Source organism: Pinus tabuliformis, chromosome 6 (assembly GCF_031772625.1).
Source record: "Pinus tabuliformis cultivar Carrire ecotype Pingquan chromosome 6, CPIR1, whole genome shotgun sequence".
In the NCBI taxonomy this organism is placed as follows: domain Eukaryota; kingdom Viridiplantae; phylum Streptophyta; class Pinopsida; order Pinales; family Pinaceae; genus Pinus; species Pinus tabuliformis.
The window spans coordinates 697,044,152-697,116,240 of record NC_142292.1 but is presented as its reverse complement, the minus strand read 5'-3'; the positions used below and the strand labels follow the sequence as shown (position 1 = coordinate 697,116,240).

The 72,089-nt window shown below is 37.8% G+C and overlaps 1 protein-coding gene and 1 pseudogene across 1 annotated transcript; one reads left to right on the top strand and one right to left on the bottom strand.

Moving 5' to 3' along the window:
- Positions 1–9,537: 9,537 nt before the first annotated feature.
- LOC149260570 (serine/threonine-protein kinase 52-like) lies at positions 9,538–16,293 on the top strand. The gene is made up of 6 exons (XM_089420863.1): positions 9,538–10,317; positions 13,365–13,486; positions 13,757–13,959; positions 14,203–14,377; positions 15,496–15,630; positions 15,732–16,293. The coding sequence occupies exons 1-6, from the start codon at positions 10,011–10,013 to the stop codon at positions 15,936–15,938; spliced, it is 1,149 nt and encodes a 382-aa protein (XP_089276989.1). The 5' UTR covers positions 9,538–10,010; the 3' UTR covers positions 15,939–16,293.
- A 20,590-nt stretch (positions 16,294–36,883) lies between these two features.
- Positions 36,884–62,157, bottom strand: LOC149260569 (zinc finger CCCH domain-containing protein 13-like; annotated as a pseudogene).
- Between the last annotated feature and the right edge of the window lie 9,932 nt (positions 62,158–72,089).

Below are 72,089 nucleotides of genomic sequence, written 5' to 3'. Positions count from 1 at the left end.
TAATCATATAATGACCAATTCTCTGCTTTGAGGTAGCTCCACTTGCATGCAAATAGGAAATTAATGACTTCATTGCCATATTCCATGCCTCTAGATAATTCAATCTCATGAATCCAACCCTAGTAAGGCCAACATCTTCCAAGATTGTTCTTCCTTGAAGTACAACCTCCAATTGCTCTACATGATTTCCAAATGTCTCCCCACACTCTTACATAATGCCCTTTGAGGCACGAGGAATCGGGGCCACAGGCCTCCCAAATGCACATGGGTGAGAGCACCTCATATTTCCTGCCCCTCGCCACATTAAATAAATAAAAGAGATTAAGGGAGTGGGTCAAATCCTCTCTCACCAATCCAATTTAGTCCCCCCTTACTCAAATTTACCCCTTGATTAGCCAACTGGTTAGCCTTGTTGTTGTTACCTCTTGGAACATGAAATCACTGACTCCTCAAAATAATTTGGTACTAATAGTGAATTTGTATGAAGATTTTCATAAGTTTTACATCTGAAGGGGATGTTCTTGAGTATAAATGGTGAATTATGTTTGTTGGGTTTCCAATAATAATTACTCATGGGGCTCCAAGGTCAGTAATTTGCTTTAACTCTTGGAAAATGGTATATGCTTTTGCCACATTGTTAGAAGCAAGTTCCAAACCCCAAGCATACTTCAGTTCTTCTTTATTCTCAGGGTGAAAAATCATCCCCCCCCCGTCCCCCACTCTTGCCACCCAAGGATTTATTTTTGCATCTCCATCAAAACAAAGAACAAACTATTTTTTCTCCTTGATCCATGTCTTTAATTTCTCAACTAGGAGTTTGATTTTCCATTTTTCTTTGGGGCATTTATCCTCCTTAGTTGGATATCTCACATTGAATGATTTTACCCACTCTAACTCCTTTTCATGTAGACCCTAGTCCTCATCTTTAATTTCCTTGGCTTTGAAGGATTACCCTAGGGATCCTATCACCCTGCTAGCCATACTGACATTATCCAATTTTTCCTCTTGGAACACTACCTTATTCCTTGCTAGCCAGAACTTCCAACATTTGAACTTGGGTAGCACTTCCCAAAATCTCCTCATTAACTTTTTCCCAAAAGATCCTTTGTATTATCTGCCCCATTTCCCCAAAAGCTCATAGATAGTTTTGGGCCAACCTACTCTTATTGATAAATGAGAAATGTAAGTGTTCCAGACTGCTAAAGTGAATGGGCCTTCCAAAAATAAAAGCTTGATAGATTATTGACTTTGTTTGCAAAGAACACACCATGAGGTGTCAACTATTCCCCTTCTCATAAGATTTTTTGTAAAAAGGATTTTATTATGTGCTAAGGTCCAACAAAATATATTTATTTTGGGAGGATAGATAGAGTCACAAATAGTAGACCAAAGCCTTGAAGGGGGAGGGCTGTGATCCGAGATGAGAAAGGCCACATACCCTATTTTCGTAGGATACGAGTGTTTGCCTCAACCATGAGAGTATTGATCAACTGCAAGAGAAGGGCCGAACCTATAAGGGATTCTTCAAGTGCCTCAAATATGACAATAAGTTTATTTGGAATGTCACCTTAGTTCCAACCAGTCTAGATGCCATCACTCGTCTAAGAGGAAACATCCCACAATGAGAATTTACATTGGGAGACCAACCACTCACACAACGGGAGTTAAAAGGGATTTATTCCCAAGGGTAGTTCCCCCAATATTTCATCATTCCAGATATTTATGTACCCTCCATTACCAAGGATCCAAGTCAACTTGGATTTAATCAAATGAATAAAAGATGACAACAATCAAAAACTTTGAGAGCGACCTCTATTGGGGAGGATATGGAAAATGCAATAATCCCTATCCCCATCTAAATATTTATTGTAAATTACCAGTTTCCAGTAATAGTTTTCTCCTATAGTCAAACATGAAGCTATTTTATCCCTAAATTATGTTTATTAGAACCAAATCCTCGATTCCAAGTCTTCTGAGGGTTTTTGGTAAACAAACTATCTTTTAGCTGACCAAGTGAAATTTGTGTGTGTTCATTTTACCACCTTGTCAAAGAAATTTCCTTACCTCCCACGTCATTTGCTACCTTATTGAGACTAGGGCTAACAAAGCCAAGAACTGGAATAGAGGAAGAGTTGAGAGCATCGATTAGATCAAAATTAGCCTTCTAGCTAGATTTAACCAGTGTACCCCCTATTGTTCAAACTTAGTTTTAAATTTGTCATTTACATAAGCCTAGGTTGGATTCTCTTCCCATTCCATGACAAGCTTCAGTGGACGACGGTCCAACATCTGCCTGGCCAAATGGGAGGAAGATGGGTTTATGCACTACTCTAGCAATTCACTCTCCACGAGTAATCTATCCAACCTATTAGAAATGTGACCTGGACCTATTCTTTTATTTCCCTAAGAGAATATGGAAGCTCTTGGTTTTATGTCAATAAGTTCTCTACTATAGAAATCAGGTCCTCCATGTTTTCTTGAAACTAATCTCTTATAATACTACCACCCTTCTTCTCCCACTAATGGATTGTCACATTGAATTCTCCTCCTAGGATACTATTTTTATTGAGGAGATTGTCCCTCTACCTTATTAAAGAGTCACAAAATTCCACCTTTTCATAATATGAGTTTTACAAGTAAACATTAACAATATTGCAGATTTTCCCTAACGGAAGATAAACCAATCTCGTGAGGACCCAATGCGGAGACTTCTCTTTAGATATAAGTTGAAAAATGGATGAAGCCCATAGGGTACAAATTCCACCTTACACACCTCTTGAACTAACAGTTATTTCAATACATCCTTTCCAAATTGTTCTACTTTTTTTTTTTTTTTTTTTTTTTTTTTTTTTTTTTTTTTTTTTTCAGAGCTTCACACTCCCCCAACTTTGTCTCATGGAGAAGGAGGATGTGAGGATTTTCAAACCTGATTAAACTTTTGATTTTTGATCCCCTTTTTTCACTACACATCCCTCTACAGTTCGAGGAGATCATATTCATCTATTTAATATTGGTTTTGAAACCCTAGTGGCATGGGGGCCTACAACACTTTGCTTCCTTTGATTCTTGGGGAATTTGAAGCTCGAGACATTGATCACTATCTACGTGCCTTTCTCTTTATCCCTCTCTGCATGCACTAAACTTAACTCTTGATTGTATTTTCATCTTGCTTTTCTGACCGATCTAGTGGTTTCAAAGCCTCTTGTTGTCTTAGTTTTGGATCTATCATCAACAAAAGGATAAAAGTTTGTTTGAGATTTCCCTCCCTTAAAGGAGTCAAATTCTTCCTCTTCCCTTCCATTTTCTTCACTTAGGACTAGTTGCACTGAGGTTTCTTCAAGTTTTGGCATTTTCATTTCACCCCTATCCTTATTGTCTCTTTCTCCTCCCAAAGCTTGATCATTTTTTTCAATGTCTTGAATTTCCCCTTCCTCTAATACATTTTCTAAAGGTACATACTAATTCATACTCTAATCCTCCTTTTCTCTAACTTCTAGGACCAAATCCTTCCCTATGAGTTGCTTTAGAGGAGGCATTGGAGGATTTTGTTGGGCAAGGCCTTGCCTCTTTTCCCAAACTGTTGTTTTTTCCCATTCCTCCTTTTTGGGATTGCAATTTCCCTCCATCATATTGATTAGTCTAAATTTCTTCCTTCTTAGGGTGATCTTTGACAAAATGCTCATACATGACACTACTTGCACCTGAAAGATATCTGGTCATATTCCACTGGCTAAATGAAAAAACAATTATCCAGGGAAAGTTGAATTGCTTCAGAAAGTCCCTTTTCAAGATCTACTTCCACACAGATCCTTGCACATGCATACATGGAAGCCCTGGGTTTTTCTTTATCAATATATTTACCCATTGTGTTTCCAATGTTTTGTAATGTATTCTCGTTCTAGCAATGTAAGGGGAGGTGGAGAAGTTTTACCCACACTAGAATAATAGAGGGAACATCATTTTCCATATTGAAATCAACGATCTAAGTAAAGCCCTTGAACTCCCATGAAATAGGGGCCATTCTTGAAAATGAGATCTGATCCTCCTTTTTTTTTTTTCAAACAAGAAGGTGAGTAATCCTTTCCCACAGAAGGCATAATCTATATGGCCTTTTACCAAAGGATCCTAGTTCCTATCCACCCATTGTCTCAAGGTCTTTGGGGAAGGCCATAACCCCATAAATTGATCCACCATACCTCTTTCGGCAAGACTAATAACCATGGCTCTAGATTTTCCCATGTTAACTTGAACCTTGGCGATATTGTCCAATTTCTTGACAAACTTCTTAGCTCTTAGCTTCAACACCTTCAACCTTGACCTCACCAGGGCATTAAATGATGTTGCATCTAGGGACAACTTAGTAGACAAAAGAGGTTGTGAAATGGATAATTTTTACATTATCATATGTTGGATTAAAAATAAAAGCTCTTTTACTCAAAATATATATTTCTAGGAAATTCTAGAATTTGTCAACAATTTTATGATATTCAATTATCAACTTTTGAAGAGAGCCATGTTACAAATTATCTATGGTTTGATTTTCCATATTTTTTTTGTCATGGATAAATTTTCCATGTTTTTTAATAATATATTCACCAATTTCTATTTTATTGGCCAAAATTTTATAGCATAAAAATATTTTACTTTAAAAATAGCTAAATTTTTCTAAAATCTTAAAATCTTTTAATATTTTAAAAAATATCATTAAACATTTTATGGTTGACATTTTAGCAATTATTAAATTTGGCCAAAATTTTCATTTGATAAGTGTGAATCCTTAAAATTTTCCCTCTATGAAATTTGAAGTTGGATAGGGAAGATAACAAATTTCCTTCTAATCACTCAAAACTAAATGTATTTGACTTTCAAATTAAAAATAGGGGGAAAAATTAGAATAATACATATTAATCAATATAATAGAAATAACCCCGGATGCGGGTGTTGGATTGATGAGGACAGGCGAGCCACATGCCACGCATGGGCTGCCCCGTGTTAACCCCACGGCTCCCCGGAGAAGGCCGTCATATGGTAAATGAGCCCCTTACACTGTTAATGCAATTAATGGCGGAGAGGCGAGGTAGATGGAGGAGCAGGGCGAAGTTAATGAGCGCCTGCAACGAGGGAATGAAGCAGCATATTACAAGCTTGATGGGTCGGGCAGGGAATTCTGGTCTGAGGAGAGTTGGTGGGTGCGGAAGCACAGAGAGCTTCGGCCGAGGAAGTTTTCATCACCCTGCGGCTTGGAAACCCGTCTCTATTGCCATTCTTGTCGATGGTCTGGAAGGAGAGGGCAATTGGCAAATTTGCAGCGACAGCTCTGGAAATGGAATAGTCTGCTACCAAGGGGAGGAATTCAAGGTGAGGGCTGGGCACCAGAGAGCGAATTGGAAAGGAATTGGTTCTGCTACCGATTTCAAGCTCACCCTCAAGCATACAGAGGAGGCATCGATTCACCATGGTTAAAATTCGAGAACGACAACCCAGCAGAAGGGGTCCATCGAGAGGGTCCTCCTCACGAACCCCTGCAGCAGATGAGCATCACCACTGTTGCTGCTGTTATTGTCATAGGTGAGCCCGGGCGACCCCGCTCCCCATTAGACAATTCGTGGAGGTCGGGAGTTCCAGCGAAGGGAAACCGGAGCTTCCTTCCTTCGGCTCTGTGGTATTCACCCTGCAAAGCTCTGAGGACAACGCAGGCGTTAATGCCCACATTTCAGTCCTGTTTACCAAAATTCCGGAAGGCAGTGGGGATGAAATCCCTCAGGGCTCGCTGGAGAAGCAATTGGAAGGCCCGGGCAACGAATTTGATACTGGAGAACAAGCGGCTGCGGAAAAGGACACTGCTATGGTGCCTCCAGCGTCTGAAGCTGGAAGCATGGGGGAAAAAAGCTCGCAAGACCTCTTTCCTCCAGTGGGGCCAGCCCCTCCAGGCGTCGACGAGGAGATATGGAGGAAAATGTGGGAAGGATGTGCAGAAGGTGACGGTTGGGCGTACGTGGTCGAAGACAAGAGCCTCTGTGAAGAGGCGGATGCACATCTCGCGGCCCTCCTTCCATCTTCAGCTCGTCTCCAGGACTAATGCAGCTGCGGGTATTTTGATTTTGTTATTTGGTAATGTTTGCTGGCAATTGATACTTGTATCTCTGCCTTGTTTAATTCTGTCGAGTCTCTGGTCAAGTCTCAATTCTGGGTGGTCTAAGCTGATAGCTGACACTAGTAACTCTGTCATGCTTACATCTGTCTGGTATACGGGTCAGTCTATCTTAGCAGTAAGCCCCTGCGTGGGCAGTCATGTGTCTGGTCTATACAATGTTGCTCCTCAGGGAGTCTAATAACTTCTGCTACTGTTTTGAGAATTCGGTCCGGTGCTGCCCCTGTGTGGGAGCTTATGTTGTCATGGAAAGTTCTGGATGGTTTTGGCGAAGCTGCCCCTGCGAGGGAGCTTTTAGGTCTATGGTCAGGATTCCCAGGGTGCTACTGCAGGCCCTGGAAGGCATGTCTTGTTGTGTGTAAATTTTTCTTGTACATATAATATAATGCTTAGCTAGTTTTTTACGGAGAAAAAAAAAATATAATAGAAATAAAAATAAAATATCCGAATATAAAATTTTGATATAAATGTGGTAAAATTAATCCTATGTAAATAAAGATATTCTCAAAATATTATTACAATGTAAATATAATTTTTATTAATAATCAAAACGGTATGGTTCTGAAAATATATTATTTACCTCTGGTATTTTGATGGAGATGGATGGGCTCTCCGGCATTTGATCTACAATGTACTACCCCGGAGGTTCAGTGACAACTGTGGGTTCTTTCCCTTTGCCCTTCACTGGTTCCTTAAAAGACCCTTTGCTTTGCGAGTTAGTTCCAACGCTTTCGGCACCTCCTCGTAATCTCATATTGAGAATGATTGTAGAGCCTGACTTGATGTTGTATTCTTGCATGGTTCTGCATTCCTGCAGCGATCTGCCCTCCTTTAATAGGTGTTGTTTCTCAGCCGGGTAGCCAATTTGATCAGCAATGTTGTTCTTCAAATCTGAAACCATGTCGCTGTCATAAGTCCAGATCACGATTGTGTTTCCTTTTGGCGTCTTTACAAAGATTTGAAAACCGGACCTGGCAATCTGGGGTGGCTCGATTCTTGTCAAATCTGAGCCATTCAAATCCGCATCCGATCTGTTTAAAACCTTAATTTCAAGAGCATAGCTTTGGATCTCACTTGCCTTGCGGAGATCCTCTGCGCCTGAAAAGGGATCCGTGGTAATCTGCCCGGAGGTGGACAGGGGAGCCTCAAATCGCAAGGAACCCAGTCCCAAGCTCCCGCCCGCAATTATTTGTAGATTCAATGGCTTTTGGCCTAGAACTAATGCATTGTATCAATGGATCCACTCGGTATGGACAAAAAATTGCCAAATCTACCTATACCCTAAGGGGTTCTTTATAGTATGTTTTCACACAGAAGAAGAAAAGGAAACAGTTCTCAACCAAGGGCCATGGTTCTGGGGCAGTGCTGGACTTTTTATTACCCCTTGGTTTCCTGATTTTGATGCCAACACCATGGTGGTATCAAGGATGCCAGTATGGGTTAGGTTGCATAACCTTCCTTTACATTTTTGGCATTCAAAAGCTCTAATAGCTATTGGAAATACATTGGGGAGAATGTTAAAGATAGACGCGGAGAGACATCTAAAAGGAATATTTACTTTTGCCAGAATATGTGTCGAGGTAGATCTCAACCGAGGACTACCTGAAAACATAATCCTGAACTTCAATAATACACAGTGGAAACAACCTTTGGACTATGAGAATACAACTTTCAGATGCCGGGGATGTCAACAAACAAGACATATGTACAATGCATGTCCAAGCCTCAACAAAAGCAAGCAACAACAAAGGAAGTCGAAGGATGGCAGAACATAGATGCTGCATTTAAGAAGGCAGCTACAACAAAGAAAGAAGAACATAATACAACAAAGGATAAAGATCAGGACAATAAGGATAAAGAGATTAATGAGGAAAAGGAACAAGAACTCCAGCTGGAAATAAGTGGTAATAAACGAAGTCACAGTCCTGAAGGATCGGATTCAGATAAGGAACAACCAATGAACACAGTGGAAAACCAGCTTGCCATTATTGACTCCACTCCCAACATGGATGGTTGGCGAAAAGTGGAGAAGAAGAAGGGCAGGAAGACTTAGGCCAGCTGGTTTTTTGTGGGCTGCACTCCGGATAATAGGAGCGACACTTTCTTTTTCTGCTTTTAGGCAGGACTGTATCCTGCGGGCTGTATGATCTACTTTCATACAGCCAAATTGAATGTTTAATGCATATACTATGTAACTTTTTATTTTAATAAAAAGTTCGATTTTTTTCTTTGGAAAAAAAAATGGTATGGCTACATGTTGTAGTTTAAATCTTTTAAGTTTGGCTTTTTTTAAGGCATAGTTTTCCATCAATTTTGCATAAATTTTGAGAGAGATTTGTTAGTATCACAAATTTGGGTTATTTAGAGATTTGGGTTATTTAGAGATTTATTGAAATTACAAATTTGAGTTATAAAATGTCATAATATGGATACAATAAGGATTTTTAAGATGTTAAATCTATTTATACATTCAAAACCATATTTTAAACAACATAAAACCATGATTTCATATATATATAAAATAAAAATAATAATAAATAAAAATACCAAATTTCAACAAAAAAACATTAAAAGTTAATTATACCATTTTACATATTCATATTTATATAATTTGTAAGCTATAAATTTTAAAAAACTCAATAAAATTGCAATTAACTTAAATTCATTTTAAATGATTAAAATATATAATTTACAAAATTTGATTTCTTACCCCTCAATTTTAAATAATAAAATACTTTTATCAATTTTCTATTTAAAATTATTATTGTTATTTTGTTTATAAGATAAATAATTAGATTTATGAAAAATTATATATATTATACAAAAGTGTACATGGAAAATTGAAAATTTATCATAATTTAGGTGTCAAATGACGAGTTAGAACATATATAAGTGGATGTTATCTAAGAATGTGACTCATCATCTTTATTCAAAGAAAACCAAACCATCTAAAATTACTAATAAGTACTCGACACATGCATGGAATCAAACTAAACAACTAAAATTACAATCCCCATTATAAAATTATATTTATATAATTGGTATAAAATTATATTTATATATTTTTTTTTCAATTTCAATCAATTACCAAGTAAACATGACAAAACGATATTTATATAATTTGCATATATAATTGAACCATATAAATAAAAAAAATACTTTTTAATTTACAAGAACGCTAACTTCTCAAAAACCACTTTGGTTAGTTATTCTACATCTTTTGTTAGACTTTGACTTAATCTTAGGGTGTTTGATCCAATTAATATTTTAATATGAAAATCTATAGCTCAAATAAAATATACTTCTATTTTTATATAAAAAAAATTATGGCTAAAATAATGCAAGTAACATGCACTATAAAAATTATTATGGATATTTTCATGTTAAATGCATCAGGGACGAATCTACGAACCCTCTTTTTCGTTATAAGCTCAAAATTCATCGTGTCTAGTGGTTCGCTGGCGTCCTATGAATCTCTGGGCCAATAAATTGTTATCTGTTACAGTTATTTTGGTCTTTGGGATATTCACGTCCCATAATTTTCATCCGTTGGTACTAAATCTGGGCTTCTTGGCAGTTGCAGTTGCATTGGGCATGGGTTCCATGAGCTAAGAAAGACCTTGTCTTCCGACTCTTTGACTGAACTCGGACGTCTTTCAACAGACACCTATGAGTATTGTTCTTCACTATTTATTCTCCACCTGGGCAGTTGAATCGATCATGGAAACTGCGGATTTGAGGAATCAGGGATCGGATGTGTAGGAGACTCGATCCCCTGTCTCATGTGCAGTAAATGTTTGAATTCTAGCCAATTGATCTGTGAGTATTCTGTTGGGTTTGTGGGTTTTCGTTGCAAACGATGGAGAAGGGCTCTCGACTTCTAAATGGGGATGCGGAAAAGACAGAGAACGGCATGGAAGGGGATTTTAAGGGCGGTCAAAGCTCCAAAAAGGAGGGGTTTTTCAGGGCAGACAAGATTGATCTGAAGAATTTAGATGCCCAGTTAGAGAGACATCTGTCGAAGGTATGGACTCTGGAGAAGGAGGCCAACAGACCGAAGGAGGACTGGGAAATCGACCTTAAGAAATTGGTTCTCAAGGGTAAGATAGCCCAGGGTGCTTTTGGCAGCGTATATAGAGGAGTCCTGGATGGTCAGGACGTTGCAGGTATATGTGTTCATGATTTTTTTCTATTGTTTTGGGCATATTATAGTGCTTTTCTCTTTCTGCATACCTTTTATTTTGGTATTTTATCGTGTTCCTTTCCTTCTGCATACCCGTATAAGTAGGGACTATTCTCAGAGCTGGGCTAATGTGCTTTTTTCATGCCCTTTTCGAATGACTTTGTTGAATCATTTTGAGTAGTGTAGTTTGGAGAATACTAGGTCTCATCATCTTGAGCAAATAGTATGTGACTATTTCATGACGCCTGAAAAATTGTAAATGGCCAGAGATTGCTAGGTTTTATCACCTTGAGCAAATAATAAGTGTCTATTTCATGAGGATTCAAAATTTGTAAATGGCTGTTGTAGAGCTCGCAAGCTATGATAAAAAAGGTAATTCTTAATAAACATAAAGAGATACATTACAACCCTTAACATTGTCATCCAAACTTCTTTGTGAGATAATTCTAGTCAAATAACTTGTTCTATTATAGAAAGAATGAATACGACCTTCTTGAATTTATTGTTATGGTATAGTGAGTTAATTATGAACAAACTCAACTCTTTTTTGTGATTTTTTTTTATACTGTACAGAGAAAGAGAAAGTTTCACCTTGTTCATTGGGTATTTATGAAATTTTGAAATTTTAGCAATTTGGGTTGTATTAAATTCAGTATAGATTTATCTTAACTAAAGATCTAGTAAGAGTCAAGACGGATCTAATCTCTTGAGGTAAAAAATTCTTTTAGAGATGTTTGCACTCTCTATATAGAGATAAAACCCGTGTAATTTTTCATTGTTTATGTTGCATTCTTGAATGTATCAAAATTTTCTTAGACATAAAATACTAAGATTCCTTAAAATGTTTTAAGTATAACAAATAATTTTTTTTTTTTAAATTGCTTTATATAATGTATATATAGTGTTTTTTCTTTCTTCAACTTTGAACTATTTTATTTCCCTATAAAGTTGATATAAGATTATGTTGTTTTATATGGGCATCTAAATATTTTATTAATGGTCAAGAATGAGAGTGAAATATTTTTACCACTTCTCCTTAGTATGGACATTTAAGGTGTGAGAATGAGATTATTGATGTTTTATAATACTTTTAATTAAACAAGCCAAACACTTGTATTTTTTTTTGGTTTTTTTTTTTAATCATCGATCGGAAAACCTATCATAACTCAGTTGTCAAACTAGCAGTGAGGACAACTTGTCAAACTACCAGTGAGGACAGCCATCACTCGCTGCTATCGGCTAATGCAAGTTGACTCATCACTGTTATTCAAGGAAAACCACGCCACTTGGAATAACTTGCTGGTGGTCCGTAAGGGGGTTGGGTCTTGGGCTGTTAACCTGTTTCCTTGCGTCCGATGAAGACGAGCTCTTAGCCAAGCAAAAACAGTTTTAGGGCATACTCCAAACCCTCTTTTTTATTATATCTGACTTTTAATATATATATATATATATATATATATCGATAGATATTTTAAATTTTAAAAGGACATGTGTCAACTTCAAGTTTAACACAGACATACTTACACATCTCTATTATTTTACTGGGCTGTAAAATGAGCATCTCAGCTAGTTAAAACTACTTGGGAAAATTTCCACATCAATCAAATGAAACTATAACTTTGAGCGAAACATTGTCAGATTTGGGATAGAATTCATGATAGAAAAAGACTGAGTTTGTCCACTTATTAACTTCCTCCCAGATGAAAATCCAAGTCCAAGTGACCCTTATGCCAATCATGCCCCTTACTCAAAATCTGAAGTCATGTCAAGGCAATGAATCTCACCATTTGGTAATTTAAGTTTTCTTGGTAATCCCTCCTTACTAAGCAGGTTTAATCTAAGGATCTTGTCATTTTTCATAGGTATAGGACATAGGATCAAAGTTCCCTTCTATATTAGAGAAGGGAAAGTTGTTACAATTTGTAATATTTTTTTGGTGATAGGTTTTGCATGTGACATAGAAATGGAAAAAACGTCAGAATTAGGACTAACATTAACAAGTTGATTTGTACATTTTTAGCACCCCTGCAATATCTTCCATGCTTGTACTTAGCAAACTATGGCTTATAGTGCGTTTGTTATGCAAAATATAATGAATTGTTTGCCATCATTATTGGCTTGAAATGGAGTGCAAGTGAACAGCTACCCAAATGTAATTCCATCAGTATTTTGCAATTAAGACAATTTTTGGTTTTGATGGTGCTTATTGCTGAGAACTGCTCAACATTGTTCTCAATTTCCACAATTATGTAAACCCTGAAATTTCAAATAAAATATGCCCAACAGTCTAGGATGATACACATGACAATGTGGAACCTTGGATATTGTCTTCCTGGGATGCATAAAGAGACGTGCGAGCATAAGCTTCGCTAGTCTATTTACTGTAACGTCTCTTGTGGGACTTTGCTTCTTGTTCTCCAGCTCTAGATGTTTCTTTTTGTTTTATCCAAATCCGAAGAGGGGAAAGGTCTTTATATTCAATATTCTACCTAAGAAGTTAAGGAAGAAAAACCAACACAAAATCTGTAAACAAGAAACAACGTTCACGAATGAAAGCCCAAGGTTGTTTTATTGAATGACAATGTTCACTTTGCCTCAGTGACTGTTTACAAATCATGATACTGGCTTCAAACTTCAGATAGCTTTGTGATGTTCCCTTATTTTTCCAGTCTTGTTTATATTTCCTTGAGGTTGAATAAAGGCTGTGGCATTAGGTGTCTTCCCCTGCACTTTCCTCAATATCCATGGGAAGTTGCAAATTGCAGCATTTTGGTCTGAAATTGCTTGTACTTTTAATGCTGTTGTTGAGTTTTGCGCTCTAAGTTTTCAACACTTGCACATGCTAGTTCAGTGATTCACTACGATTGTTTCTCTGATAGTTTTGTATTTGGTGGCTTTGTTGTTTGATGAGTTTTGTATTTGGTGGTTTTGTTGTTTGATGAGTTTTGTATTTGGTGGCTTGGTTGTTTAACTATTTGGGTTTCAACCTTAATTTACTGTTAACTTTTATTCCTTCTTTTTGCCATTTAGTAAAACTGCTCGACTGGGGAGAAGAGCAAACGAAATCAGAAGCTGAAGTAGCTGCATTAAGATCTGCATTTCGTCAAGAAGTGGCTGTATGGCATACACTGGACCATCCCAATGTAACAAAGGTATTATGCACCTTCATTGTTGAATGAGGTTTTGGAGTGTATTTCAGAATCGTTGGAATCAAGTTGCTCATGAATGTAATTTATTTTTGTTCATTGAACGTCTTTATACATTGCCTGACTGCATTTACTTTCACTGCAAATGCACTTTTTCTGCTTTAAACTTATTGTGAATGGGTTTGTATCTTAAGTCTTTTCAATCTTATGTCTCAGCAGTAGTTCTATAACATCAGAGAAGAGGGCTCTAAGCATGCCTTTCAATTGGTGTTGCAGTTTCTGGGAGCTTCAATGGGTTCATCAGATCTTAATGTGAATCCAAATGGTGCTGAAGGTAGCATTGAAGGTCCACCCAATGCTTGTTGTGTTGTTGTAGAGTATCTTGTCGGAGGAACACTGAAGACCTACCTTATAAAAAATCGAAGAAAAAAACTCGCTTTTGATGTTGTAATCCAGTTAGCTTTGGACCTCTCAAGAGGGTGAGTTTGTGTCATAATCTTTGAAGGCAATTGACAAATTGCAACTATTATTATAATTAACTTTTGCACTATCGTGTTAGTGTGTCCTTTGGTAATTGAAGATTTAATTTTAAATAGCTATGTATCTTGATAATGTTTGTAAAGCATCTTTTTATACTTGTATCTGTATTTAACAAACTGACAACCATGATTTTGCTATTCAAGTGGTATCTATTCTAATTTAACAAGTTATCTCTATTTCAGGTTAAGCTATCTTCAATCAAAGAAGATAGTTCATAGAGATGTTAAAACAGAAAACATGTTGCTGGACAAAAACCGAACACTCAAGATAGCAGACTTTGGTGTGGCTCGCGTTGAGGCTCAAAATCCGAAGGACATGACTGGTGAGACAGGAACTCTCGGTTACATGGCACCAGAGGTGCATGACAAACTTGATTTTATATCTTTTTCAAACAGAGTTTGTTGTTTTTTGTGGAATACATTTTATCCACGAACTTACGTGATCTAGATAAATTCTCAGGGTATAACATAGGCTAGGTTCAAGGAGTTGTTAATATTTTGTTTTTGCTTTGGCAAACAATTAATTCATCAATCATGCAACCTTTATTGTTATACTGATGCTACATCTTGCAAACATTGATGTTTCAAAGCTCATTTCATCACACTGCTCAGCTGCTTAGGCTTTGAAACTGGTATCTTTGTTGATTAGATAAATGTCGATGTTAATGTTGAGATATCTACCACCAGGATAAAGAGCAGGTTTACCGAACTGACATAAATGCCTCACTTATTGGTAGGAAAAGAGTGATCTTAGTCATTTAAAGAACAATGTCTTATATTGGCTTTACCCAACTTGAGATAAATGCCTTGTATTTCAAGAAATAGTGTAGCTGAATCAACAATAATATCTCACTAGAGAAGCAAGAAAGAACAAACTCAGCACAAATAATTCTGAAGAGCTTTATCATTCTCAAATAATTACCTCACATTGGTAGCGAGAGCCTTACTCCAAGGTAATTAGGTTACCCATGATGTTCCACTTTCCAGTGGTGCTCATGACCCAACCACAGTAGCCAAAACCAAATTACATAATGGTGAAACCCGTATCTTTTCATCAATAATTTCATCCATCCATGCTGTAAAAATATGGGCCGCATGTCAATCATTGTTGAATTGAAATGTTAGAAAAGTAACCAGATGCACTTAAATGTTTGTAATCAAAATTTACATGCATGACTCTCAGTTAACGAATTATTATAATACTATTTTACTAACTGAAACATATAATTTGGTCTTGTTATCATCCCTCTAGTCTTTCAAAACCTTGAAATTGTTATGTACCTGTTGACGGCTTAAAAATTCATCAACTCTGAATTGTTAATGATGTGGATGAATTAATCTCTATTCTGGTTTTTTATTCTGCAAAGATCTTTGTGGGGTGACAATGCAACTTCAATTTCATCTTGTCTTTTTCCTTGATTCTTATTTATATTGCTTATCACAGAGTGCACTACTGATTATAGTGAGCTGATTCAGGTCCTTGATGGAAAGCCGTACAACAGAAAATGTGATGTTTACAGCTTTGGTATCTGTCTATGGGAGATTTACTGCTGTGAGATGCCATATGCGGATTTGAGTTTTGCAGATATGACCTCTGCAGTTGTTAAACAGGTGAGTCATTATCACATTGACTCTTTAAAATAATTTAAGATTTAGTGTCTTCAGAGTTCTTAGTCGCATGAATTAATTTTGTGCCACTTAATTTATGTCAGAATCTGCGGCCGGAGATTCCACGATGCTGCCCCAGTGCTCTTGCAAATGTGATGAAAAGATGCTGGGATGCAAATCCTGATAAGAGACCAGAGATGGATGAGGTGGTTCGAATGTTAGAGAATATAGATACGCATAAAGGTGGAGGAATGATCCCTCTTGATCAACCTCAGGGCTGTCTCTGCTTTTTCAGGCACCGTGGTCCTTAACTCATATGCTTAGAAACTTGGTAGAAAGGCTTAAAAACCTTTCTATTAAAAGCGATAAACAGGGGGACAATTTTTTCATTGGTTCATTCAGATAATGTTGCATATAATAGCAAGTATTCTTAAACATGTTACATGAAAGGGTTTTCATTGAAAATAATCAGTTTGTGTACACATAATTATGTGATTTTCTTTGTAAGACCAGATTGAATCTGGTTCAGCTATGTTCCAGATAGACCAGATTCAGTCTACTGGTCCGGATTCGGTCGTGTCATTTGTAGTTATGTTACTATGATTTTGGGTCAAGCTCATAGCATGATATTGCCTTTGAAATAAATTATTCATCATTTGAAAAATACTTCATAGTCCATTTTCTATCTTTGGGTGCAGCTAACCTCCAGTGATATAAGAAAAAGGGTCTCTGTTTGTATGTAATACAGTGTTATGTTACTTACAGTTATAGTTCACTGTTTTGAACATACACACATACGTAAAGAGTCAAGACAGATCTGTCCATCTATTGGTTGATTTATATGGGGTTATAAAGATAGTGAAACTGCCCTATTGGCTGGCAAGGTGATCCCCATGGGTCTGTCTTTTGGCAATTCTTACTGAATATGTGTTTGTCCACATGCAAATAGATAGCTGTACACATTACACAGGAAGACTATTATGGGCCTATGTCAAGTTATTCACATGATACAATAACTTTATGCAAATCATTATATAATTAAACTTTCAAGTAGCTTTTCTATCCTCGGACTGATCTTCGTGCCTAGTGGCTCTATAGGATCCATGCTGGGCAAACCCTTTTCCCTGTATGTCCAGAGGGCTGACATTGTACAGGCCAGATGTTCAGGGTTAAAAAGGCCAGATGGTCGGGGTTAAAAATCCCATTGGTGTGAGGCTAAACACACACATGCTATCTCTACCTATATATGTAACTCCCAACCGTATTCATCCAAATGCTTGTACGGATGTAGCACCACTAAAACATATATTCCTGCCATTTAAACCTCCTTGTTACAACTAAAACATATATTCCTGCCATTTAAACCTCCTTGTTACCACTAAAATATATATTCCTGTCATTTAAACCTCCTTGTTACCACTAAAATATATATTCCTGTCATTTAAACCTCGTTAACATGGGTGAAGAGCATGTGACAAAACTAATATATGATGCGACTTAAATCTTTCCCTGATGCCATTTACATATTACCATAATCAGCCTTGGAGATTTCAGAAAAGTTCCTATGATAAGAGCGTCGAGAAATGTATTTAGAAATGTTACTAGTGGAAGATTTGATGGCAATAGAGAGATACCACGAGCGGGAATTGATGTTATGGTTGAGAATACAGTCGATATAAGTATATTCTCCCCAATAACGTAATAATAGTTAATTGTATTAATGCTTTCAAGCAAGTTCAAATAGCATAAGCATTTTTTTGTAATTAATTCATATCATTGCATAAGATAAGAACGTTCCATAAAGGAGATGTGATAGATCAGTGGGCAGTATATCCGAGTCAATGATAGTTCTGGAAATCATGACAGCAATGACAAAACTTAGAAATGACAAAATTTAGAACTCCATAAAGGAGATGTGATAGATCAGTGGGCAGTATATCCGAGTCAATGATAGTTCTGGAAATCATGACAGCAATGACAAAACTTAGAAATGACAAAATTTAGAACTCAATTCACCATCACATTTAATTATTTAAAAAATATGATTTACACGTGGTGTTGTTTAACTATTAGATTTTCTTTGGAGATTTTGGTCAGAATCCTGTCAATTTTTTTGGGTCAAAACTATATTTTTGTTATTTAAACTGGTTTTTTTTACTTTATGAATCCAATATCGGAAAAAACTATGGGACTCTCGGATTGTGGAGAGTTCACAACTCAAACTTATGATTCCAGCAAATCTTTATCCTTGCTAAATTCTGGACAATTATAACTGGAAAAAAATAACAGAAAACCCTTCAAAAAATCTAACAGATAAACTGTGGTTAAACACTCACATGCTTATCACTAGATCAAAACTGGAATGAATAACACTCCCCTGCTCTGCCTTACTTTATACACAAAGAAGGCAAGTGTTTTACAAAAATATAATACCCAAGTTTAGAAGCAAAACCCTAAACCCTAAATTTAAAAATGTATGCCCAGCCTCAGTAAGTATGTTGCTTAGAAAAACAGTGCCCAGCTCAGAGACTAGAAACACTTTAAACTCGTGCTTTTCAAAATTTAGAGGCTGTGCTAATTCTATATAAAACAATCTCTTGAAACCGAGATCTGGAAAAGTATTCCAAAACGAGAAAGATAAACTGGAAAAGTTTTAAAGCTGGTGCATGCGTAATGTAAGCATGCATGCACCCTGTACTACAGCTACTCGGTCTTCTAAAACTGCCTCCATCCACATAGCGGTAATGCTACATAAAACTCAAGGTCGTGGAACTGCTGTAGCGTGCCAAAGTGAAGGAGAATCACTCACTGAATAACCGGTAAAGTAACATTTATGATGGATAAAGATTCAACTAATCGGTAGTTGATATCTCTACGAAGGTTGCATGCCAATTGATCTATATGTAATCATATCAGCTGAGACAACTAGTCATATGCATTGATAAACCACTGGTCTTTGGTTGTATGTTAAGGTCTTTCGGTTGTTGGTTTGTCAAAAATGTGGATGCCCGGTGGTGGTTGGTCTCTCAATATCTCTATTAAAGATGCATTAGATGACCTCTTTTTGAAATTGGTGTGACTGTCTTCCATGCTGAGAATTATATTTTGCATAGGAACTTCCACACATGTAAGTGTGAACATGCCATTGGAAAAGATTCTATTTTGGTAAAATTCACTTTAGTAAAAAGAGTGAAAGCTTTATATTTCACAGTTAATTCTAAAATTGTGTCTCACGCATGATTTAGATTTTCATGGTTCGAGTCTAAAATAGATGTTTTGCCAAAAGTATAAAGACCAGGCAAGGTAGAGCCTTTACATAACACACAATCTGTTGAGCAGTTGGGAGAGAGAAAGCAAGTGCAGACGGTAAGGGAAGATGCAATCTCAAGAAGCATGTAGTTTGAGACAACAGTTCATATAATCATATAGATAGGGCCGTACAGGTAATATAGGAAATCCTGTAGGTTGTACAATAGTTTTCTATTGCTTTGGGTTTTTTAAAACCAAAACGAACTGTACCAGTTCAATTTAGGGTGCTTTGATATCTGTGCAACACTATATTTTGGATAGCATGCGGAGGTTTCCTTGTATGTTTTTATTGAATAAATGAAAAGCTGAATTGAAAGAAGAATTACCTTCATGTGAAATTGATTTTTATGCTTCAATTAAATGTGTGATTATTAGGTGATTGATGATATGGTCTGAAATTTAATTTCAGCAAATTAAATTCAAGAATATACTTGTGTGATTGAGATCATAAGAACATTAGTCATCTAAGGATTGAAATTTTTATATGTTATCAATTTTTGATCTCTAATTGAGATTATTAGAAATTTGCAGCAATAAATATATTTAGGGAAGGACCAATAGTAAGAGAATTTTGAAGTTTTATTTTTTTATTTGGGAGTTTGTGCAGTAGATCTTAGAGATGGCAGTAGCGGGCCTTTTATTTGAGGATAGATTGAATGGTGCCTCGAATACCATGGAAAGTGGGGTTACACTCTTACTAAAAGAGGATGATCTTTGGAATATTATCATGGACATTGTGACTCTACCTACGTATTTGCAGCAATTGACAACTCACAACAAGAAGTGAAGGCCAAGTGGATGATCTTGGATGCCATAAAGGGTTAATTCGAGAAGACTACGATGAGGGAGATGTTTGATGTCCTGGTTAGTCTTTTTCAAAGTCAAAACATAAATAGGAAGATGAAATTGCAAAACTAACTTAGATCCATAGAGATGAGTAGATCAAACACAAACACAAACACAAGTTAACGTATGTATATCACACAGATTTGTGATTAGCTTGTAGTGGCTGGGGGGAAGGCTGCAAATGCATAGCTAGTGAATAAGGAACTTATTGGTTTCCTAGCATCATGGGAACCATTTGTCAATGGCATTTGCACTTGAAAAAACCTTTCTAACTTTGAGAGGCTTCGGGACGATTGTATTAAGCGGAGACTCATATGGGTTCAAATGCTAAGGAGGATGGTGATGAGAATCTAAGTCTATTTAGTCGGTCAAATAAGGATGAGAAAGAGTGAGGAAACCTCATAGCCATGAAACGAGGACTCGAGTAAAATTAAGTACTTCCTTTGTCATAAGCATCATTATGCATCACAGTGTCCAGAGAAGAAGGGTAAAGAGAAGTAACAATGGAAGTAGGTAGCAGTGGTTGTCGAAATAAAGATGAATGTGTTTGTTGACATGTTCAAAAATGAATTTTCAATGATATCTTGCCTTTCTACCAACGTGATTTTGAGGGATGCGTGGCATCTTGACATATGATGTCAACCTAGCAGTTGTTTTCTAGTTTTCTAGTCTGAAGAAGGACTCGAGTATAGGTTGAGCTCGGTGATGATGCCAAGTACCTAGTAGCAAGAGTTGGTACTATTCCCTTTCAGTTTGAGTCAAGCAATCCTTATATGTTGGAAAATATAACTAGTTTCGGTCTTCATAATTGTCATTTGACTCATCTATTTATCAAAAGAAGAAAGAAAAAGATGTAAAGAACAAAAACAAATTATTTGTAAAGCATGGGTTTCTTGCTCATTATTTGTCATCTAGGTCAAGCATTTTATGAATGCTCCTAGGGTTTACATGAGTCGAAGAGTCATTGTCATTTTGTAAAAGACCTTATTGGGCGCTTGTAACAAGAAAATAATTATTATTTTTGTATCTAGAAAGATCTTAAGGACTCCCTAGACCAAGTCGACCATCCACATGAAGTTGACCTAGAGAGGGCTATTGAACTTCTTGGAAAAGCTATTTAAAGAAGGAACTTTGACCTGTTGTGACACACATCCATCACATCTCTCTTGTCATCGATCTGCAATAAAAGAGTGCGAAGGTCTTGGAAGGCTAAGGAAACCCTAACGAAGGAGGAAACCCTAGTGAAGTGAACTTTGAAGGAGCCTAAAATTTATATGTTGCAACTTACATGTGTGAGTTTATTAGGGTTTCTATGTACATCTCAAGGTCGAATATTGCAGGAAGAATAACAAAGCTTCTTTGGAGACCAAAGGGCTAGACCTAGCCTTTGCTTTGGTGAGCTTTTGCGTCACTGTGGTTTGGAAACCTTGTTTAATGGTTGGCTTGGTTCTTGTGGAAGTTTTGTTTTGGTCTTGGGCATTGGAAGTCTCATTTGAATTGATTCTATAAGAAGAAAAGCTCTTTCTGGGTTTTCCCCTTGGAGGGGTTTTGCCCTTGCGTGGAGCCTATATCTTGTGTTCATCTTTTTGTTTGTGATCTTCATATTTTAGCATTTATTTAATGATAAGAACATAAGAATAATCAAGAAGAAAAATTAAAAGAATATCACAAATAACTCTCAAGTATCTGGATTTCTGAACATGGTATCAGAGCTAAGGTCAAAATCATAGGCAGTAGGAAGATCACTGTTGTTTGGATACAAAAGGGTTTTAGGTCTAGCAAAAAGTATTATTTGCATTTGTCTTGAAGACCGAGCCATCTAGAAAAAGAACCGAGCAAAAGATGACCATTTCTGGGCTATTGTTGTGCAAGATACAGTGAGAATAAAACTCTGAAATAGGACCATAGTTCTGGGCTAATGGATCAAGGGTTCTAAAGTGTTTGTCAAGGCCGAAAATCAATATTCAGGCAAACAATTCACTATGAAGGAAATCTAAGAGGATTAGTTGAAAACTCACCCTAGGCCTTTGAGTTTGTGCTCTTTGACAAGATAATCTGTGACCTGTAATCACATTCCAGAGGAGGCCGAATTGTAACTCAGTGGCCTATAAGCAATGCCACAATCCAGAAGAGGATAGAAGGTCAAATTTTGGAAAGGCATTTAGGCTTATTCTTATAACACAAATTCAATGATTATAAGAAGCCCTAACCGGAGGGCCAAAGTTGCAGTAAGAGCTACAAAAAGATGTAGACCAGAGGGACCTGTGAGAAGAAGTCTTCAAGTAGTGTCAAGTATTTTGGGACTATTCAAGAAGAAGCAACAATGGAAGCAAAGTTAGAGGGACTATAGTAATAACTACAATATACCCTAATCAAAAGTAAAAAAGGAGCAACAACTTGGTATCTTGGAAAAGGCATCTTGAATTAGCATCTTGGGACTAGTTTGTGGAAAGAACCTTGAAATAATTCTTGAGACCATTTTGAAGTAAGCCTGTTGTCAAAGGAATCTTGAAGCCATCATCAAAAACAAGTTTTGTATTGCTCTCTATGTCTCAAACATCTAATAAGATGTCTTTGTTCTGCAAAGAAAACAATAAGCTTGATGGGACAACTAACTTCCAAGCATGGAAAAAGATGATTATCCTCGTAGAAAATGATGTCATGGACTATGTCCTAGGCAATGTTGTAGAACCATATAAGAGCAATACCAAGATGAAATAAGGACTCGAAGAATCGTTATTGAATCAATCACAGATCACCCTATTCCATTTGTGGCAAAATTGGATAAGGCAAAAGATATATATGACAGGTTTCAGGGCAACGGATATATTTATGGAGTCGTGTGTACAAGATGAGGCTATTATCCGATGAAGATATATCCTCATACCTTGTGAAGATATCTCAGTTGAGGGATCAATTCCAAGCTCTTAGAGAAATTGTTTCAGATGCAAAACTAACAATCTATGTACTCAATGATCTACCTCCTAAATGGATCACCTTTGTGACTAGTATCTACTCATGGAAGGATACTCCAAGCTTCGATGAATTATGTTCTCAATGCATTAAAGGCAACGAATGACACCCATCCCAGTGGTAAGTCTCGAGCCTTTGTTGCTTAAGTAAAGGATTCAAAGGAAAGGGAGTTTAGGAGGTTTGAACCTCGTCAAAAGAAGATAAATATGTCCAAGATGCAATGCCTTGGATGTAATGAGATTGGACACTTCAAGAAAGATTGTCCTAAGAATCCTCAAGGGAGGATGAACAATAAGAGAAAGGAAAGGGATGGAGCTCTTGTAGTTGAAGAAAGCAAAGAACCTGAAAATAAGCATAAGGTTGAAGATCCTAAGGATCTCGCTTATTGAGTAGCTCCATCATGATGAGGTTTGCAATTTGTAGAGTAGATCATGTAGATGCATTAGTAAAAGTATTAATTTTGGCATCATAGATAACAACATGTGGATTTGAAAGAATTCAATGTACAAAGTTCGGTTGCATTACGAGAAGTCATCTAGCATTGGGACTGATGCATGCAACAACTCTTTATATCATGTCATGGAAAGAAAGGATCCCAAAGATCCTTTGATAGAATGGAATCATGAAGAGATTCTTCAATAAGTAGAAGAAGAATCATTATGACATGGCAAAAGTATACATTACTCACAGGTTATGAAAGCAAGCTTCCTAGAATTTTGCAGATACAACTGCAACATCAAAGAAGCCTCATATTCAAGATGAGAAGCAGTTTGCTCTAGAGAATTGGACTAGATTTATGGATGAGGAAAAATGTTATGAAACCAGCTCACAAAAAGATAGAAAAGATAGATCAACGCCTTAGAATTCAACCTCTTCGAGGGGCAACCTCCTTTGCATTACACAAATGAATGATTCTTTGATGATTCAAATGACAAAACCTCCTTTCTACATATAGGAGTCTAAGGAGTATAACCCAACCAACCTAACAATAATAATATAAAGGCACAAAAATAACAATAGAGGGATTATATGAGGCATAATAATAACAATATGGGGATAATAGGGGCACAACAATATTAATAAGGGATACAACTACAATAGTAATGGGGTAATCACTAGTATTATAGAGACCTAACATGCCCCTCTCCTTAAAAAAAGTGTTGTCCTCAATGCTTGGGTAGTTCTGGATGCTTCTGTATAAAATTATCATCCTCCCATGTGGAATCTTAAGCGGATAAGTTCTTCCACTTGATGAGATACTCCGAAATTGATCGATTTCGTAGCTGTCGAGTTCTTGTTTATGTGACTGCTTCTGGTTCTAATATAATTTTTCCTTCCTCATTAAGTTCTGGCAATATTGTTTGAACTGGGAGCTTGTTGCCTATAATCTTCTTTAAACATGAAACATGGAAAATTGGGTGCACTCGAGAAGCTGCAGGAAGCTCCAATTTGTATGCCATAGTACCAATTTTTTGCAACACCTTATACGGACCATAATACTTTGGTGATAATTTATTATCCTTCTTAGCTTGCTTGAGGGACATTTGTTTATATGGTTGTAGCCGTAGGAATACCCAATCACCTACATTAAAACTTATTTCATTGCAATGTTGATCTACCTGTTGTTTCACTCTATTCTGCGCCAACACGAGGTTATCCTTTAAGAGTTGGAAGACTTGTTGTTGATGCTCGATGTGATGTTCCACTGCTTGAACCTTAGAATTTTCTCTTAAATATGATGTGATGGATGGTCGCTGATATCAATAAAGTGCCATAAATGGGGTCATTTTTGTTGCTGTATGGAAGGAAGTGTTATACCACCATTCAGCGAGAGGCAACCATTTGACCCATTGTGTCTGTTTATCAGATACAAAGCAACGAAGATATCCTTCCAAACATTTGTTTACTATCTCAGTTTGCCCATCAGATTGAGGATGATAAGATGAGCTATGAGCTAACTGAGTACCGAGACAAGAAAATAATTCTATCCAAAAATTTCCAGTGAAAATGGGATCTCTGTCACTTACAATAATCTTTGGGTTTCCATGTAGCTTTTGAATTGTTTCCATAAATGCAGTAGAAACTGTACTGGCTTTAAATGGATGTGATAATGCACAAAAGTGTGCTTACTTGGTAAGTCTGTCAACTACCACCATGATGACACTCTTTCTCTCAGACTTGGGTAAACCTGTGATAAAATCCATTGAAACCTCCTCCCAACGTTAGCTTGGAATGGATAAAGGTTGTAATAGATCCGAGGTCTTAATTGTTTCAACTTTATTTTGTTGGCAAACCAAACATTCCGCCACAAACTTTTTAATATCCTATTTAAGGCCATCCCAAAAAAATTCCTTCTTAACCCTGTGGTAAGTTTTTAAAAATCCTGAGTGTCATCCTAAGGGAGAAGTGTGCAATTTCATAAGAATCTTTTGTTTGAGTTGGGAATTCCTACAGAGGTATAAGTGATCTTTGTACCATAACGAATCATTTTTCTAGCTAAATGTATCAAATGTACTAGAATCTTGTTGTAACTTTTGAATAAGTGCCCACACTTCTTCATCATTCTTCCATTCCTCCCTTGCTTCGTTTATCCAATCTGGTTGGATAATAGAAACGGCGCACAACAATGCTTCCACATCCTCATCCATTCTTGAGAGTGCATCTGCCACCACATTTTGCTTCCCTTTTTTGTAGATGATTTCAAAGTCATAACCCAACATCTTTGTGACCCACTTTTGTTGCTTTTCATAGGATAGTCTTTGTTCTAAAAAGTATTTAAGGCTATCATGATCCGTTTTGACCTTGAAGTGTCTTCCCATTAGGTAGAGTCACCATTTCTTAAGTGCATGTAGTATTGCCAACATTTCCTTCTCATAAATAGCTTTGTGTAAAAACTTTCCCTTGATTGGACGACTTTCAAAAGCAATGGGTCTTTCATCTTGCATTAAAACAACACCAATTCCATTTCCTAAAGCATCACATTCCACAATAAAGGTTTTTGTGAAGTCTGGTGTAGCTAAGACCGGTGCTTGGTACATTGCCTCTTTAAGATGTTCGAAGGCCTTTGTTTCTTCTAGAGTCCATGAAAATGCATCTTTTTTCAATAATGTTGTTAGAGGTGCTGCTATTCTCCCATAATTCTTAACAAACTTGTGATAATACCCTGTCAACCTGAGAAATCCTTGCATATGCTTTATGGATGTGGGGATTTCCCATTCCTTAATGGCTTTAATTTTTCTAGGGTCTACTTTAACTCCATGAGATACAATATGGCCCAAATATTCCACCTCTTGTACTCCAAAGAAACATTTGGATATTTTTGCATATAATTGTTTCTCCTCCAATAGTTGTAGCACCTTGTCAACATGTTCAACATGATTCTTCCAAGACTTGTTGTAGATTAGTATATCATCAAGAAATACTAACACAAATTTTCTAAGGAAGGGTTTGAAAATGGAATTCATCAAAACTTGAAATGTAGAAGGTGCATTGGTAAGGCCAAAATGCATGACCAAAAATTCATAATGATCCTCATGAGTTCTAAATGTTGTTTTCAAAATGTCTTCAGTCTTCATTCTGATTTGATGATATCCTGAACGGAGATCCAACTTGGTGAAGTAAATTGATCCATGCAATTCATCTAATAATTCATCAATGACAGGAATGAGAAACTTATCTTTAATAGTGATTTTGTTGAGCTCCCTATAATCTAGACACATGCGCCGTGATCCATCCTTCTTGTGCACCAATACTATTGGAGCAGAGAAAGAACTTTGACTAGATTGAATTATACCAGCCTCTAGCATTTCTGCAACCATACGTTCAATTTCACTCTTTTGGGCAAGGGATATTTGTACGGCCTGATGTGTAGAGGAACACTTCCTAGAATCAGATGAATAGCATGATCATGATCACGAATAGGTGGAAGACTTTTGGGAGTCTCAAATACCTTGGAATGATTGTCCAAGGCTTTTTGGAGATTTGGAGAAATAGATGATTTCGATGTGGAAACATCTAGCGAATATAATTGTGAAATTACACCTCTTTGTTCCTTTTTTAGAAGCTTTGTCATACCGTTAGAGCTGATTATCTTTTCCAGTTTCCTTGCAATACCCCTTAATTCAACTTCCTTTCCTTCCGCAGAAAATTTCATGATAAGTTCTTGAAAATTAAAAGCTATTGTACCCAAGGATTATAGCCATTGGACTCCTAGTACAACATCAACACCTCCCATTGGAATGGGAAGCATTGGGCTAGTCAATACATATTCTCCCATGGATAGCTTGATATTATGGCACTTTCCAGAGCAATTTATCGTTCCTCCATTTGCAACCATCACTTGACACTATGGTGTTGGATATAGGAAGCAATTCAATTCTTTTGCTATCTTACAATGAATAAAATTGTGGGTACTTCCTGAATCAATCAACACTATTACCTTTTTCTTCTTGATTTGTCCTTCTATCTTGATGGTTTGAGGAGTGGTAATTCCAGCCAATGCATTACAAGATATGGTCAGATTTATTTCTTATTTATCTAGGCTTTGTTCCTGGAGTATATCCTCTTCTTTTGACCTTTCTTGCTCCTTTTCTTCTTCCTCTTCACAACCTATGTAGAATAATTTCTTCTCAGCACACTTATGATCTTTAGTGTATTTGTTATCACAACTCTAACAAAGCCCTTTTGCTCTTTTTTCTTCCAATTGTTGTGGTGTCAACCTTATAGGTTGTGAAAGACTAGGGGCAACAACACTTCCATCTTTATAGTTGTGAGTGGTATGTTTCCTGGTTGCCATAATTTTGCTTTCCATTTTTCTTGTTAACCTGAATGCCTTATTTAATGAATCAGGTTCCCAAAGGTGAAAATCATGTTGGATATTATCCTTTAAAGTCCCTATGAACACATCAATCCTATGCTCCTTTGGAATATTTTTTACTCTTATGTTCAATTTTTGGAACTTCTCAATGTGCTCCATTATTGAACCCTTTTGTTTGAGACTTATCAATTGGCTAAAAAAAGTGTTGCTTTTTGTATCCTCATAATGTGCTGTCAATTCTTCCATAAAAATTGCCCAAGTGATAATTTGTTTACGAGAGCAAAGCCATTGATACCATACAAACTAATTTGGTTCCAAATATAAAGTTGCAATACGTACCTTTTGTGTGTTTTTCACATTATTGAGATCGAAAAATTGCTCCATCTGTAATATCCATGTTCCGGGATCTTTGCCATCAAACTTCCTCATATTGATTTTTGGAATATGGTGGGTCTTCGATCCAACATTAGAGTCTATGAAATCATGATTAACATTTCTTTTGTTCGCATCATGAGTTTCCTTTACTACCCTTTCACCATTAGTAAGCATTTCTTGTAGAAAATTTGTCAAATTTTTCTTCAAATCTGCCATGCATGTCTTCAAATCTATCTTCAAATCATCCAGCTTAGCTTCCACGCCATTCATCTTAGCTTCCACGCCCTTTAGCTTAGATTTCACGCCATTTATCTTAGCTTTTGTTAGCTTTTGTGAGAGTGACATTTGTTGCACTTGGTCTTGTAATTTTGATATATCATGTAGCATTTCTTCCTCTTCTTTGTGATTCATGCTAGAGCTTTTAGGTTGCTTACTAGGTGTTTGCATTTTCTTTCCTCGGGGCATTAGTTACCAATAATAATGCTTTACTATTCCCTTTGAATTCCTTCAAAACAATTTTTCTAATCAAGCTTAAGCAAACATTTAAAAAAATCTACACACATTTTTTCACTTTGTAGGAGCTCGATATTGCCTCTGATGTATCTCTGTAATTTCGGATCATCTAGTTCTAAATTTGAGACCTGCAGTGTCCCTCTGTGTCCTCTTTCCAATGCCATCAGTCTGATCCAAATTGGATTCTCCAAGGAAGAGTTATGCCAAATCTCCCACAGTGACCTAATTATAGACTAGTTCAGTAGAGCGAACTTGTACGACGTGTCACGTGTCCCTGTTTTGACCTTTGGCTCTAAAAAACATATACAAGAAACTAGAGTCCGTCCTCTTTTTGTACCTTCTTACGAAATTTCAATCCGATGCTTAGAGAGAAAGTTATGACGATTTTCCCCAGGTCACTTGTTTGGAATTTAATTCAGGATTCTGCAAAAAGACCAACTTCCTCAGATCATATCTCCGCAAATATAGCGCGAAAAGCTCTGAAATTTGGACCCTAGGTTCAGTGCGATTTCATCTCAAATGGGTTTTTTTTTTCTCTTCTGAGACGTCGCAGAAAAAAAGTTATAGTGAAAATGCCACGATGACCTATTTGGAGCAGCAAAACCCTAGAATCCAAAGCTCTGATACCAAATGTTATGAAACCAGCTCACAAAAAGATAGAAAAGATAAATCAACGCCTTAAAATTCAGTCTCTTCGAGGGGGCAACCTCCTTTACATTACACAAATGAATGATTCTTTGATGATTCAAATGACAAAACCTCCTTTCTATATATAGGAGTCTAAGGAGTCACAATATAACCCAGTCAACCTAACAATAATAATATAAAAGCACAAAAATAACAATAGAGAGATTCTATGGGGAACAATAATAACAACATGGGGACAATAGGGGCACAAAAATATTAATAAGGGATACAACTACAATAGTAATGGGGTAATCACTAGTATTATAGGGACCTAACATGGTATGTAGGTTTTTGAATTTTGCATTAAAATTGATTCATGTTTTGAGATTATTGTAGGAAGAGAAGGTTGCAAGAATATGCTTGGTTACATAAGCATGATAAAGTTAGGACTCTTCTGGTTGAAGACATGATAGTTGGGCATGCAAAGTACTCTAGCATGAATATGAACCATGCAAAGGGATGTTAATATATGATGCGAGCTAGACATGACATGAATAAGCTATATAGACTCGGTAACTCTGATATTGATTTGCCATTGATGTTTTGCTACCTTGAAAGATATATTGTGACAATTAGGAACTATCTAATTGCAACTCAAATTGTTGAATGCATGAATTGAGTTGATGACTTTGGCATATGGTCCAAAGGAATGTATCACAAAATGTGTACACCACAGGAAAAGTAGTAGAAATGAGATAGCTCGATGATCATGTTTTGTTGAATAAGGATTCATGTGGAGATGGATCATGTGAAAGGATGTTGATCTTGAAGAACTCAAGAAAATTGTTGTTTTCATGAGAAGGCCATCATAATTAGCTAAGACTTGTTATCACTCCGTAAATCCATTTAGGCTGAAGAAAGGGCCACAAAGGTAACCACAAATCACTTGCAGAATTGGAAACTAGCCCTTCCAACCCCAGAGAGGGCTCTCTCTTTCAACTCACTCACAAAAGACTGGCTTCAATGAAGAACAATGGCTAGATCTTGGGAAAAGGATGAGGTTTTTATTAAATCTTTGTGTTGGTAGGGTTTCGTAAGGAGTACCATTGGGAAATGGATTCAAACTTTGAGTGCTTATGATCAAACTAGTGACTAGTAAATCTGCTTTGGAAGCAGAGGTGAAATGAATAGTGCATATCAATGAAAAAGATGATTATTTAAGGTGTATGGGAAGAATAAGACCAACATTCCATTATACCAAAGGAATCTAACGGAGGATAGGTCTTTGATATAACTTTAGAAGAAAAGATGAAATGAGGATTATGATGAACAAAGCATTTATCTTGGAAAGAATTATGAACATATAATCATAATGAAATGAAATAATACTTAAATTGTATGTGATGGAGCACCTCACAATGGATGAATTCCAAGCAATACAATTCAGACATTCAGAAGATTTCAGAGATAATATGATAAACAAAGAAATAATACACATTCACATAAGAAGAGGGACATACATCAAAGCACCATGTATTCAAATCTCTGGTAAAAATATATATGTACTTCTGCAACTAGATTTGTATTAATATTCTAAAAAAACTACAGAAAATGCCAATAGTCTTCTCTCCAAAATACAACTACTAACCAACCCCTTCTTCCTTGTCCATTACCATCTTAAATACATTTCACATCATAAAGATATCATGACTAGGTTCAATGTATGATCTATCCATTCAAAATGGATCGAAACATACATAATTAGCAACCCACTGTTTTTTATTAAAAATTACATAAAGCAATCATATACAACATCTTTATCTTTCTAAGAGAGAAAAACATAAAAGCTACTTTATATCTATCCCTTTAACTTATCTAGATAACAAACTTTTCTCATAAGATCCCATCCTAACATTAAAATCTCAAACTAATGATGAAAATAGAAAATGCAGCGTAGACTGCATTACATAGCAGCTACGCAACAGTTTCATGTTGGCATGGTTTTTGTCTGCTAGAGGAAAACCTGGCTAGTGACTGGGTGCTGAGTAGACCTCTGAGTAGGTAATGAATTGTTCCACAAATTTTTTGACACTTGGCACCTTCAAAACACTCCATTTCCCCTGTGTGCAGTGGGTACGCAACCACTGTGCAGCGGAAATTTCAAAACTGTGGTTGGCAATTCATTCCCGCCTCAAATCAAACAAGGTGGTTATAGCTACTCCATTGAAGTTATATTATACACCAACAACCTCCAGAATGCAAAAATATCTATACATTTCCACATTTTCAAACCGAAATCCAAAAATTTCATCATTCTGTCAACAAAAACTGTGAAAATGGGCCACCAAGTGACGTGTAACTCCAAAACGGTAGCACCTGTGTAAAATATGAGATAGGTTTTTTTATATGAGCTTGTTATGAAGAAAAACCTCTCTCAGTTTTTTCAAATTCTTCCCCAGATCCTCAGAAATTGTTCTGAAAAATCATGGCTAAAATAGGAAAATACACAGTCCAAAAAATAGGCCTTAAATATGCATTCGAAAATCCCAATCTATGATACCTGTACAGAAACTGGAAGAGGTTATTGTGAATTGGTTTGATATTGAGAAAAAACTCTTTCAGTTTTTTGAAATTCGTCTCCATGTGGTCAGAATCATCATTTCAAAATTATGGCTAAAACAAGGTATTTTGCGCCGCAATTGCACAGTGAGTCCAAGTAGCCCTCCATGCTCTATATGTTGCACACCTCCTCTAGAAAAATGGATCAAATGGGTAGGCTTGAAATGTATGAGTGATGGTGTATAACTCTTTTAGTAGGCTCTCTAACTCTTGCAAACCTCCTAAATGGTTGATACCCACTTGCGCAGCGGTTACGTAACGACCAGGTTGGGTAGCACTTGTGCACAATAAATTTTCCATAGTGAGGACGAACTCAATTTCTCATCAACTTCTAGTTGGGAATCGATCTATCGCCTCTTGTAGGGATGCTATGTGCTCGCATTAGGCAAATTTTGCATAAGTGTACAGTGCCATGAGAATAAGGGTTATGGGGAAATAGGGTATGTGATGGGGAAGCATGGGGTAGATAGAAATAGGGGATAAAAATATAGATCATAGGTAGTAGAACATTTTAATGACCAAACCTCATGACCAACAGAACCTTGACTGAAACAAATTAATTTTGGATGGTTCTGATCAGTTAACACTGACACAAAACCCCTTTCGACTTGACTGTACGACCATGAATCGCATTGAATGAGACCCTTTCATGCTTTTGGTGAACCCTCAATGGCAGAAAATAAAAAATGTCGGACAATGATATTTGGGACTATGACAACAGTAGTGGTCATAGGCTCAACTACTTCAAACACTAAAAATCAATGGACAAGGAAAATACATTTGACGTCAAAAAATCTAAGACCCTAACAACACTGATATTATTATTTTTGTTATTGGTTATTTGGATAACATATTGTTATGCTACCTAGAAAGATATTGCAGGAATACATGATGACAGTTGAGGCAAGTTCAACTTTATGGACTAAATATATGGCTTTGGAAATCATGTAGTCAAGATGTTTGTATCAACATCTTGGGATTGAAAGGTAGCAATGTGTAGAGATAACCTGAAGCTCAAGTTCGTACAATGAAGATCACTTTCATAGGGAGCTATGATTGGCTTGAAGTTTGATAAGGCTCAATATAATGCCTTCATTGATGATAAAGAAAGGAAAGTGATATGCAAGGTCGATGTCCTGAACCCTGTCACTAGATTGGAGGAGATACCAAGGAAAGAAGGAACCATGCAACTATCTCCATGAAGAACTGATAACTGATACTCTTATGGGAACAAGATAAAGAGCTTATGGTTTTGACTTCCAAATTAAAAGAAAGGATATCCTCTCTGGTTGAGAGGGAGTGATGATAAACATCACGTGTGCATTCTCCTCTTCATGTGTCATGCACTTGACCATGATTAATAACTGTAAGTCTAAGTGAAGGCCATGAAGAGAGAATGGTAGAGGATTGGATAAAGCATCTATGGCTTCCTTGAGGATAAAATATCCAAGAAAGGAAAGGTACTGCCACTCTTTGAGGATCTGACAGGGTATCCAAGATAAGAGTGGTCGAAGAGGACCAATATTCTTTGAGGATTGAGGATTAAAAATCCAAAATAAGAATAGTTGTTAATTTTAGGTTAACATGTTCTTTGTTGAGCTCAGATACTTCATGAGCTCATTCATCATTACACTAATCCATTACCAATCACATAAATCATTATTTTCTAGCAGTAATTGATGAAAGAACATGAATGTAGAAGACAAGCCAAGATAAAAAGAACACACTGATTGGCACAAGCCAGGGAAAAACCCCAAAATGGGGAAAACCCTTTCTCAATCCTTCTTTTATTAATATTGAAGTTTCAGCAAAGAGAGAGAGTACAATGAAGACGTCTGGCCAGTAGAGGATATAATAAATTATGAGAATGAAGAGCATACCAACAACCCTAAATAAAAAAAGGCATCCTTCTCACAGTGGACCGCTCCCATGACGTTCGCTTGAAGTCCTAAGGATTGAGGAAACCTTGTACCAATCACAAGAAGAAGCCTCACTAGGCATTACAACCCTTGAAATAGGTGATTCAATTTGATGTTGTAGCGGCTTCTATCCTACAGCCAAAACAGAGACATGGAACTAACACAGAAGCCCTTCTTACGTGGAGTAAGACATGACAAAGGCTACAACTAAACTCACCCTTATTAAGAATCCAGTCTTGAAGCGATAAGAAGGCCCATACAAACTACCCAGAAATTCCTTCAGTTCCTGCAGTTATTCCTGATAAGTAGCTCGACCCTTGTGACAGAATAGGAAACCCAAAAACACTCTTGAGTCCTTCTTTTGAACTTGGATACCTCAAATATATGTGAGAGCTAATTTGATGATGAAGATATGAGGTTGGAGGATGCCTCTTATATGCCATTAGACATGATGATTTGACCTTATGAAGGAGAAGTCGACCTTGACATTTGGAGGAAAATTTAAATTTCAAATTTTCAGATTTCCCCTCCTTGATAAGATCGTGACTTGTTAAATTTATTTTGAATAAATAAATATATTTCCTTATCCGAATTTTGTAATCTTTAAGTTGATTTTGGTCCTCTCGAAAATAGGAATTCAATGCCACAATTATATTCCTCAAAGGAGTTGTCCAAAGTGGGATTTGGCCCTAGTTTTCAATTTTAACACTTCCTCTCAACTAGGGAGAATCCCATGTGACAAACCAACAACTATGTCACTGATCATCATGCCATCATGAACCATCTATGTATCTCGACTCTTCTCTACTAAAAATTGAAGTAATAATGAAGAAAAAATAATCGAGAGTGAGTCACAAGATCTTACCACTCTCCACTGACAAAATTCAGTCCAGAGGTAAAATCTCAATCAGACTTTATCCTAGATCAAATTGAAGAACACCAAGCATCCTAGTCATAAGGAGTATGGAAGTACCTGATGCGTCCATCAGTAGTGCTATGGTCCCTGACCACTTTTCCCAACTCGTTGGCCAGATGAGAGGTACTTCCCATGTGTCCCAGACTACATGGATAGGATGATACTGAATAAATATCAGGGAAAGAATGTATCACATCCTGCTCACAATCATGCGTAGGGAAAGGACGAACCACATCCTACAATTGCACATCACAATCACACGTATGGAAAGGACAAACCACATCCTACAATCACACGTATGCAAACGATGAACTACTTCCTACATATGAAAATCACTGAGAGTAGGGAAAGGATGAACCATGTCCTACAAACACAAGTTACAATCACATGTAGGGAAAGGATAAACCACATCCTACAAACAAAAGTCACAAAAATCAATTATAGGAATGTTCCTACACGTGGGGAAAGGATGAACCACATCCCACCGACATGTCAACCAATAATTGTAGGGAATGAGCATCCTACATTTGGGGAAAAGATGAACCATGTCCCACTGACATGTCCACACGTGAAAACTAGCAGATGCCTATATGCATCTCTCACTCGGGTGTCCACAAGAGAAGGTGAACCACTTATTCTGCTCATATGCCATAAGAGAAGGTGAATCACTTATTCTGTTCATATGCCATAGGAGAAAGTGAACCACTCATCCTATGCATATGTCATCAATAGTAGGGGAAGGTGAACCACTCACCCTACACACATGTTATCAATCATAGCGGAAGGTGAACCACTCACCTTGTACATAGCGCACCTATAGGGGAAGGTGAACAACTCATCCTATGCATATGTCATCAGTAGTAGGGGAAGGTGAACCACTCACCCTGCGCATGTGTTATCATTAATGGCGGAAGGTGAACCACTCACCGTGTACATATCGCACCTATAGGGGAAGGTGAACAACTCACCATGTGGTCTCTCATAGCTTTAAGAAGTACGTCAAGTCCTTAATAGATCCTAGAGCTCAATGCTCAATAAGGAACCCTCATAGTAGGGTCTTTCCATGAATCCCAACTTCTTTATGAAGGAAGATAAACTTACATCTCCCTCTGAATATTGGGAAAGTAAGCTTGCTCAAAATATAAACATCAGCTATTTGCAATCGTCTATTAATCCTTTGGCCCATGTGCTAGAATTATTCAGACATAATCATGCAGCTTGTATGCAGTTTATCAAACTCAGTTGTCATGACTTGCTTCCATAAAAAAAAATCATCGGACAAAAACAGTCATCAGAGATTTTATAGCTCCCTCTGAAGCCTTGCTTAAGGTGATCATGAATCCTTAAATCATGAGCTTCCTATATGAGAGATGAGACCTTGCACGAGGCAACAACTTCAAGTAAAAGAGGAAAGTTCTGAAGAATCATCATGACCTAGTTGTATTATCCTTTATTGTTAGAAGGCAACTACCAATGCATCAAATTTCCCAATCCATGATGAGACGAAGTCTTTCTCATTCGGGCATTCATATCTATAGAACCATTCTTCATAAGATCCTGGCTTAATGCAACCAAGATATCTAACTCAGAGTCTTCTGCTTCTCGTGCTTGTCAAGGCATGGAATCTGTCAAGCACTCCTTCTCCTAGTTGCTCTTCAAGAATGAAAGCTTCAGGTGAGTTGCATTACTTATCAAGGGTGTTTCAATTTCTTTTTCTGGCAGATCCCTGTAGCTTATAATAGGTAACCTTTCAGAAAAATAAGTTGTCCAAGATTTACATCTATCTTGTTCACAATCGAAGTTGTGAACAAGACTATCAAGTTACTGGAGTTACAATATATCACCATAGCTACGAACTGTAATGGTATTGTATATAATACTGGAACAAAGTTCTATCCTGGATTGATAGCTCCAGGTCTTCATACTTCCAGGAAGACTATTCCTCCTTGAGAGATTTAGGTCAATTTTGACCTTGAATTATTATGCTCTCTCTCTGCTGCTTTTTGTTTCTCTTTAACAAGTTGTTATGTCTTCACGTTACAAGATCATGGTACAACCATATGAACCCAAGTTCAATCACAGGTCACAATTTATTAGGTCCCTTCCTTTATCATCAACAATGTTACTGTTTCACTTGATCGCTAGATACATTGTCAGGAAGGTCTTGGTTTTACTGTCAATAGACCACATAAGGTATGTAGGCGCACGGTCTTACTGTCCATAAGAATCACTGGAATATTGTTCAGAGAAATTATTATCCTTCATCAAAGACTCATGAATACAGTCCTACCATCAAGAGGAAGTTATCAAGGTTGCCATTGTCCTCAAGAGACTGTCATCAAGTTACTCATTGTAATGATTGGCAGAAACAATTTCCAGTGGATAAAACTTTCTTAGAAATGCTTTCCATGTGCTGAGTGATTATATGATGCTGACATTCTCTTTTTGAGTATCAATTATCAATATCAACAGCTTTGATATGCTCATCTTTACCATGTGCAGCCATGCCAATAGAGGGCAGACAAAATCCTGCATCCCATCCTTTCACCTTCTCTTCTGGTACGCTAATCAGAGAAAGAGAACCTTCTCTATTCTTGCCTTTGTTAGGATTATCCTCAGACTCGTTGGTTATCAATTTTCCTTCTTTATCATTTAATGCTTGCAGTCTATGAATTGAGTTCACCACTAAACCGATCTCCTCTAATTTGTTGACCTTGTCCGAAATACTTCTATGTTGACCAATAAACTTCACTACTTCAATATTGTTGTGGAAGGAGAAATTCCTCTGTACAGATTCATTAGCATCTGCATCACTGACTTTGACAACAATATCCTCTTTCTTTGTGTCTGCAGCTTCAGTTAGATTCTAACCCTTTCTGAATTGGATGATTTGATTCTATATTGACATTAGAGTTTTTAATACGGTGAATATGACTTGAAGTTTTTCCTGATGGAAACTCATCTACCAGATTTTGCAACCGATCTTGTGATATTTTCACATCCTCCTGTGCCCGAACAAAATGAAGATGTGCTTTGATGAACTTCTTTATTTTGGATCTGAGCCTCTATGTCACCTTTCTGGTCATTAAGCGCATTGATCTCTTATTCTTCAAATGCATCTCTTGAACTAGCATATGGAGACTTGATTTCTTTTGTATTTCCATGATCGGTATCATCACTTAATCACCAAGATGAATGTCCAACCTCTGTCTCTTTCCTCTCCCTCATCTTACTGCTTCTAGACGGTGACCTTGATGGACTATGACTCCTATCATGAGGTAAAGATCTCTGATCTGCATATGGCTGACGCCCCTTGGCATCCCTTGCGGGAGAGGACAGTGAGTTATGTCTATGTTTCCTTTTGGATCATCGCTCTGATGATTACGTCTACCTGCAGCAATTAGGACCAGAAAATCACCGACGATCAGCATCACCATGAGAAAATGAACAACTTTGTCGAGGAAAGTGACCCCTCTGATAAATAGTGCACAAATTTGTATCATCTCTAAAATATATTTCATATTAAGAACAAGGAAAATAAACATAATCAATTTCTTTCTTCTTTGACTTCAGTGCCTAAGATTGTGGAATGAAAACAAACGATGGCAAGCAAAGACTGTCGCATTTCACTCGGAAACGATCCTCAACCTCGAACACCTTCTAATCTGATAGCTCACAAAATATCTTGGCATTGTTTTTGCATCAACCATCCCTTTACTCCGTTGATCTAAATTGGTGGCCCAACGAAAACCCTTTGAGACTTATAAACCAAAAAGAAACCCTTTCATCCCGCTCAGAAACTGTGCCGCAAAGGATAGATATTCAAGGCTGCAGAGTTGGAGTTTCTAAGCCTTGATCTGGATGAGATCATGTTTCAGAAAACTTCATTGGACAAGAAAGCCTGCAAAATGAATCCCAGATAATGCACCCAAAAAAAGCTCGCAACTGTAGCCATAGTAACTATGGCAAAATAGAGCGATATTACGTATCTCTTCCACAAAGAATCTCCTGAAAGTTATGATAGTTGATATCAACCAATGTCAAGATGCCAATCCACGTATGGCCTTCCTGAGATGGCAGAAGGGTGGTTGCAATGTGAGTGCAGAAGATCCACTGTTATAAGCTTACATATTCTCGTGAAGAGGTAATTGATGTGAATGTCTTTCTTCAATTTCCTGAAAAACTGTGTGATACAATCGAACCCATAGCAGACATCTTACTAGTTCAAAAAGATACAACATTCACTTCAAAATACTTATTCGTTCATTACCTATCAAATCTTGACTGATCTAGAGAATTAGAGGAGGAAGACAAACTGCATGGAGATTGCATTCTTTCTTGCTTGGGCTTGTCCTCACCAGGCTCTGATACCATGTTAATTTTAGGTTAACATGTTCTTTGCTGAGGTCAGATACTTCATGAGCTCATTCATTATTACATTAATCCATTAGCAATCACATCAATCATTATTTTATAGCAGTAACTGATGAAAGAACATGAATGCAGAAGACAAGCCAAGATAAAAGAACAACATAGTAATTGGCACAAGCCAGGGAAAAACCCCAAAATGGGGAAAACCCTTTCTCAATTCTTCTTTTATTAATATCGAAGGTTCAGAAGAGAGAGAGTAAAATGAAGATGTCTTGCCAATAGAGGATCTAATAACTTCTGAGAATGAAGAGCATACCAACAACCCTAAATAAAAAGGCATCCTTCTCACAGTGGACCACTCCCATGACATCCGCTTGAAGACCTAGGGATAGAGGCAACCTTGTACCAATCACAAGAAGAAGCCTTAGATTAATTGTGTTGTTCCTTCAGATTGCTGTGGCTTGAAGAGAAGAGCCTCACTAGGCATTATGACCCCTGAAATAGGTGATTCAATCTGCTGTTGTAGCAACTTCTATCCTGCGGCCAAAACAGAGACATGGAACTAGCACAAAAGCCCTTCTTACTTGGAGTAAGACATGACAAAGGCTACACCCAAACTCGGCCTTATTTGATGTTCAAGAATCCGGTCTTGAAGTGATAAGAAGGCCCATACAAACTGCCCAGAAATTCCTTCAGTTCCTGCGGTTATTTCTCATAAGTAGCTCGGCCCTTGTGACAGAATAGGAAACCCAAAAACACTCCTGCGTCCTTCTTTTGAACCTGGCTACCTCAGATATATGTGAGAGCTAATTTGATGATGTAGATATGAGGTTGGAGGATGCCTCTTATATACCATTAGACATGATGATTTGACCTTATGAAGGAGAAGCCGACCTTGACATTTGGAGGCAAATTTAAATTTCAAAATTTCAATTTCTCCCCTTGATAAGATCATGACTTGTTAAATTTCTTTTGAATAAATAAATATGTTTCCTTATCCAAATTTGGTTATCTTTATGTCAATTTTGGTCCTCTCGTAAAGAGGAATTCAATGCCACAATTATTGTCCTCAAATGAGTTGTCCAAGTGGGATTTGGCCCTAGTTTCCAATTTTAACAATAGTCCTAAAAGAAGATACTCGATGAACATCTAAATGGGTTATGTGCCTTAGGGGTAGTGTGGTATCTCACGTAAATCCTCCCAGCATAATGTTGTCAAATGAAGTTGAGCTTGTCTAGTTAAGGCCTTCAATGAAAATGTTGGGTATGATGTTAATGCTTCAAAAATGGCTTACCAATCCGACTCTTCTTATGAGAACTTTTCAAAGTGAGTATAATCCTTCTACCAATTGGACAATTATGAATACCTCTCTAGTTAAGAGGGAGTGTTGGAAAATGTAACTAGTTTCAGTCTTCATAATTTTCATTTGACTCATATATGTATAAAAAGAAGAAAGAAAAAGGTGTAAAGAACAAAAGGAAAATTATTTGTAAAGCATGGGTTTTATGCTCATATTATTTGTCATCTTGATCAAACATTTTATTAATGCTCTTAGGGTTTACATGAGTCCAAGAGCCATTGTCATTTTGTAAAAGACCCGATTGGGCACTTGTAACAAGAAAATAATTATTATTTTTGTATCTAGAAAGATTTTAAGGACTCCCAAGACCAAGTCGGCCAACCACATGAAGTCGGCCTAGAGAGGGTTATTCGAGCCTCTTGGAAAGGCTATTTAAAGAAGGAACTTTGACCTATTGTGACACACGTCCATCACATCTCTCTTTTGATTGATCTACAATTGAAGAAGAGTACGAAGGTCTTGGAAGGCTGAGGAAAGCCTACCGAAGGAGAAAACCCTACCGAAGTGAAGGGGTTTGAAATTTATCTTTTGCAACTCGCATGTGCGAGTTTATTAGGGTTGTTGTGCACATCTCAGGTCTAAAAATTGTAGGAAGAATAACAGAGCTTCTTTTGAGGCCAAAAGGCTAGGCTAGTCTTTGCTTTGGTGAGATCTTTCTTCGTTGCCTTTGGAGACCTTGTTTAATGGTTGGATTGGTTCTTGGTGGAAGTCCTATTTTTGTCTTGGGTCTTGGAACTCTCATTTGAATTGATTTTATAAGAAGAAAAGTTATTTTGGGGTTTTCCCCTTGGAGGGGTTTTGCCTTGGCTTGGAGCCTATATCTTGTGATCATCTTTTTGTTTGTGATCTTCATGTTTTGGTATTTATTTGACGATAAAAACATAAGAATAGTCAAGGAATAAAAATTAAAAGAATATCACAAATAAATGTCAAGTAAAAGAGAAATCATGACTATGCTGCCCTAATGGATTTTCAACACTTTAGACTATGGTGATGTCTTGTTTATTGAAGGTCTCAGGAAGAATTTTCTTTTAGTTTGTCATGGAGGATAAGTGCTTTGTAATGGAGTTCAAAAACTAGCAATTTCTTGTCAGTCGAAGGATTTAGATACAACTCATGTAATAAGCACTAGAGAAGGAAATTTATATAGGTTGCAAGGTGAACCCATTCAAGTCTTGGTGCATAACAGTGACGACTTGTGCAATGTGGCACAAAAGGATGGGGCACCTGCATCACAGGGCACTACCTATTTTGATGATGGTAGTTACAGGTCTTTTAGAGTTTAGTATTGAGAAACATGGGGTATGCAAAGGGTGATTTCTTGTAGAACATGTCAAGGCTACTTTCCCAAGCAATAAGGATAGGTCTAAGGAGATTCTAGACGTAGTGACAAAGGATGAGGAGTAGAGAGTTCCAAAAGTTTATCCTGGGTCGCCAATGATTTCCAGGGTAATATAATGGTGTTTAGGTGAAGGGGGGGGGATAAGAGCTCATACTTCTATTGGGAAACTTCAGTGGTTCACTCATACATTGAGGGGCACATAGGATTATGGCTTGAGATATATTGTAGATGGTGAAGTAACAAGCAATGTAGTAAATAAGAAGAGCACCTCAAGGTACCACTTTTGCTTGTTATCAACAATGATTATTTTGGTTTAGCAGGAAGCAAACTTCTATGGTTCTTATCTCAATAGAGAGAAAAGATCACTTCATCCAAGATAAGATCTAGATTGGATTGACGAAGCTCCAACATATTCTCATGGATTTGTAGGTAGTTGATAAATTAATTAGGTCATTGGAAAAATGGAAGTTTGAGGTTTTTAGAGATAGACTTCTATCACGATTCCTTCCTTTCCAAAAAGGAGTGTTGAGAATTATATCTTAGACAAAAACTTCCACACATGTTCCACATGAGCATGCAAGCAGTGTTAGATATTTTCAAAAAGTAATTCTATTTTTGGAAGAAAAAAAAGTATATTATTTTGTTGTTCATCTTAGTAAAAAGAGTGTAAGTTTTGTATTTAGTAGTTGAGTCTAAAATTGTATGTCATGCATGAATTATGCATGACTTAGTCAAGGAGAAATCTTAAGAGAGAGAGAGAGAGATCACATAGCTAGGTAAGAGGCATTCTCGACTAGCATGTAGTTCAAGACAACAATATATACAATCATATGAATATATGTATGAAATTGTATAACATACAGGTTGTCTAAGTTGTACAATAGTTTTAATTTTATTTTTGGTTTTTTTCTATCAGTTGTACAAGCTCAGTTCAAGGTGTTTTTGATATCCAAGTAGTGTTGTTTTTTTAATAGTGTGTGTGGACTCTTGTAACTTTTATTTGAAGGAATGAAAAGTTGATTTGAAAGAGTAATTATTTGTGTATGTGAAATTAATTTTTATGTTTCAATTTAATTTCTAGCTAGTATATGGTTTGAAATTTAATTTGGCATTAGTTAAATTTGGTAATATACTTGTTTGATTGATATCATAATGAAATTAGTCACCTATGACTTGAAATTCTTAAATCGCGTCATCACATTTGAATGCTTTTGGATTTTCTCTTCATTCAACATTTGCTAGCTAGAAGTCGTTGTTCATGTTATCTTAGTTGGTACAACTTCTACAATTGGTTGTTTTGTTTTCCTCTTATAATATAATATCCTCTTTTAATATAACATCATCTTGTATAGGTTCTTGTGTTCCTAGTAGCCACATTAATATGTATTGTAGCATGATTTGTGTCATAGTATATTCCATCTCAATAGTACTGAGTGAACATGTAACTTGACATGCATGACATATTCGACCTAATTGTATTTGACATATTTGATAGTATAAAAAAACACAAGATAATTCATTTTTGTGCAAGAAAAATGTTGATGAATATGGCAAATATTGATTTAAAATTCGGGAGCACTTACTCCTACCAAGGATCCGAGGGCAAGTACTTGGTAAATGAGGGTCATAAAATTATTAAGCCAAGTACTCCCAAGGCCATTTTGTGATGATTAGGGCTTGGGAATACCTGGAGATCATACTTAGGAGTGTCTCAACTATAGATTCAACAATTTTCATCATCATATAACATCAATGGCTTGTGTTGAAATTTGGTACCGGAGGACAAGTGGTTCCCTTAGGCTTTGATATTTGGCCTAGGGAAAAGTGTCCAAAAGAATTTATTTTTTCTCCTAAGGTAACTTTATAATTTTTATAAAGTTAAATCTAATTTAAAAGTGACTTTAAGTGATAAAGTTACTAAGTCTAATTTTAAAGTGACTTTTATAAAGTCAATTAAAAATTAGAAAGGAAAAATGACTTTGGAAATAAATGACTAAGATTAAAGTGGTGTGAATTAAAAAATAAAAAGTGAGATTTAAATGAGCATTTAATCTCAGCCTTAGATCTCAATTTATTTCAGCCATTGGATTTAGGGATCACCCAAAAGTCACTTGGATCACCCAAAAGTCACTTGGGGTTAGATTAAAGGAGGAAAAGGAGGAAAAGGTCATTCATTCTTTCATGAGCAGATTGGGAGAAGGAGAGCAAGAGAGATTTCTGAGCAGGGAGGAGAAGGAGACAGCAGCTTGGAACACATTCCAAGGCAGCGGTTGAGCAGATTTGTACAGCTGATTCAACACACAGTGAAAGGCAGATTTTGGCACGATTTTCGAGGAGTGGTTTGCACAAAAATCGAGGAGCAGTTTGCTGATTTTTTTGCACGCAAAAAGAGGGTTGTACAACAACATTTAATGCTGAAAGTGGGCACGAAAATCGAGGATGTCGTACAACATTTATTGCTGTCCTGTTTGCTGTAATTTCTAGTTTGCTGTGAGGCATGGGAAAAGAGATAAGTTGTAAATTTGCTTGCTGATTTTTTTTGTTGAATATTTCTCACTGTGAAAAAAGCATTTTCAGAAATTGTTAAGTTATGGTATGTTCTATGCTTATAACATTTTACTTCTTTTTCTTATTATATTCCACCGATTAGCAATCACATGTACATAAAGTAAAGTGCAGATAGAACATTAAACGATCGACAGAAAACAAGCCAAGACAAGAGACACAAGATGTGGCGGCTAGCCAGGGACAAACCCCACAATGTGTGGGGAAACCCTTTGATCAAATATTCTTTTATCTTCAATAATTCAGCAGAGAGAAATAGTACAATAAATCTGATTCATATCAGCAGTAGCAAACCCTAGATCAGTAGCATCAACATTAGCGGTTTCATTATCAAACTAGGGCAGACCATATCTCACAAACCGACAGTCGGATTGACTTCATTCCACCACCAAAAGTTTCGGCTTCCAGAGGAGGTTCAGATGAACCTACAACGCAATTCAGATGAGGAGATCTTCTAGGCCACGCAAGTCAATCTTTACTTCTGTAGTTGCAGCTTCAGTTTCAGCAGTTTCCAGCTTCAAACTAGGGCAGCCAATATCTTGTAAACCGTTCGTCGAATTGACTTCATTCCACCACCAAAAGTTGCAGCTTTCAAAGGAGGTTCAGATGAACCTACAGCTCAGTTCCAAAGAGGAGATCTTCTAGGCTATGCAAGTCAATCTTTACTTCTGCAGTTGCAGCTTCAAATTCAACAGTTTCCGGCTTCACATGTGTGAGAGAGAGAGACCCATTTCAACGCAGTAGAGAAGAGACTCATATCTGCGCAGTAGAGAGAGAGATGTGATGAGATGAGTGAGTCCAAATGAGGAAAATTCCTCTTATATTTATACACAACGTTGGTGGGTGAATATATGCGACTGTTGGGCTTCTGAGCCTACATGAATTGTAGGTCGGCTTGATAATAATTCCATAATCAAAATAAATTCATATCTCCATGAATACTTATCGGAATTGGATGATCTTTATATCAATCCTATACCTCTCGACAAGAGGAATCTAATAAAAATATTATTAGCCATGAATAAGATGACCCACATGAATTTTTTCCCTGGTTGCCAATTTTAACACTCCCTCTCAACCATGGAGAACTTCATCTGCAATCTGTCTATCGGTCGTTACTATTCATCCATCAAATGCACTGCCTTGTACAGCCTGACCCTTGCCCTGCTCTGCTCTATTTTTCCTGTTCTGCTTTGTCTTGTTCTGCCCTGCACTGATCTGTACTGTTTTGTCCTGTTCTACTATGCTCTTGCATTGTTTTGTTCTACTCTGCTTTTGTCTGAATTATGAAGAAGAAGAAATGATCGAGGATGTATCATACTGACTCAAAGTCAGTCTCAGAGTATGTACCACTGGTCCCAGACCAGCCCCAACCAACCCAAAGTCAGCGTCATAGTGAGTACAACTCCAATGGTCCCAAACCAATATCATCCTCCACTGACTCAAAGTCAGTCTCAGAGTATGTACCACTGACCCCAGACCAGTCTCAACAGACCCGAAGTCAGTGTCATAGTATGGTACAACTCCTACCACTGGTCCCAGATCAGTATCATTGATCCGAGATCAATGGAGGTCATCCTAGCGTAGGGAGTACGGTAGTTACAACGATGCGTCCATCGGTACTACTATGGTCCCTAACTTCATTTCCTTGCTCATTGATCAGATGAGAGGTACTTCCCATGAGTCCCAGACTGCATGGGTAGGATGCCTCGACAGGAGAACTAATCAATCTTGTCCTCACAGGAGAACACATCAATCCTGCTACTATTGCCATGGAGAACACATCAATCCAGGCCTCACAGGAGAACACATCAATCCTGCTACAATTGCCATGGAGAACACATCAATCCAGGCCTCATAGGAGAACACATCTATCCTGCTACAATTGCCATGGAGAACACATCAATCCAGGCCTCACAGGAGAACACATCAATCCTGCTTCAATTTTCCATGGAGAACACATCAATCCAGGCCTCACAGGAGAACACATCATTCTTGCTACAATGTCGCCACGGGGTGTACATGTATACCACCAGGGGATAGTGAATAATCCTGTGGTCATATGTTGCTCCAAGAAGCACCTTGCACCCCCCTGGAGCTCTCAGAGCTCAATGCATCATACATGACCCTCATTGGAGGGTCTTTGAACAACTCCAAGTTGTTCACGGAAAGTCAGAAATTTTACTTTCCCAAGGGGTTTTGTCAGAATGTCGGCGACCTGTTCATCTATACCGATATGATGGAGCCTTATAGCTCCCCGTTGCACCATATCTCGAATATAATGGTATCTGATATCAATATGCTTGGAGCGATCATGGAATACAGGATTCTCTGACAAACGAATCCCACTTTGGTTGTCACAAAGGATCACAGTGGTATCCAATGTGAATCCAAACAACTCACTGAAGAGCTTTTGCAACCAAACTGCCTCACAAGAAGCCATGCTAGCAGCCATATACTCTGCTTCGGCGGTGCTCAAAGCCACCGAATTTTGTTTCCTGCTCATCCAGGATATCGAAGCAGATCCCAAGGAGAAACAACACCCGGAAGTGCTCTTACGGTCCTCCACATTGCCTGCCCAGTCAGCATCTGTCTATCCAAATAGTCTCACATCTCTGGCAATGTATCTTAACCCATAAGTGATAGTGCCACGAAGATATCTCAGCAGATTCTTGGCACCAATCCAGTGTATGTGGTGGGGTTCAACCATATGTTGGCTCAACGTGTTGACTGCAAAGCATATATCTGGACGGGAGTTCACTAAGAATATTAATGCTCCGACGAGTTGCCGATACTCGGTAGCATTTCGTAAAACAGGTCCAACAGCACTACCGCTTAACTTCTTGAAGTCAAGCTCCATCGGAGTAGTTACAGGCTTGCAGTCCACCATTCCGAATCTTTCCAATATCTTCACCACATATTTTCCTTGAGATAGGAAAACTTCTCCTGGCTTTTGCCACACTTCAAGTCCTAGGAAGTAGTGCATCAGTCCTAGGTCTTTCATTTCAAATTCAGAGGCCAGCTCCCTCTTACATTTGTAAATGAGAGGGTCTGCACCTGTTAGAAAGAGGCCATCCACATACAACACCAGTATGAGAGGCTTGTTATCTTCAACCTTAAAGTAAAGGTTAGGATCGACTTCACTCCTAGTGAATCCCAGCTTCATCAAGTAGCTATCGATCCTCTCATACCATGCTCGGGGTGCTTGCTTCAGCCCATAGAGAGCTTTCTTCAACCTGCATACATGATATTTTCGATCATAAATCTCAAATCCTTCGGGTTGCTCCACGTAGACCTCTTCTTTGATTGAGACATGCAAGAACGTAGTCTTGACATCCATCTGATGTAGGTTCCATCCTTGTGAAGCGGCAAGGGCTATGATCGAGCGGATGGTCGTATATCTGGTAACAAGTGTAAATATCTCATCATAGTCTATACCTTCATTTTGGGAGAAACCTAGAGCAACAAAACGAGCCTTATACTTTTCCGTGCTTCCATCTGCTGCATGCTTTATCTTGTAAAGCCATTTGGAAGTAACAATAGTTTTGTCTTGGGGTCTGGGAACTACTTCCCAAACATCATTCTTTATGATAGACTCATATTCTTCGGTCATAGCATCCTTCCATACTTGATGCTTGACGGCATCTGAGAATGACGAAGGCTCATTTTGTATGATCATGCTCATGATGGTCAGGTATCCTTGATACCTATTAGGTTTCTTACTTTCACGAGAGGTTCCTCGGGGTGCAGCATGTCCTTCAGCATCATCAAGTAACCCCTTAATCCATGAAGGCCTCTTCCTAGAAGAGGAAGATTCATATGGATGAGGATCAATCGGATCCATGGGTTCTTCTACATCAGGCATTGATTCATCATCCTTTTCTTTCGGTTCCCTGGTGTCGGCTTCTTGAGAGCTCCTCAAAGTCGGAAGATTGATCACCTTGCTGAGAGCCATATCTTCGTCAAAGGTGACATCATGACTAATTATGACTTCCCTTTGATCGGCTACATAGATTCTATAGCCTTTAGTATGTTCACCATAGCCCACGAAAATTCCCTTCTTTCCAGATGCTCCCAATTTATTTCTTTTCTCTTTCGGCACATGAAAGTATACAGGGCTTCCAAAAATTTTAAAATGAGAAACATCAGGTTTCTTACTGGTGAATTTTTCTTCAAGAGTCTTGGAACCCAATGCTTGATGAGGGCATCGATTTTGTACATATACGGCAGTGTTTGCAGCTTCAGCCCATAGAAACTTAGGAAGACTTTGATCATGTAGCATGGCCTGGACTGCTTCCATAATTGTGCGGTTCTTCCTTTCTGACACACCATTTTGTTCAGGAGTATATGGTGTAGTAGTCTCCCTCTTGATGCCAACCTCTGATATGTCTGAGTGAACTAGCTGTTATATATCGGAGATCTTGCTTTGACTTGAAGGGAATGGTCCCCTTTTGAGCTTTCCTTCGGCACATCCCGGTCATACACCTTCTTTCTCTACTTGGAATTCAGGCATCCCTGTTACCATCTGTCTTACATCGGGTAGAGCTTTGTAATGAAGGTGGGCAAACCTCCGATGCCAAAGTTCGGACTGAAGCGTTGTGTCACAAGACATGACACCTAGCGGACTTCCACCGACTTGATATAAATAATCAACTCGAAACCCAAGAGTGAAAGCATCTTTAACATTATTTTTCCATATGCGTACCTTACCATCACTGAAGGTTACCTTATAGCCTTTGTCTTCCATTGTCGAGATGGATACCAGGTTCTTTTTGAGATCAGGTACATATAATACATCTTGTAAGTGAATCGTATTACCTTGATTCAGTTTAAGAGAAACATTGCCTACACCTTTCACTGGGTATTTCATGTCATCTCCAAGGACAATTTCCAGGTTAGTTTCTTTCTCTACCAGATTATAGAGTACTTCTTTGTAACCAGTGAAGTGTCTTGAGGCACCACTATCAATGAGCCAAATTCCCATTGAGTCCGAAGGAGCGAAGGTCGATAGAGCAGCTGGTAGATAATATTCAGCCTGCTTATCGTCAATAGTGTCAGATTCATACCTGGAATTTCTAGCCTTCTTGAATGGTTGCCCTCTTCCTTGATTTCCCGCATTCCTTTTTCCTTTGATGTTGAATTTTTCATTCCTTCGATTACCATGAGAGGGATTTTGATCATCGTCACGGTGAGAGTCCTTTCTATCAGGGCATTCCCTTGCATAGTGACCTGCTTTATTGCAAATGAAACATCGTCCTTTTCTTCCACCCTTAAATCCAGCCTTTCTTTTCGATTTAGACCCATAATTATTTCTTTTCTTAGCATGAGAAGAAAAAGCAGCAGGAGGACCTTTAGGCAAGGGCATTTCCTGCTCTTCTACCCTTGTTTTTTCTTTAATGCATCTAGCCATTAATTCCTCGAAACTAGGAATTACATTATTGTTCAGAAGAGGATCCTGAACACATACCATTCAGATGGTAATCCTCCGAGAGTTGTGAGTGCCATTTCTCTGTCAGTAATGGTTTCCCCAATAGATAGGAGATCGTTCTTGATCTCGGTGATTCTTAAGAAGTATGCTTGCATACTTTCATCTTTACCCTTCTTGATTTCCCTCAACTTATTTCTAAGAAACAAAACTTGATTTGCATCATTAACTTTAAATAAACTCACCAGTTTGTCGTAGATTTCTTTGGAGGTGTCTAGATCAGAGATGTAGGCCACCAAGCGCTTGTCGATAGAGTCCCGGATGATCTTCTTTGTTTTGACTTCTCCATTTTTCCATTTGTTCCAGGCAGCAGCAGATGCATTTGATGAAGGCTCAACAATATTGCCTCTTACATGGTCCAGCACTCCTTGATCTTCAAGGGTTAGATCGATAGACATCTTCCATCCGTGATAGTCAGCTTTCTCATGGAGCTTGTCTTCGGTAGGAAAGAGTGTTGAGGACCCCATAGTTCTTTTAGGATAGCCTTGCCAATCTTCTCTGCAATGATTGCTCTTGCTCTTGCTCGGGCTTTGTCTTCACCTCAGCTCTGATACCATGTTAAGTTATGGTATGTTCTATGCTTATAACAATTTACTTCTTTTTCTTATTATATTCCATCGATTAGCAATCACATGTACATAAAGTAAAGTGCAGATAGAACATTAAACGATCGACAGAAAACAAGCCAAGACAAGAGACACAAGATGTGGCGGCTAGCCAGGGACAAACCCCACAATGTGTGGGGAAACCCTTTGATCAAATCTTCTTTTATCTTCATTAATTCAGCAGAGAGAAATAGTACAATAAATCTGATTCATATCAGTAGTAGCAAACCCTAGATCAGTAGCATCAGCATTAGCGGTTTCATTATCAAACTAGGGCAGACCATATCTCACAAACCGACAGTCGGATTGACTTCATTCCACCACCAAAAGTTTCGGATTCCAGAGGAGGTTCAGATGAACCTACAATGCAGTTCAGATGAGGATATCTTCTAGGCCACGCAAGTCAATCTTTACTTCTGCAGTTGCAGCTTCAGTTTTAGCAGTTTCCAGCTTCAAACTAGGGCAGTCGATATCTTGCAAACCGTTCGTCATATTGACTTCATTCCACCACCAAAAGTTGCGGCTTTCAAAGGAGGTTCAGATGAACCTACAGCGTAGTTTCAAAGAGGATATCTTCTAGGCCACACAAGTAAATCTTTACTTCTGCAGTTGCAGCTTCAAATTCAACAGCTTCCGGCTTCACATGTGTGAGAGAGAGAGACCCATTTCAACGCAGTAGAGAAGAGACTCATATCTGCGCAGTAGAGAGAGAGAGATGTGATGAGATGAGTGAGTCCAAATGAGGAAAAGTCCTCTTATATTTATACACAACGTTGGTGGGTGAATAGATGCGACTGTTGGGCTTCTGAGCCTACATGAGTTGTAGGTCGGCTTGATAATAATTTCATAATCAAAAGAAATTCATATCTCCATGAATACTTATCGGAATTGGATGATATTTATATCAATCCTACACCTCTCGACGAGAGGAATCTAATAAAAATATTATTAGCCATGAATAAGATGACCCACATGAAGTTTTGCCATGGTTTCCAATTTTAACAAAAATAAAAATGAGCTCTCGAACTGGTTTTCCCCAAGAGTTGTAGGGCGTTTTTCCAGGGTCAAGTTGACCAAAAATCTCAGTGTTTAAATGTGTTTTAATAGCTATTTATTACTGCTGATTTTTATTTATGCAATTTCCAGCATTCTGTAAAATTTCCAGAATTTGTGTTTTCAGCAATATTTATTTTTTTCAGCTTGTTAAATTTATGGTTATGGGAAAGGGCATTTAACTACATGGGAGAAATAAGGTGAAACTGAAAACCGGGGTGGGAAAACAGAAATTTCTATAGCTTGTATAACTTGAGTTGGTCTAGATTGATTATTTGATAGATGAATTTGTGTTTTACTCCTTTCCTCCATTTTTTGGGATGGTCAATGCTTGAGAGCCTTCATCTTCAAATTATACCTCTTGAACCTTTTCTTGATAGCTATAACAACACTTTGTCTCCAATTTTTAAGTGGTAGTCAATTTGATGCTTGTCATGACACCCTGTGTATTTCTTCCAAGTGTTTATCAAATTGTCTTTCCCTTATTGATGCATTTTTTTAATATTCTTGATTTTTTTCAACGCAATGTTGTTTGACTTCTTCTTATTGTTACTTGGTAAAGTATCTTGTGTAGCCATGGCCAAAGATGCTTGAGGTTAAAACCTCAAATGTGCCTTCATAGGTGATTTATAAGTAGGATTCTATATGGCTTTTATGTATTTGTGTTTGTATTAGGGCACCTACTCATTATTTCTATCTTTAGGTACCAATGATTGTACATTCTTAACAATTGCATGGTGTTTGTTTACCACTTTGGTTTATCCATTAGTTTGTCAATGAAAATTTGTGTCCTTCATCCCCACATGTCCATGAATGAACATAATCCCTTGTAACAATGATTAAGTAATTTCTCATCCATATTTAACATGATGAATGTTAATAGTTTAAATTTTTCCTAACATACCTGAAGAACATGGTAACAATGTATTTCCTTGTTATTCTTTTCTTACATGGCATTATGATATGACAAAAATGTAGTTCCTCTACTTAGAGGTGGTTGGTAAACCCCTAAGGAAGTCCAAAGAGATTTCTTCCCATTGTTTGGTTGATGCTTGGAAGTTTATTATGGCCCTAGTCTTAAGCAAGGTTGAGTCATGAATAGTTGACATGTGGTAACCAACCCTTTGAGGCTCTCATGCAATTTTTTATATATTATGTTGGTTGGATTTGTTAGGGTTTATGGGTTTTCAAACTTAATTATGTCAATGTATGGAGAATATATCTCCATCCTTGGCCATGAATTGTGGAATTCATATGTTGGCTAATCATCTCTAGAGGTTACTTATGGCTTGGCTTTCATAATAAATGACTAGGTATTTTGACTTCACTTCCATTCAATACTTGCTCTTATTGTTTGGTTGTTATTTATATAATTTTTATTAGGTTGAATAAACATATAAATACCACCACCAGTAGTAAGAAAGCAGTGATTTGGGGAGGTGGGAGAATATTTACTTGGTAGATTGGGAGCCATTATTTTAGGGTCAAAAATTTGTGATCAGAATACCTTTTTATTGGTACTATTCATTACAATTTGAACTTGTGCCATCAAAAGTAGAGTTGTGACACCATTTTCTATTTAGGATCATAATATAGATTCTAAATAGCAGTGAGGAAATTACAACTATTTGAAGTTGTTGCCTCAAAAGCTTAGTGGAAAATAGAAGATCCATTAATTGCAAGTGCTCTTGTTTTTATAAACCTTAAATCTTACTTAAAGTGGAATATTTTACCATTATAAATTGTGATATCTTAGAACCCTCCAAGTCATGATAGTTTCCTCTTGAAACCAATTGGATACAATGGGAAATAAAGGAGGGGCCAAAATATTCCAAACAAGAATGCAAACTTTGAGGATACTTAACTCCTACAGAATGAGGAGGTGTAATCGAGAATCAATAACATCCAACAAGAGCTTGAATTCATACTCACAGATAGAATGTAGGAATTGTTATGTTGTTGTAGAATTTATTGTCACTCAAAAAAAGCTTTCAACGATCTTGCAATCATTATTGAACAATTTTACCAATAGCCCCATTGCCGCATTTGGTATGTTGAATATGTAACTAGGTTCAGTTTTCATAATGACATATGTAATCATGATTTTATGTATTTAATGTAAAGAGAAAATTAAATTTATTATTGTTGTTCTTGAGGCATGGATTTCATGCTCAAGGGAAATTTATTTTTAGATCAAGCATTCATTGAGTCTACAAGTCAAATTGAGTCATTGTCATGTATTGAAGACCCATTTGGGCATGTTACATATTGTAAAGAAAAATTATTTGAGTCAAAAAATAGAGTCAAAAGACCCTCCAAGACCTCGCCATGATGCAAAGATCAAGTCAACCTACACACATGGACAAGTCGGCCTAAAAGGTGCAATTCGACCAAGTGGAATACCTATATATAAAGGAGACTTCAACCTCACTTGGAAGAGACACATTCACCCACCAATTCATACAATAAAGAGAAATAAGTGTGAGGAAGATAAATACTAGAAGAAAACAAGAAAATAAAGTTTTTTTTATTGGTTTTTGGGCTATATTACTCCACACGTGCAAAGGTTAGGGCATCATCTTGTAGTAACAGATACCGAACTGTAGTCACTCCAAGAAGGTTGAGTTTTGGGTCAAAGGAAATCTATCTTGTAAGCCAAATTGATAAGGAGAAGGTATCATATCAAGTGAAGAGGATAAGAAGGAAAAGGTCTTCATAATTCTCTCACGCATGTCACCTAGGGTTTTTGTAGTCCTTTATGTACATTCTTGATGTATTTTGGGGCATCCTTAGGGCTTCTTGGAGCAAGCCTAGACCAGATTTTAGAGACCCCTTTGAGCAGACTTGAAGACATTTGTTGAAGCAGACTTGGAGACATTTTTGAGTTTCCTCTTGAAGTCATCATGGAGCAACATTAAAGCCCCTTTCGAAGCAGTCTAGGAGCAGATATTGATAAGTAAATGGACTATATTCTTGAAGTGATTTTTTTAAAATATTGAAGAATACTTCAAGTAATCCTTGAAGAGTATTTGAGTAGTTTTTGAAGTGATTTTTGGATCAGTCTTGAAGACATTTTTTGAGCAAACACTGGAGAGATTTTTGCACAGTCATTTGAAGTGTTTATTGAAGAATCCTCAGAGCAGTCTCTAAAAAGTTTTCGAGTAAACTTTGGCGAACCCTTGATCAATATTTTAAACTGAATTTGAAGTAATCTTGAAGCCATCTATGGAATTCATCCTTAGAGCATTTTTTGAAGACATTTTGAAATAAGTATCTTCAAACCATTGAAGTATATTTGAAGGTTGAAGCCTAAGAGGATTGGTGTACTCATATTGACCAGATTTGTTCTTGAATTGGCCTAAGAGGATTGGTGTCCTCATATTGACAAGTTTAGTGCCTGGATTGGCCTAAGAATATTATTGTCCTCAATTTGACCAAGTTGGTGCCTAGAAGAATTGAAGAACTTATATTATAGGTTGGAGCCTGTCTTTGTAAAAGAGGATTGAAGTCCTCACTATTTTCAATAATAAAGTTATTTTTTGTTCTAGCTTAACTTGAAAAAATCTCAACTGACATAATTTAACAATTGAAAGAAATATCGATTTACCCCCTCCTCAATATTTCCAAAAATTGGTATCAGAGTTAGTTCCTTTAGTCTCAGCCCAACAGCTAGAAGGAAAATCCCCTAGAACAAATGGGAAGGTCAATAAGGAAAGTCTCCAAACCATTTTAATATATCTCCTCCTCAGTCATGAAATCAAAAGTCAACTAGGTTAGCAAAGCTCCCTTGTTCAATGAAAAAACTATGTGTCATGGAGCAAAAGAATGTGATTCTATTTGATGGCCCTAGAATATGAGGTATTGGAATCAATGATTATTGGAAGCATAGTAATAGAGGATTCAAAAGAACACAATACAAATGAAATGAAACTAGGTTAGCAAAGCTCCCTTGTTCAATGAAAAAACTATGTGTCATGGAGCAAAAGAATGTGATTCTATTTGATGGCCCTAGAATATGAGGTATGGGAATCAATGATTATTGGAAGCATAGTAATATAGGATTCAAAAGAACACAATACAAATGAAATGAATACATTCTTTAGTATTATCTCAAAATCTCTAGAAATCAATATGGGTCAATGTTCTTTAGCCAAAAGTCTTTGGGAAAAGCTACAAAATCTTTTTTCAAAGGAATCTGCCCCTGAGATTGTTGAATCAGAACCAGATACTTATGTAGAACAATAAAATAATTAAGAATAAAAGAATATAGATGAAGGTAAAATAAAAAACACAAAAAAAAAAAACTATGAAGATGAAGAAGATCTGAAGTAGAAGTTGAAGTAGGCCTTAAAGTAGAGCTTATGGCTGCTATAGAAAAAAAAATAGATTGAAAGAAGAAAATGGAATCTTAAGAGGTTGATGCAAGAAGTTGAAGAAAATAATCATGACATTGACAGTATAAAGGAAGAAGTTGTCCTCCTAAGATTCCAACTAGAAGAAGCAGAAATAAGGGAAGGAACTTTGATCAATCATCCCAAAGAAAGATCTGACTTCAACAAAATTGAAGAAGAAATTAGTTCCTTGAAGAAGAAAGAGGCGTCCAAGGAGTAATGAAAATCCAAAATTTGAAGAAAGATGAAGATTAGAGGAAATGTGAGAAAGAAATTCTCATTGAAAAATGATGTTGAAAAACTATGAAATTTTTTTAAGAGTTCTCAATCATTGGATGGAATTCTCTGCCATCAGATATCACCATTTGATAAAAAGGGACTTGGTTATACAAGTGAATCTCCAAAGACTAAATTAAAATAAAAACATGAAATAGAAGCCATCATTCTCCAAAATTCATACCATAACAAGGATGAAAACATTGTTGATGCTCCCAAAGGGTCCATACACAATACAAGCAACAATAAACATCAACAAAAGCTTGGATCTCCTCCAAGGCAGAACAATTTTAGGAGATCGTCAAGAGAGATATACTCATCTAGGTACCCAATAATGTTCTCTGGTTATTATTATTCATGTAATAATTTCGGTCATAAAGCAAGTAAGTGAAAAATGTACTAGAGGAATAATTATAAATATCCTAGAAGTAAGTTTGCAAGAAAACAAGACAAGATTCTTGATGGCTATGACAACAAAATTTACAACTCAGTCGCTACATTATTCAAGTTCAATATAGAATTATATCATTGTCACAACTTTGTACATATAGCATGGGACTATAGAAGTGGCATGAAATGGGCTCCTAAGTGAGTCAAAGAACAAAATTTATCTGGGAAAGCTACAAAAGTTTGGAGAAGAAAACAAGTTTAACTAGGAAATGAACTTGTCTTGAGTGCTCAAGGAACTTGTTTGAGTTGGTGACTAATTATGTGCCTAAGGCAAAATCTATGGTTCCTTGATATTTATAAATTGAGATTATACCTAGGAAATATATTTGTGTTAAGAAAACAAGAAGAAATATCAAAAGTCGTGTTGAAACACAAAAATGAGATGTTAGACTCTCAAATTGATGTGATTATGGAAGCATGTATAGCTCTAATTGATGCATATGTCAAATAGGATCTACTTAATGAAGCCTTGGTTTCTGAACCTTTTTTGAAACACATCATTATTTTGACAATCTTGTTGTTACTTCCAATATTATGGGTCTCCAAATTCCATTACTTTCAAGCTTGGTTGATGGGCTAGGTTCTAAAATTATACAACGAAGGAAGTTATATGCTAAACCAATGTCAAAACTGATTATTTTTCATATGGCTAAAACATAAGAGGTTTCGGTTTAAGATGAGAATGGAAATATTGTTAGGAAGACTATGAAATATAATGATGGCCTTGTCCAATACAAGGTAATAAGGGATACGTTAATCTATCAAATCTTTATCATAAATGGAATAGCTTGAACATGCACTATTGGGAAATTGGTTCTATTTTAGGTTCTATGATGGAGGACTAGATCATGGCTTGTCATACCTTGCAAAAAGAAAGTTGTTGTCATCCAGGTTAAAGAGGCAAATTCATTTGTTTCTAAACTTGTAACAGGTGTTGCATCAATTGTTTTTAATCTTCAACCACATCACATAGATGCATCTTATGAAGTTATGGAGCATATGATTCAAGAAAAATCAAATCCTCAAACTAGAAATTGAATTGTTGAGAAAGAGATGAATTTTGTAATGTACAAGACATGTCAAAAGAAGAGGAGGTTGTTCAACATATGAATTATATTTTCTCACAACTTCAGGGCTTGAAAAGAAATATAAATGAGAGCGACAAGAGTGAGCGGTTGCAATTTCAAAGGTTTCGCACTAGGATAGACCATATGAGTATGCTTCGGGCAAAAAACTAGCAAAAATGGAACAACATACAAGTGAAAAGAATTCATTTTGATTACATGTTACACATCCTATTATGACACTACTATGAAATTTGCTAAAAATAATTCCATACAGGATATTGTTGATATGAATATGGATGTAAAGAAAGTTCTATAAATTTTTAGAGCAACCGCAAGGAGAGCTTTCCAAGTTATTCATTGTTCGATATGTTTCTTTCCACCCTTCTAGAGACTTCCTTTTAGCAAGAACTAGCCATCATATTGCACATTTATATGATTTCAATACTTTTCAATGCTACTTGTCATCAACATTGCAAAAAAGAGTTGTTGGTAGGGCTATAAATCATATAGGAATCTACTTCATTCTTCAAATCACAAGCTAATTCTTTGGATATTTGGAGAGATCTTCCAAGCAATATCATTGAAAAGTACGAACAAAGATTGAACTCAAAAAGCTATAGTACAAGCTAAACTTGAAGACTTGGTTTATTGTTTTTTTTTCAATTTCCCAAATGAATTAGACAAGAGTGTGTGTGTTTTGGAACCCATGATGTTTAAAGGATTCATGTACCCAATGAAAGGAGGCAGTTCATATATATCATGAAGAGATTAAGAAGGTATTTAAGGTTTCACGTTGAAAAAGTTGAATGACAGGGGGAAATATATGGAATTACAGTCATTGCTTTGGGGATGCCTAGTAGTTGCTTATTTGAAAGGATGAGCTATGCAACACATGTTTTAGATGCATGTAATACTTATTGTGGATCATAGACTGAAGTTATTGCATTTACAACTGCTATAAAAATCGTTATATGAGGGAAATAACTTGAATGAGGTAGTTATTGTCAAAATGGATGTTGCTAAAGAAACAATGCCATGAACCATGTTGAGATGTCCATTCGATTATACTAAATATACAAATGCACCAGACAAAACCATTGTTTTTCAAAATCTCCAAAAGAAGAGGGGAAGCACAAGCTCAGGGGGAGAAATCCTTAAAGGGGGGTCAACTAACATAAAATTTTAGACAAGGGAAGCATCCCTTTGTTATTGATGTCAAAGGGGGAGAATGTGAAGACAAGGGAGTAGCACGATGAGGATATTGTTGTCATCAATAACAAAGGGGGAGTGTGATGTAGGAAATGTTCCCTCTGCGGACAGAGGCAACCCCTCTAGCCCAAGGGTGGATCTAGTCACAGCAAGATAAAACAACAACTAATTTCCTTAAACAGTCATTGTTGAAAGAACCTACCTCAAATCGGTGTTCGATGAAGCTTTCGTTGCGCCGCTTCAGTTATCGTTTTCTTCTCCTCGTTGAGCAATTCACCTGAAACAACACAAGAGAACAACGGAACACGTGCCAAAGTACAACAATGATCTATTTACTTACAGAGTCAAGTAACCATAAGCTATATAGTATATTTTACACGAAACATAAGAAATCATCATTGACTATATTAAAATGAATCAAAAACAAAGCTTACAACCAAGCCTTAACATCGCGAGCTTTCTCGGAGGGTCCAGCCGGTGTGTTTCTTCAAGCCTTCACTCTCAAGAGGATCTCCCGAGTAGATGATAACTCTCTCTCTCTCATCCACAAGCACAAATACAAGGCTAAGGCAATCCACAACCAATTGCTAAGCTATCAGCAATTCACACTACAAACTATCAAACTCACACCAAAACAAAGCTAATTTGCTCAATCCAAAAAAATAAGAACTAGCTGATAATTGCAATGGGGAGTGCTTTTATAAGAGGAAGATCCTCCATAAATGAGGGAGAGGGAGCTTATTCTCAACGGAGGTTTCTGAAAAGGTGGAACCACCATCCTAGAGGAGGAAAGGCGAACTCCCTTGACCCAACAACTAGTTCTAGAATCACCCAGAAGGGAAACTGTTTGAAGTAATTTGCCATGTCTGGATCGTCGCAAGTCATACACTAGGGCTCAGCAACGATGTTGCAAGGAAGCAGTGTATTCAGATCAATCTTCACAAGAAGGATCTTGAGGACTTGCGCCGAGCCCTAAAATTCGACCGTCGCAGGAAACATATGTACCCCTGCGACGACATCGTGACAACATAGTTCATCACAGAGAATCGTCACAGGCAGAATGGGGTTCACTTGCGACGATGCAGAAACATAGGTAAAAGGGTCAATATTCAGGATTAGAGAGCACTTGCTTAATATTCTTGAATGATTAGGAAGATGTGGACATATTTATTTGATATATGACACAATGGATGCCGCTCAAAGACTAACTTTATCTGAGATCAGGGGATATGAGGTCAGTGACAAATTACTGTGTAACAAATGCCCCCTAAAGCATGAAGGCCGAGAGAGTGGGAGGGGTGAAATGTTTTACGAAATCATAATCGAACCAGAACACCATCGCTGAAAACCTGCAGGCCTAAGTACCACTGATATCTCTGACAGTGCAATACATGTAGTCTAGGCATGGGCGCAGCAATCCAAAAGACATATGAAACTTGGTCTGTGGTATGGACATAGCCACCCAGTTTATAAGACCATATATAAAGATAAAGGTGTGGTCACAGCTATCCAAAAAGACTTTGGTGTGGTCGCAACCATCCAATCAAAGAGTCATATATGCAATCACGAACCAATGCACGCAACCCAAACTTATGTAATCTTAGTCCGGGGTCTTGAATCCCAACCGATCATAGTACAATTTCTAACATGCGAATAGATGTGTTGAAGTTGAGCATGGTAGAAAATCGTTTGATTACCGGTCAATGATGTAAACCATTAACAAGTGCGAGAGAGACCACCAATAATGTCAATGGTTCTCAAGGTATTGCCAGTACAATCCACTAAGTGTGAAGAATGATCTGGAGTCGAACACTCGTGGAATCACCCGATTGAATACCAATAATGCAAGCCTGTCGTTGAGTGCGAGGAACTTTCCATTGAGTCATGCAAGTTCCAAGGTACCGAAAGGAATCTCTAGATCAACTTCCTGGATAATGAGTTGGTGTCGACAGGAAGCGACCCGTCACAAGAGGGCCATAATGTTTCCCTCATAAACAAAATGAAACAAGGAACAAGAGGAAGATGGTGAAATAGAGAATCAGAGAATCAGAGAAGGAAGTAAGGGTGCAAACTGCAGAAGGATTATACTCTTGAACATATCGGCGACACGACTCTGGAATGTGGCATCATCTTGGTACCAAGGGATCGGATGTCTGACTGAGACAACAAGGATCAATTGGAATGAGGCAAAATGATAACCCAAACCCGGAAGGCCAATGACGATGTGAGGATATACCAAACCTGACGAGAAGCAAAAGTGTCGTTGTTCAAGAGTGATTAGTTATCGTAGGTAACTAATGAAGATTTCCAAATTTCCCCCCCACCATTGCTGGTGAGTACCCAATTATTTTTGAAAAACAAGCCTGAAGGGGATAGCATATGCTTGTGATATAAGTTCGTCCTTTGGACAAATCCAACCTATTGAAATTTTAACGAGCCCTAGGCAGGAGAAGCTCGGGTCTCATCATGGTGACGAGTTCAATGTCGTCAAGGTTTAATGAGTCTGACATAGGTAAAACTCAGAGTCTTTTTCATGTTTATAGAGTTTGAAAATGACACAGAAAAGAAAACTCCAAGGGGGCCCCTTTTCGTAAGTTTGTGTCCCTCAAGCCTGAAAAGGTAGAAAACAATACTCGAGAGAACCGCTTGACCATTTCGATCAAGGAGTACTTTTCATAACTAGTGTTCCCGATCCGAAAAAGTAGAAAACTGATCGAAGACACGACATTTCATAACCAAAAAACGAGCTTGAAACGACAAAAGCCCGACCATATTTTCATTTTTAAACGGTCGGAAAAGAGCTGAAATCGGACCACCATTTTATTCTTTTTTAACGAGTCAAAAATGGAAAAACTCAACAATCTTTTCTTCTTTTATGAGTCAGAAAAGAGCTTAAAGAGGACTTGTGGAAAAAAATTTCAGTATGGATCAAGCACAAATTGACCGAAAACTATATCCGTCGCCCCTGTTCCAGCACAGACAAAGAACCCGACATAAGACCCATTCTACAAAGATACGTGATAATTAATTAGAAAAAAACTAGGTCAAAAACCCTAAAACCATAAGGAAAAACCAAATAAACTTTAGTAAAACCCAAGTCCTATAGTTAAAAAAACCCTAAAATTTCAAAAAAAACTTATATAAAGTGAATGGTAAAAAACATTTTTACATTGCTTTTGAGTTTTTAACCTTGGTAAGTTTCAAATCACGAACCTGTGCAAATTTGGAGGTCAATTTCTTCATCTGTGGTCAACAATCCCTCGCCATTTTTTCGCCAAGTATCTTACCTTCGCCATTGTGTTTTCATTGCTTTCAGTTCTAATTTCATGCATTTTGGGTGAATTTGGGAAGATTTTCCATTCCAAAACCGCACCCCGGTCGTCGCAGAAGTCCCCTGCGGGTTTCGCGACGATTGGGGATTTTACACACACCAAAATTGGCATCGTCACAGGAAACACGTGTACCCCTGCAATGATTCGGAAAATGGTGAACTGTGAAAGCGAACCATTGCAATTGTTTTAGAAACAACTGCGATGGCGCAACAAACATAAATTTTTTTATTTTTACACCATTTTAGAAGATGAAAGCAACTCAAACAAGTTCTAATGAATTGATATTTGCATATGTAGGGTGAAAAATGGTGTTTGCATGGCAAGAACGCACGCATGACGTTGATGATGAAAGAGGGGAAACTGACCCACAATGCAGACAAGTTCTTCGGAACTACGGATTACTTAATTTTTTCGTCGCACCTCTTTTACGAGCACAATTGGACTTGCTCGAGTTCTTGATTCGCTCATGGAACCCGACAGAGGGTAAGTTCATAATCCGGGGTCAGGAGATCGAGTTTGACGTGACAGACATATACTTTCTCACCAGATTATCTCAATGAGGAGAGAGACCCTGAAGGGCGGTGTGTGGGTCCTTGGAGAGTCTCTCGATATGTTGATTGCACGAGTGTGCCCGAGGGCACGCAAATCACCCACTAGTGGTAAGCTAAATATCCCAACAGTGGAGGACTTGCCACTTCTTGTTTTACTGTTTATGATCACGAGAGCAACAGGCTCTCAAGCCCAACAAGAGGCGACTAAAACCCAGCTGCGGTTGGCTTTATATTGCCTTAATCCCACCATGTACGACTGGGCCGAGGTAATGTCTCTAAATATGAAGAGGAAACTGACCAAGTGCCAGTGAGGAGAGACCAAGTAGTTTGGATACGGGTCCATTCTAGGATTGCTCATGCTGGAGTGGGTACCAATACTCCAGTGGCAGGATATGGACGTCCCGGTGCCGGGACCACGGCATACCCGAATCACTAGGTGGGACCTGGTGATGTCACGAGGAGGTGACGATCAACCAGTATCATGGGGGCCTATCTTCATGGAGTGGTTGCATCGTCAACAAGTTTTTGTTGAGGACTGGCCCTATGCAGGTATAGATTTCAGAGGAGACCCTGATATGCTACTTCCCCGCCCAAAGAGTAGTGGGACGAGAGAGGTAACACACTTGGTTAACCGCCATACTTTTTATATATTTTTGTTTTTTAATGTTTTTGGATTTTAAATGTATATGTGTTAATAATTATATTCTTTTTATTTTTATTTTTTTTTGCAGGCGTCGAACCTGAGAGACTGGTGGTTCTCGCTCCTACAACACGGATGGAGGAAAATAGAGAGCTTGCCCTACCATCTCCAGGTGGTGACACAGAGGAGGAGATAGCCCAAAACTTAGAAGGCTTGACCGAGGGGATCCCGTACTATAGAGGGTTCGAGGAGGTTCTGCGATAGTACCAGAGATACTACGAGTGTGTCGTCCAGGGTCCACAGACTACTCAGACGAGTAGTTCATGCAGTGGTTTGCTACAGAGAGCAGAACCCACCACAGTAGTCGCCTAGGTTTACTTTTTCTAATGTTTTGAGAGACATGTGTCTCTGATTGCACCTGAATATATACATTATTTTTTGATATACAAATTATTTTTTTAGCGCCTCCGTGTGCAACACGATATACATTGATTTATGTTTTATGGCTTCATTTTGTTATGTTTGAATGTTTGCCCATGATTTATAATGGAGCAAATGTCCACTTAATACATAATTTACTAATGTATCAGCTAATATTCATAACATCTGTATCAAAGACAAAATACATGATAAACAAGAAACCACATAACGCGCCAAACCATAAGAGGTACTTCCGCACACGAGTTCATTTTTACACAAGCCTGAAACTCCATGGAGAACTATGCTTGAATAAGATTAACATGCCCCCGACATAATAATCCAATCGAGGTACATGCCCCCCAAGATTCATTGCATTCAACGAAGTAGATGGAATGAAGGTTGAAAAGATGAGACCTAAGAAAGACTCGATTAACAAGAGGGAAATGTTTCATTTTTTAAAGCGAGGTTGACATAATAAAGGAACTGTCCTTGGATTCCTTGTTTCATTTTTTAACGAGGTCAACACAAGAAAAGAACTATCCTCGGACCCTTCATTTTTTAACGAGGCTGACACAAGAAAAGAACCATCCTCAGATTCCTTGTTTCATTTTTAAACGAGGTTGACACAAGAGAAGAACCATCCTCGAATTCCTTGTTTCATTTTTAAATGAGGTTGACACAAGAAAAGAACTATCCTCGGGATCCTTGTTTCATTTTTTAACGAGGTCGACACAAGAAAATAATTATCCTCAAAATGCCTGCTCATGGGCCATATGAAAACATGACTCCCAAGAGATCTTCACTGGATGGAAGGACCACGCTCTTGGAGGAACACATGTCATTAGACACCAATGACAGATCGGGTTCCAATGCCCCAAGTACTTGATGTACGAGACCATATGCATGATCATCAACAAATGCGAAGGTGGAACAGGTAGCCACATAATTAACCTATGGCAAGGAAGGGACCGCTTGCGGATGAGAACCGACAGGGAATGATGGTGGTACAGGAGGCACCGGGTGACTAAAGAACGAAAATTGATCTATAGTAACCATTCTTCCGTCGTGCGGAAAACAAATCACACGGAAAAGTGAAGAAACAAGAGCCCCCATGGCATAAATATAGTCACAGCCAAGGAGAAGACTGAAATCTAAAGAACCTTGGACAACCATCACGTCTATATAGATGGTTTTGCCTCCCAAAGTAACAGGGAACTTCGAAAGGATCTCGAAAGGTTGATGAGTTCCTCCGTCAAAAGGTAACAGATTTTGAGTGATAGGCACAAGCTGTGGGGAACCCAAAGCTTGCCAAGTAGTGGAGGGCATGAGGCTAACAGACGTACCTTTATCCAATAGAGTGCCAGCTACAACCTTATTATAGGCGTGTACTGTAATCTGGAAAGGCACGTAGGATGGAAGGCAGAATGCAGTCAAATGACTCCAGTCGAAGGAAACAACCGAACGACTTGGCGGGGGTATCGTATAATTTCCCCCATGCTCTACAGGAATCAAAGAAGGACTCTCTTGATTAGCTGGGATAGGAGGGTCGTCTTCGGACTCAGGACAATCTTACAAGATGAGAAGAACATGAGAAATGTGATCATGATGCTCTTTCGAAACAGAGTGAACGACAGGTGGTGAACCCAAATCAAAATTCTTTCCAACCAATGGTTGGTTAGGAACAAGTTTAGCACAGCCAGGGTCGGGAAGAGGCAGACGGACAAGAGAATAATCCACATCAATCTCTTTGTCAATAGGGAGAGGGTCTGAAGAGAGCCTCTGATAACCAACTGGGAGTGGAGGCGAAGGAGCTGTAAGACTTTCCAAAATAGTGGAAGCTTTATCCATGAGCGGACAAAGGTGAAGGAGATGGTTTCCTTCACAAAGCCTATAGGGGAATTTAACCTTCCCTCTCTTCTTACCGCTGCCAGCTGATGGGGTAACATCGTCATGAGCGGCACAGGATGATGAGGGACGAGCCAGATCATGAGACCATACTTCTAGGATCCTATGAATACCAGGACAGTCACTAAGAAGGTGGTCACCCTTGCACAATTTACAAGGAAACTTAACCTTCCACGAAGGATCAAAAGGCTTTCTGACTTGAGATGTACTCAGAGCAGTCTTTGCACGAGTGGCCTCCCGCTTATCTAACTTCTTCTTATTTGTCTTCCTCTTCTTCTTCTTAGTCTCCTAGTTACTGGATGTGGAACTTTCACCAGGCGAAGTAGGAGAGGAGGATGAAGAAAGAGGGGAAGAAGGCAAAGGGTCAACCCTAGAATCATTGTTTCGTGATTCAAACGAAGGAGACAGCGGAACACGAGTCATAACGCTCGGGACCACCGAGGTTGAAAACAACCAAACGGGCAAACCAATGGTTAACCCAGGCAAGGAAAATGTTGCCATATACGGAGCACCAGCATTTCCACAAGGGGGAAACAGACTAGGATTCTCATCTGGGGGAAGACCTTGACCAATAGACTCAGGGAATGTTGTCATCGGAAATGACCTTGAAATGAACTCGCAGTGTAACCAAGAACTCTAACTGTAACCAAGAATATTGCGTGGGCAGTAAATTTTATGATAGAGGAACAAAACTTGACCTTTTCATGTTTCAAGAGTCGAGAAAAGGATGAAAATGTGACTCTATCTCTTTCGAGGTTTAATGAGCCTGAAAGGACAAGTGCGATGTAGGATGATAACCTAGTGGGGTCTCCTGATATATAATCGACAGTACGGGGAGCACAAGTCCGTACTAGCATCTATTGAATCACAGAAGGAGGAATCACCCAACCTTAAGCGAGAACAATAGTGACTAGGTTTAACGACGCTGGAGCATGTCTCTAGCCTAGACCTCTAGATGAATGTGCGTTAAGTTCCAATGCGTTGTTAGGTTCATTCAATTGATTTTAAGAGTTAATCTTGGATTAATTTTTGGTTTTCAGGCCCTACCAAATGTATTTCAACAATTCCTAGGATGCAACTACAATCAGTAAAGCACCAATCATTTCGATGAAAAACTAGCTAAAGGAGGGTAAAGAGTTCATTCCAAGCGAATGTAAACCAAGACAAGAAAATACAAGCACTAAGAAACACAATGCATAAATACACTTATTTCGCAACTACTAATGAAATGTTTGTAGCTTTGCTTTCCAATTTCTTAGTCATGAAAATTCAGTAATGCAAATGCTCTTTCACTTTTGTATGCCGTATGAATGCAATATTTTTTATTTTTTGGAATTTTAATGACAAACAAGCAAGTGTAAACTTGACTGATCCAAACAAATGTGATCGATGTTTGATAGTGTGGAAATCAAATCAATATGAGCAATCGGTTCAATCACCAAAAACTAAAGACCAAACAGACAAAAAAAAGCATTAAAAAAGCCTCAAACAAATCAATCAGACGGTTGTGGATGAATCTTGGACGGACAAGTAACCCAAGAAAATGACTTCTTGATGAAACCTTTAACGGACCTAGGTCACACGGTCTAAAAACACAAGATTGACTCAATGAAACCAAAGAGAAGGTGCCTTAACCAAAAACGGTCAAAACAAGTCGATGAGAGATAAGAGACAATAGGGCACATGCAACACTGGTTGATCCAGGAGGTAAAGCTGTGAAAACACCTTCTACAGGAATTGTCACAGGGCTATAATTAGCAACCTGAGACGAAAAGTGAATTGTCACAAGCACAAAGCTGGCAACGGGGTGACGTCGTCGCAGGTGTACACTCGTCTTCTGTGACAGTCCGATTTCAGGAGTCGTCGCGACTGTACGATGAGATATCTGCAACGTGTAGGTTTACTAAAGAGGATAGGCGCGACGTCATCGCAGGTGTTAGGCTATCTACAACGATGATCTCAATTAAGAGAAAAATCAAAGTAAAAACACCTGAAGGACACCAGATTGATCTTTCAGACAGTAAGAGGGACTCCCAGAATGACCCAAGTAACCCAAAATATTGATGGCTCGGCCCCAAAATCAAGAGACACTATATAAAAAAAAATCAAGAGCAAACAATAGAAAAACATACAAAGGACTCCCCAGTATGGTCGCCAACTTGTGATGTAGGAAATGTTCCCTCTGTGGACAGAGGCAACCCCTCTAGCCCTAGAGTGGGTCTAGTCACAGCAAGACAAAACAACAACTAATTTCCTTAAACAGTCATTGTTGAAAGAGCCTACCTCAAAATGGTGTTTGATGAAGCTTTCGTTGCGCCGCTTCAGCTATCATTTTCTTCTCCTCGTTGAGAAATTCACCTGAAACAACACAATAGAACAACAAAACACGTGCCAGAGTACAACAATGATATATTTACTTACAGAGTCAAGGAACCATAAGCTATCAAGTATATTTTACAAAAGACATAGGAAATCATCATTGATTGTATTAAAATGAATCAAAATCAAAGCTTACAACCAAGCCTTGACGTCGTGAGCTTTCTCGGAGGGTCCAGCCGGTGTGTTTCTTCAAGCCTTCACTCTCAAGAGGATCTCCCAAGTAGATGATAACTCTCTCTCTCTCACCCACAAGCACAAATACAAGGGTAAGGAAATCCACAACCAATTGCTAAGATATCAACAATTCACACTGCAAACTATCTAACTCACACCAAAGCTAGCTAATTTGCTCAATCCAAAAAACTAAGAACTAGCTGATCATAGCAATGGGGAGTGCTTTTATAAGAGGAGGAGCCTCCATAAAATGAGGGAGAGGGATCTTATCCTCAAGGGAGGTTTCTGAAAAGGGGAACCACCATCGCAAAGGAAGAAAGGCGAACTCCCTTGACCCAACAACCAGTTCTAGAATCACCTAGAAGGCCAACTGTTTGAACTAATTCACCATATCTAGATCGCTGCAAGTCATACACTAGGGCTCAGCGATGACGTCGCAAGGAAGCAGTGTATTCAGAGCAATCGTCACAATAAGGATCTTGGGGACTTGCACCAAGCTCTAAAATTCAACCGTCGCAGGAAACAGATGTACCCCTGCAACGATGTCATGACAACGTAGTTAATCACAAAGAATCATCACACGCAGAATGGGTTTCACTTGTGACAATGCAAAAACATAGGTAAAAGGGCCAATCTTCAGGATTAGAGAGCACTTGCTTAATATTCTTGAATGATTAGGAAGATGTGGACATATTTATTTGATATATGACACAATGGATGCTGCTCAAAGACTGACTTTATCTGAGATCAGGGGATATGAGGTCAGTGACAAATTACTATGTAACGGGGAGATTGTTGGGAGAGTTAATTATCATTGATGTCAAAGGGATGTCCACCTAAAGAGGAAATTAACATCGACTTAAAGAGCACATTAATCCCTTTCTAATGAGATATTTCATGCCTCCTAACTCCTTTCCATTAAGGATAAATTACATTTTTAAGTCAAATACACTTGTTTTTGTCCTCTTGTCAAGTTGGCCTACATAAGGGAAAGTCAGCCCTATTCTAGGTAGCACAACTTGTATAAATAAGGGTGTTTGCTCCTCATTTGCTCATCCAACTCGGTCAAGCAGAAAAAAAGAACCCAGACCTCTAGAGTAGAAGAGTAAAGGTTCATATCTCACAAATCTAAAGGCTAATTGAAGGAGAATTATTTAAAGAAAAATTATGTTTTTGTTAAGTCTTTTTCGAGAATTTATTGATCTGTTTGAAGTATATTTAGAGCTATTCTTTCTTTGGAATTTGGCCTTCTTTCTAGCAAAATAAATCAGCCCCTTAAGTATGATTTCAACCTACATTTTTGGGGGATCTCTGCACTGAGGTAAGGTAGATTCTCGGCCTAGTCTCAACCTGTGGAAAAATGAGACTTTGACCTATGGGAGTACTAGTTTCAAGCCTCAGATTTAGCCCAAGAAAAGTTGTATATTCAGCCCTATAACTCAACCATCCTATGACAAATTTAGGTCCTATGAAAGGGACATACTCGACCCTATAGTTCAGCTTCTCTTATGCATAAATTCAAACCCTGACCTCAGCCTGATTTGGAGCAGATCTTGAGTGGTTTCTTGATAAAGTTGTGAGTGGATTTTGGTGTAGACCTTGGAAATTCTTTGGAATGTCTCAACCTTTCAAAACATACTTTTGAACAATCCTGTTATAGACATATTTGGGCACACCAACCCCAAAATTATATGTCGATGTATTAGGGCTCATCAACCCCTAAAAGAGTTGTTTCATACCCTAAAAGAACATAGTCATCTAAATACATCATTCCCCAAAAGTTCCATCTGAGAAACCATCCAGAAATTACCTAAATTGAACCATACTAACTGCTACACTGGCAAAGTGCGATGCATACTGAGTGGTACATTGCCAGGGTGCGATGAATACTATTTAGGCCTTCTATAGGGTGCGATGGGCGAGGATGGACAAATGTCCGAGATAGTTTGCTAGTTGGTTGCTCATGGAATCTTCTAGAAACTTCTCCTATGCCACTTGCCTCTCTGAATTCGCCTAGGAATGAATAAGGGATCTAAGAAATCTCCAATCCCTTCCCTTATGGAACCAATTGTAACAAGTGGAATGACACTAATCAAACCCCATGGATGACTCACACCCTTGCACACATCTATAAATGGATCCCTCATCCAAGAGATCTAGAGGCTGGAATGTTGTGAATTGCAAGGAAGTGCTGATTGTTTGTAATTGAGGAAAGAGCATTGTATTGTTGGAGTGATCTTGCTATTTCATGAGTTGAAGAAGGATTGAAGCTGCGAGGATGATGCTGAATCAGACAACTGAGTTATAATTCTCCCTTCTATTAATAAAGTTATTCAAGTTTTCTTCCATATGATTGTGCAATTGTGAACGTTAACATTTGTAAATGCTATCATTTGTTCATTATATATTTGATTTTGTAATGTTTATGTTGTAATAGATCATGATTCTTTGATGGTTATTTGTTGTTGTACATGTGCAGGTACTCTCCAAGCATGTTAAGTATAGGGAGTAGTTACAAGATTTGTCAAAGGGGAGAGAGAGCAAGCAAGGGATTAAGTGGAAGTTCAAGGTTGGTTCCATTATCTTTCTCTTATCTGTTACACATAGAAGAAATTTTTGAATTGCTTTAAACTGTTGTTTCTAGGGTAGCTGCCAAACCTAGAGGGCTAGCATTCTTTAGGAATACTAGTTTTCCCATAAACAAATCCCTAAAGCTTCTTTGAATTATTTAGAGTGGACATTGGAAAACATTTTTGAAGTAAGGTTGGAGAAAACTTGAAGTCATTTTTAAAGTGGCCCTTTTTGGAACAATCCTTTGTATACATTCTCAATGTCTTTTGGGCAGTCTTAAAGCTTCATAGCTTAGGCCTAGACCATATTTTGAAGTGACTTTAAGAGAATATTTTGGAGACCCGTTTGAGTAGAATTGAAGACATTTGTTGAAGCGAACTTGGAGACATTTTGGAGCTACCTCTTAAAGTCATCATGGAGCAGCATTAAATCCATTTCGAAGCAATCTAGGAGCATATCTTGAAAAGTAAATGGACCATCTCCTTAAAGTGATTTTGTGCATATATTGAAGAATACTTGAAGTAACCCTTGAAGAATCTTTGAGCAGGTTTTGAAGTTATTTTTGGAGCAGTCTTGGGGACATTTTTGAGGAAAACCATAGATATCTTTTTGGAGAGTCATTTAAAGTGTTTTTTGAAGAATCTTTAGAACAAAATTTGAAGAGGTTTGGAGCATACTTTGGTGAATCCTTGATCAACATTTTAAAGTGAATTTGAAGCAATTTTGAAGCCATCTTTGCAAGTCATCCTTGGGATTTTTTTTGAAGATATTTTGAAAGAAATATCTTGGAACCATTGAATTATATTTGAATGTTGAAGCCTAAGAGGATCGGTGTCCTCATATTGACTAGGTTGTGTTAGAAAATTATATATTACGGAGCAATGGAACACATAAAATATTGCAGAAATATAAACACAGAAAACACACAAAACAAGAGAGACACAGATATACGTGGTTCACCCAGTTTGGGCTACGTCCAGCCTGAACAGCCAATCCTTCCTTTCTATTATCTAGCAAAATGAAGAGACACAACCTACAACAAATCCGCTGTAATATCCTCTGTTTTCTCTCACAGTCTCACCTCTCTGTTTCTCGCTCACAGAATACACATCTATCACACAGCCTCAAATACAATACCCTCATACAAAGAGAGGGGTTGCCTTCTAGGGTAAAAAACCCTAAACTAAACATAAGTTCTACCGTCAGATCATCCGCCTAATGAACGGCCCAGATTGACTAGAAATTACTATACTTTTACAAGGCAATTTTACAGTTGTTTTTAGCTTCCGGGGCGCTGCCCCCGAAACCCCCCGCCAGGGGGGGGATCCCAAATGTCGCAGCCGCCCCCCCTGGACCCCCCCTGCAGCGAACATTTTACGGGCGGCGTTGTCGCCCCCATTTCG

Coding starts and splice junctions, on each gene's coding strand:
- LOC149260570 (XM_089420863.1), top strand. CDS start 10,011: ATGGAGAAGGGCTCTCGACTTCTAAATGGGGATGCGGAAAAGACAGAG. Junction 13,487..13,756: donor ACCATCCCAATGTAACAAAG/GTATTATGCACC, acceptor TTGGTGTTGCAG/TTTCTGGGAGCTTCAATGGG. Junction 13,960..14,202: donor GCTTTGGACCTCTCAAGAGG/GTGAGTTTGTGT, acceptor TCTCTATTTCAG/GTTAAGCTATCTTCAATCAA.